Below are 68,195 nucleotides of genomic sequence, written 5' to 3'. Positions count from 1 at the left end.
GTAATCCTATAACATCTCTTCATGCCTTGAAATCCACTGAAGAGAAGTCATCTAGAGATATAAAGTGCCCAAAGGCCAATGCTTTTATCACTAATGTGAAAGCATCTGGAAAATCAAGTACAGTGATGAAACCATGCAATGCTGTGGAAAGCAGCTCAAAGGACTTTAATAGATCAAAGAAGGTAAACACATTTTCATCCTTCACCCCTGTCACATGCATGTGCTGTGGAGAAAGTCACTCCATCCACAAAAGCCCGACGTTTGCAAATCAACCCACCGAAGACAAAAGAAGGTCTATACTTGACAATAACTTGTGCTTTGGTTGTCAAGGGACTGCAAGAATAAAGCTACTTGTGCCACATGTAAGAAACATCATTCAACACCGCTTCATGAAGACCATCCTCCTGTAACAGACACATCTACTCATGTCATGCAGACAGAAGAAAATATGTCTTTCCTTTCATGCATGTGTGGTAGCACATGGATCTCCTCAGCTTCTACTCCTGAAACAGAGACATTGGTGTATGCTTTACTAGATACACAGAGCAGCAACACATTTGTAGATTAAGAGGTATGTGAGAACATACTGTAGGTGCATGTTCAGAACCAGTCAAGTTAAAGCTTACCACTATGATGGGCAAATTAATTTGTTTCAAAGTTGTATGTCCTTTTATTTCTTGTTGTTTACACGGTGTCTAATGAGAAGAGAGAGAGATAGCGGGAAATAATAACTTAAAAGACATCTGTATGATGCGTGGGCAATATTTCTTTGGACCAGTGTAGCTACAATATCCATGAACATCTACAGTGTTTTCTAGATTACATCAGTGGCAAAATAATGCAACAAGATAACCGCACACCTTTAGACACCTTGATTTGGGATTTCTATGACTCATTAAATCTGTGCATCCTGACCTTATTTACTGGTTTCTTTATATTTTTTGTCAGTGGTGCTTAGGTTTTTGTTTATGTTTACCCTTTAGCTATCAACCTGCTCTCCTGAAGTTCCAGCTCCTAGCTCAGATTCAGGAAGCAGACAACCTCTCTAGTTTTAAGTCTAGGAAACATGATGTGGGAGATACGGTCAATCTTGCTGACGCTGTTAAAGGTCTTCTTGTTCTGCTCGGGCTTTGCCTCTGCCTTTTTTTGGTATTGCTCAAAGCCCACTTGGAGACAGTGGGCAGTGTGGATTCTTTTACAAAGTTGGGAGTATAGTTAGGCACAGCTACAGCATAGGCATTGTTCTTCTTCATGATGAAAGCTTCCCTTTTCTGTAGGAAAAATGCCTCAGAGTTATTAATCACTGGAAGCAACTTTTGCAATGTTAGATCTTTTCCACGATCATGATTTTGTGGTTCATCTGAAATTTGTCCTGCAGTCATAAATCCACTGTCTGCTCCTTTGTTCTAATAAAATTGACAGTCAACAGAATGTATATTTGGTTACACCATTAATACTTTCTGGCCCTGGCGAGCAATGAACACAGGAAATGCCATAAATTTGCAGTATAGACCTGTGAATTGTACAACTGTTTTAAGCAAACAAATACTCAGATCACTCAACCAGTCATCCACCACAATTACATCCTACAGAGCTATATCAGCTAAGTCTAATGTTTAAGTAGATGGGTCAATGATTCTGCTATTTAGAAGGCGAAGGACAAAAAAGAATTTATCATTATTAATAAATTCAGGGACACTCTAGTGAGCGTTCTAAGACATACATTTGGGGCATACATACGTTGGGGTGAGTGGAAAGGGAAGAGAGAAAAGAACAGAGCAACAAACGCAACAAAAAAACATCGGGCAGATTGGTAGGACCAGTAGCTGCACGCTGGAAGACACACACCAGGAAAACCTGCAGAAAGGGACAGAGAGAGGGGGACAGAGAAGGACAAAGAAAACTACGGGAGAGAACATACAGAGTTAATGACATATAGTGATGACAATTGTGGGGTGAGAGGAGAGGAGAGATGGTCAAGAGGAGGAAAAGAGCTCAGTGCATTGGGGGGTGGGTCCCCCAGCATAACTTTTACTAACTATATGCTTTATTAAAGAGGAAGGTTTTAGGGCCTAGACCTAAAAGTAGAGAGGGTGTCTGCTTCCCGAATCTGAACTGGGAGCTGGTTCCAAAAGAGAGGAGCTTGATAGCTAAAGGCTCTACCTCCCATTCTACCTTTGGAAATTCTGGGAACCACAAGTAGGCCTGCATTCTGAGAGTGAAGTGGTCTACAGGGATGATATGATGCTATGAGATCTTCTATATATGATGGAGCCTGACCATTCAGAGCTTTATATGTAAGAAGCAGGGTTTTAAATTCTATTCTAAATTTAATGGGAAGCCAATGGAGAGAAGCTAGTAAAGGTGAAATATGATCTCTCTTGCTAGTTCCAGTCAGCACTCTTGCTGCAGCATTTTTGATTAATTGCTGGCTCTTTAGGGAGTTACTGGGGCATCCTGAAAGTAGGGAATTACAGTAGTCCAACCTAGAGGTAACAAATGCATGGACTAGTTTTTCGGCATCAGTTTGAGATAGGATGCTTCTAATTTTGGCAATGTTCCGTAGGTGGAAGAAGGCTGTTCTAGAGATTTGTTTTATATGTGAGGTAAAGGACAAACCCTGGTCAAAAATAACTCCAAGGTTCCTTGCAGTAGTACTGGAGGCCAGACTTATGCCATCTAGTGTAACAATATGGTTGGACATCATATCTCTGAGATTTTTAGGCCCAAATACTATGACTTCAGTTTTGTCTGAGTTTAGAAGTAAAATATTGTGGGAAATCCAGGACTTTATGTCTTGTACGCTTGAAGCTTTATTAATTGATTATTTTCATCTGGTTCCATAGATAAATATAACTGGGTATCATCACATAGCAGTGGAAATTTATGGAGTGTTTTCTAATTATGTTGCCTAAAGGAGACATATATAAAGTATTGGTCCTAACACAGAGCCTTGTGGAACTCCATAGCTAACCTTTGTGTGCATGGAGGATTCATCATTAACATGAACAAATTGAAATCTATTAGATAGATAAGATTTAAACCAACCTAGTGCAGTTCCTGTAATTCCAATTTCATGTTCCAGTCTCTGTAATAAAATGTTATGATCAATGGTATCAAATGCGGCACTAAGATCTAACAGAACAAGTATAGAGATGAGTCCATTATCTGAGGCCATGAGAAGATCGTTGGTGACTTTTACCAGTGCTGTTTCTGTACTATGATGAACTCTAAAGCCTGATTGAAAGTCTTCATACAAATTATTCCTATTCACATAATTGTTTTGCAAATACTTTTTCAATTATTTTAAAAATAAAGGGGAGATTAGATATTGGTCTGTAATTGGCTAAAACACCTGGGTCAAGACAGGCTTTTTAAAGTAGTGGTTTAATTACAGCTACCTTATAGGCCTGTGGTACATAGCCTGTTTCTAAAGATAGATTGATGATATCTAATATGAATGTATCTATTAAGGGTAAAGCTTCCTTGAGCAGCCTAGTTGGAATAGGGTCTAGCAGACAGGTTGTTGGTTTAGATGAGGTCTCCTGGTAATAATCAGTCGTTTCCCTGGTGAGACTGTGAGAATATCCAAGCAGATCCTGATAATCAGCAAGAGCAGATTGAGTCTTGGATTTGCACCACTTCCTCTCATCACTTCTGAGTGCAGATTAGAAGCTTAGGTACAAGCGGGTCTAGAAAACATAGGGCAGAGTCTATCTAGACACGATTAAATGGTATTGCAGAAGCTGTCTGTGGCAGCATCTGCATCGAGGGTGGAGAGTCCTGTGTTGGGGGCAGAGTTGCAGAGACCAGTAAAATAAATTGGTCTGGGTTGAGAGACCTGAGGTTATGGCGGAATGTTACAAGTGTGTCGGGACAATGCGAAGAGATGACAAATTGTTGAGGGGTGCTGTCTGGAAAAACTTCAAGGTGTCAGCGACGAGAGGTCCAGTTCCACCCCCCGACCTGATGAGCAAGAAGTGTGACAGAAGGAAAAATTGGTGGAGAGTGCAGCTGGGGTGGCCGTGTTCTGCGGTGTGATCCAAGTTTCTTTAAGTGCAAGCAGCTGAGCAGCTGTATGTGTAGCAAAAGCTGGAATAAAGTCAGCCTTCTTCACTGCAGACTAGCAATTCCACTGGGCAGTAGAAAATGAGACTTGTGACAAAGTGGTCCAGGTGAGAGTGCGCAGGTGAGTGGACTTATTCAGGTAGACTCGCTGGTCTTTACACAGTCAGTCTTCACAGATGGAGGCCTAAAAAACAAGGGCACTTGTGATGCACTGCTGATGCTCCATCCCAACAGGTGCCCTATATATGGTTTTAATTGGCTACAGCTGAAACTGCCCCCTCGTAGAAACCAAACTAATTTCTGTGCCTTTGATAGGTAAAAGGTGTGAACATATGTTTGAATGTGCGTGTGTGCGTGCATGTAACCCTAACCCCCTCGCCTCCCTTCCCCTCCACGTGGTTGATGTTGTGATGGTTCACTTATCAGGTAACCATTAGATGGAGCAAGCCTAGGTGTACGTGTGTGTATGTGTCACGTGCCAGTCACAACCAGTGCACTGGGAGGTATCCTTATCAGCTCGTGTGACAGTTCATAGTTGTATGACACCTGCCAGTCACGACCAGTGCGCCGGGGATCCCTCCAATCAACTGTTTCTACGTCATACATCGATGGAACACCTCCATTAAGCACGTATATAGTTTAAAAAGTAGCCCCGTTATTATCTTAGCTATTGCTTCTGCTACTGCTGCTGTTGTTGCTGGTGCATTTAAAAATCGACCTTGGTTATTATTATCCCTTTGCTACCACTTATATTTTTCTATCTCCTTACAATATCAAAAGCCTCTGGAAAAAATGCCATATATTACAGGTGAGTGTTTTACAATCTATTTTACAATGTATTACTTAAGCATATATTTTTTTAAAAAGACTTTTTTTCTTTAACAAATTAAAAACTATATTAAGAAAAGTAAAAATGTGTTATGCGTTTTTTGCTAAAGGCCTCCTTCAACAGGTCACTTCGGATGCATAGCGGACGAGGCACTAGCGTGTGTCATCACGACAGGTGTTTACAATCCAGACGCTACTACACTAAACTTATTAGAGCTTGGTTGGTTATTTCCTCTTACACTTATAATTTGTTATTTTTTATGTCTCTAGCTGAAGAGAGACGGGTCACCCGCCTTGCGTGTCACAGACCTCCCATTACACGGATTCAGGAATGTTGTAGTTCATAGAGATGTGTATGGAAACGATGTGTATAATCTTAAATAAATAATATTCTTTTATCAGACTATTAATGCTGTGTCACTAGATGTATAGTTGGTAATCTGATATTTGTCTTTTTTAAAATCAGAAAACCTTCAACATAGCGGAGTACTTTCCAGTGCTAAAAGGAGTAGAAACGACAGAGAGGACACACTAGCGGACGCTGTACCATTGTTTTCTTCAGGAACCCTCCAGAAAGACATATAACCAACAATAAAGTTTAACGATCTACACGTCAACACGACATTCACAACCCCGCACTTCGAGGATCTAGGACTGAACCTCTTCGACAACATTGATCTCCAAAACTGGACAACAGACTGTGATAACCAGCTGGATGAGATTCTTGATGTATTGACATGATAATGGGGCGACTGTGGCGCAGGAAGGTAGAGCGGTTGTCCACCAATCTCACAGTTGTTGGTTCAATCCCCGGCTCCTCTGGTCACATGTCAAAGTGTCCTTGAGCAAGACACTGAACCCCAACTTAGTTGCTCCCGGTGAGTGTTGGCCAGCTGCATAGCAGCTCCCCCATCGGTGAATGAATGTGTGTGTGATTGTGAGTGTGAATGGGTAAATAAGAAGCAGTGTAAAGCGCTTTGAGTGCCAATAGGTAGAAAAGCGCTATATAAGTGCAGAACATTTACCATTTACCATAATCACGAGGCGGGTCTTCACACACAGGGAAGATAGTGTGTGTGGGGGGGTTCCGTGGAAACCGGAGGGTGTCTGTTTAGACAGATGATATAGACTGCTCTGGCCATTGTGATGACAATCATAGAGGTAATGATAATGATTTGGCTAATGTTAACACAGACATACGCACTGTGCTTAAAGCTGTTTTTATGCTGTCGAGATCCCTGGCACTTACCAGTAAGTTGGTAAGCAACCTAAATCAGTTCATTAAGAGGCAGAGTGAAATAAAAAAAAAAAAACAGTACAGACGCTGTACACCAACACGCTAGATGCATTACTGACCATACACATGACCACAAGACACATCTTTACATATATTCCCTGATACATTGCCCCTGCCAAATCTGACCAGTGACGACATGTACAGCCACATATCGTCATTCAACCGCTGGCTGTCTAAGTGGTGTGCACCAAACGATGTGGGGAAAATCTGGGCTGATTAGGAGAGATGGCAAAACCAAAAATGACCACAAGAAGAGTTAATCATGATAACCTAATAATAGTTAAGACTACTCCTCTTACAGAACAAAACCCCAAAACTATTAAATGTGGATTATTAAATATCAGATCTCTCTCTTCTAAATCTCTGTTACTAAGTGACTTAATAATCAATGATCAATTTGATTTATTTTGTCTTACTGAAACCTGGGCGCAGCAGGAAGAATATGTCAGTCTCAATGAGTCAACCCCCCCAAGACATATTAATTATCATGTTCCTAGATACATATCATTAATCTATCTTTAGAAACAGGCTATGTACCACAGGCCAATAAGATAGCTGCAATTATACCACTACTTAAAAAACCTTGACCCACGTGTTTTAGCCAATTACAGACCAATATCTAATCTTCCCTTTATTTTTTAAATCCTTGAAAAAGCAGTTGCAAAACAATTATGTGATCACCTTCATAGGAATAATTTGTATGAAGACTTTCACTCAGGATTTAGAGTTCATCATTGTACAGAAACAGCACTGGTAAAAGTCACCAACGATCTTCTCTTGGCATCACATAATGGACTAGTCTCTATACTTGTTCTGTTAGATCTTAGTGCTGCATTTGATACCATTGATCATAACATTTTATTACAGAGACTGGAACATGAAATTGGAATTACAGGAACTGCACTAGGTTGGTTTAAATCTTATCTATCTGATAGACTTTAATTTGTTCATGTTAATGATGAATCCTCCATGCACACAAAGGTTAGCTATGGAGTTCCACAAGGCTCTGTGTTAGGACCAATACTTTTTACTTTATATATGTCTCCTTTAGGCAACATTATTAGAAAAGACTCTACAAATTTCCATTGCTGAGGTGATGATAAAAAGCTATATCTATCTATCTATGGAACCTGCAAGGCCTGGATGTCCCATTGGATTTACCTCACATATAAAAACAAATCTCTAGAACAGCTTTCTTCCACCTACAGAACATTGCCAAAATTAGGGGCATTCTGTCTCAAAGTGATGCCGAAAAACTGGTCCATGCATTAGTTACTTCTAGGTTGAACTACTGTAATTCCCTGCTTTCAGGATGCCCCAGTAACTCCCTAAAGAGCCTGCAATTAAACCAAAATGCTGCAGCAAGAGTGCTGACTGGAATTAGCAAGAGAGTTCATATTTCACCTTCACTAGCTTCTCTCCATTGGCTTCCCATTAAATTTAGGATAGAATTTAAAACCCTGCTTCTTACATATAAAGCTCTGAATGGTCAGGCTCCATCATATGTAAAAGACCTCATAGCACCACATTATCCCAGTAAACCACTTTGATCTCAGAATGCAGGGCTACTTTTGGTTCCCAGAATTTCCAAAGGTAGAATGGGAGGCAGAGCCTTAAGCTATCAAGCTCCTCTCCTGTGAAACAAGCTCCCAGTTTTGATTCTGGAAGCAGACACCCTCTCTAGTTTTAAGTCTAGGCTCAAAACCTTCCTCTTTGATAAAGCTTATACTTAGTTATAGTTATGCTGCTATAGGATTAGACTGCTGGGGGACCCACCCCCCAATGCAGTGAGCTCCTTTCCTCGTTTTGTCCCTCTCTTGCCCCCACAATTGCCACCAATGTAAGCCATTAACTCTGTGTGTTTTCTCCCATAGTTGTCTTTTTCCTTCTCTGTCTCCCTCTCTCTGTCCCTTTCTGCAGGTGTCCCCAGGCTTTGAAACTGTGTGTTTTCCAGTGTGCAGCTACTGGTCCTACCAACCTGCCCGTTGTTGATTTTGTTGCTCTTTTTCTTTTCTCTCTTCACTTTCCACTCACCCCAACTAGTCAAGGGAGATGGCTGCCCACCCTGAGCCTGGTTCTGCTGGAGGTTTCTTCCATTAAAGGCAGTTTTTTACTCTCCACTGTTGCCTATGGCTTGCTCAAGGGGGAATTGTTGGGTTTTCTCTGTACATCTTTATATTCTTGACTTTATTCTGTAAAGTGCCTTGAGATGACTTTGTGGTGAATTGGCGCTATATAAATAAAGTTGAATTGAAATTGAATTGAATACATAGTGAGTTAAAGAAGTTGAGGGAGATTATATCTGTTGAATAAATAATCCTCAATAGTGAATAAAATGGCACTGCCGAGAAAAATATTTCAGTCAAAGGCTGATGACATCACCCGTGTCCCCTCCACCAACAATGATGATGATGAAGATACACCTGCTAGCATTACAGAGTGGCACAGCGAGGCAGAGTTAAATATGCCTACTGTTCTGCTGGGTATCAACTCTGATATTGCTGTGGTGTTGGAGTGGCCGTTCTATCAGAGCAGAGTTTATCAAGATTTACTGGCCAATGTTTTGCAAGTTGATTCCAGGGAAAGTATCAGGGATGTGTCAGAGAGTCAGATGCGTGAATTTGTAAGAGAGTAATGAAACAGCACTAAGTGCTATGGTTACAGAGGGTGATGCTAGTGTTGATGTGTCAGACAGTGTGTTACGCAGTACGAGTGCGCAAACCCCGCCCAGTAAGTAAGGCCTGGGGGGACAATGGCTTCAGGGGTCCTGAAGCCATTGTCCCCCCATTGTCCCACCTTTTGCAAGTTTACTCATAAACTTGCAAAAGGTAATTTTCCTCCCTAATTTTCCTCATGGAAGTGTTGCGTCAGGCATGTCTGGTCTATCGTGACACTTTTATCAAGTGTACAGAACTGGATCCATTTAACTTCACCACACTGGCATCCAGCTGCATGGGGGTGTTCAAGACACACTTTCTCCCCAAAGACACCATAGCGCTGACATATGACGGTGCCTACACAAACCAGCATAAAACATATTCGACTGTCTCCAGACAGTGGGTGGAGTATGTGTTACATGTGAAAAAAAATAGAGGTCAGACATGTTGTAAACCACAGTGAACAACAGTTTGGGTCCTACTTCGTAGACGGTTATGAGCCCTGCTCCAACACCTGTTATGAGTTTGCAGGATGTCTGTTTCATAGGTGCACAAAATGGACAAATCAGGCAGAGTTGAAGCATCTCAGTAAGATTTCAAATAGCGTGCTCTATCATCAATTTAATGAGAAGCTTATGGTCTTGAGGAGACGGCACAGAGTGCATGTTGTTGTGATGTGGGAATGTGAATGGCAGAATCCCTGAGCGTCTTGACTGTGATGGAAAATCAAGTATTACTAAATGATGATTACATTTAATCCTTAGCATTTTACCTAGTTATAATAGCAACTTGTACTCAGTGTACTTTTGAAGAATGTTTAAAAGATTGTATGTTGTTCAAACTTTGTCTCATATATGTTTTGTCTTGAAGTGTTTGCAGCTCCAAGGTCAGTTATTGTCAAACAGCAGACTATCCCACACTGTAGTGACCCATAGTCACTCCATGCTCACAGGTACTTATCAAAGGCTGTTGAAAAAGGGTACGTAGTGATAGGTATTGATGAGGTTTGGCACTTTCCACGGCAGACAGACACCCTGTTTAGGGAATATGTCAAGACTTTTCTGAAGTGTAAACAAGAGGCCTCGGGCTATCCGGCTGTGAATCAGAGCCATTGTTTATTTCAGAAGATATCGGTGCTTAGCAGGCCTGCTCTACGTGTGGTCTTGCCTCTTTTGTGACCGAGTTTCTTCTTAGTAATTCTCGCTGTTTTACACAATTTTCTACTGGTTTTGGGCTCTGTGATGCCACGCCTATATCCCACAGGAGGCCTTTTTATTGGTCTTTTTCAGTACACAGGTAGTCCGTTTCCCTCCTGCTTCTGCGTGCTTTTCCCAATATTAAACACCACATCACCCACAATACCAGACGCTGCTTTTTTCAGATGAGGAGCGGCTAGACTGAATCCCTGTCTGAGTAAAGGCATAGCCATTCTGAAGAGACTGCGGAATACACCTCCAAGTCCATTTCCGTATTGTGCACTACTACCAATAAATCCGGGTAACTCGCCACCTGCTTGATTTAGATAATAAGCCATGTATCTCCCGTCGTCGTGTGTATATGGATTATAAGTCATATTAACTGCTTAAACCGACAGCGTGTGGTTCAGAAATATTGTTTTAAAGGTCTAAAGTGTAGTTTAATGATTACTTTGCCGTATGTAAATGGTATATATTGATTTTGATTGTTTTTCTATGTTGTCTAAGACTGATTTGGAGAGAGATGTGTAGTGCGGCTTATCTTAACAGAGTGGGCATCCTACGCTCGTAGTTGCATATGTTTATACTCCTTAGGAGCGGGACATGGCTGCCCACCACTAGCTGATAATCCTCAATGTTGCTGTAAATAAATATATTATACTCACCACCATGGATATCTGCAGGGTAGGGAGCTATATGGATGGTTTTCTTTTTTTGGTAGCTATGGGGATGATAAAAGCGACTCCTGGTTTGAATCCCAATATCTGCGCTAGTTTTCCTTTGAATATGAACGTTGGACCATTAGCCCCAGTAAAGTAGACTAATTTGTAATATTGTTATACTGCATGGACACCCTCGCTGTAGACGGATTCTCAATAACACGGGCATTGAATTCTTTCACTATTTTAGTGACAGTCTCGTAAAACAGTGTAATGTTGTACACCTCTCTAGTTTCGGTGTTATAAATATTTATAACTAAATCCTTGAGTGAAAAGGTGTTCCAGACCCTAGGAAACTGCACCTCGATAAGCCCCACATTGTGGGCTTCCTTAAGAACTATGAGTCTATCCAGTTTTGTTCTGTAATTCTATATTTTATTCTTTGGGTATATATGTGACGATGAATTGCTTGGGAGCATGATGTAAAATCCATTTTTATCCATGATGATTAAACAAGATCTTCTCCTCACAGCTGCACGCTATGTAATGCTCGTGTAGACTAGCATGTCCTGCTGTTAAGCACTTCAGTGCAGATAAATTATATCCTTTTCAGGTAAGAAAAGAGTTAAATTTTTCATGCCATCCGAACCACTTTACCAAAACATAATTTTGTTTCTTGTAAAATGTCTGGCTGCATTGGCGTGGAGAATATATATACATCCTGTTTCAGTAAATACTGTTTAACTTCGGAGAGTGATGGCTGTACCCCTGTGTTTGCTCTCGCAGCATTATACAATTTCTGTATACTGGCAAGGCCTCCGGGGTGGGATGGATCATAATATATTTTATGCAGAGAGCATTCCATGTTCGCTTAAGAAAACACAAATGAACCAATACTTCTTTAAACATCTCTTTTTATTTCAATCAATGACATATACACAAAAACATATGGATTTATCGTTCATATAATGATATTTCAGCCGCTGTTTAATAGAGAACTTTTTTTCTTCACATCATAACAAAACATTTTTTAATACATACATTGCATTTTTTACCTATTCTATTTCACTCATTGTATCCGCTACTTTAAAAAAAAAAAGATACATACATTGCTTTTTATGTAGTCTATCTCACTCTTTGTATCCATTACTATGTAAAACACACACTAATATCTCTCTTTTTTTTCTTTTATTTCAAAAAATATGGCCATTATGCATTGCTGTGTTTTTCAAGAACGCCAGAGATCATATGCCTCTCAGAGTATTTGATCGTGTTTGGATCTTCTAATAGCCCCACCTTCTACCGCCACATACTCATACAAACCATAATTTATAATTATGTTAGAGAGAACAGCCTCCGCTACCCCTCAAAGCATAGTCATGTTATGCCTATAGTCATCAGTTACTTAAAAATAAACATGTTCTAACACCGGGTCAAAAGACACGCCTGTAGGGTTGCCCCCGTCTAACAGTCACGATGCTCTACATGCACACACACGAGCAAACATATGGTCCTTATACTACTACTTACATACAGCCACAACGTTTTTGATTTCTTCCCACCTCTCATTCAGCTGTTAGCTGTTGGTTTCAGACCTTATTATTTACGCAGTGAACATGCTATTGTAGCTGTCTACATTCCCCCGGCTCCTAACCCTATGTTGGCATGTAAACACTACAATAGCAAGATTGCAGACTAGTGTGTTACTAGACTAGAGTGTTTATGATCTTGGGTGACTTTAATCACTTCACCATTAACAAAACACTCCCCAAATTCAGACAGTATGTGACCTGTAAGAACAGAGAGGAGAGGAACCTAGACTTATTATATGCGAACACCAAGGACGCATACAGCTCCCCTCCCCTCCCCCTTCTGGGAAGCGCTGACTACAAGCTGGTGTTTCTCAACGCCTGCTAAAGGCTACCTGTGACCACAAGGTCAGTAAGGAGATGATCAGAGGACAATTATGTGGCACTGCAGGGTTGTTTTGAGGCAAAGGACTGGAATGCACTCTGTGAGCCACATGTAGAAGATATTGATGGACTTACACTGTGTATCACAGACTACATACATTTCTGCCTGGACAGCATGGTCCCAGCAAGAACCACCCAGTTTTACCCAAAAAATAAGCAATAAGTAAGAAAAGAAATCAAACACATTCTGAATCAAACAAGATGGCCTTTACACTCTCTCTATACTTGTTCTGTTAGATCTTAGTGCTGCATTCCACACCATAGATCACATTTTAATAAATACTGAAACACTAAGACGTGAAATTGGGACATGAAAGGAACTGCACTAGGTTGGTTTAAATCGTATCTATTAGATAGATTCCTGTTTGTTCATATTAATGATGAATCCCCCACGAACACAAAAGTCAGTTAATCAAGCTTCGAGCACGCCGACAAGACATGAAGGCCTGGATGTCCCACAATTTTCTACTTCTAAACATAAACTAAACTCAAACTAAAAACTAGACAAAATTGAAGTTATAGTATTTGGGCCTACAAATCTCAGAAATTTGTCATCCAACTCTGGCCTCCAGTACTACTGCAAGGAACCTTGGAGTTATTTTTGACCAGGATTGTCCTTTACCTCATATCAAACAAATTTCTAGAACAGCCTTCTTCCATCTACGGAACATTGCCAAACTTAGGAGCATCCTATCTCCAAGAGATGCCAAAAAACTAGTCCATGCATGTGGTACTTCTTGGACTGCTCCTCTCACCCCACAATTGTCACCATTAACTTTGTTTGTTCTTTCTCCTGTAGTTGTCTCTCTCCTTCTCTTTCCCCCTCTCTCTGTCCCTTTCTGCAGGTGTCCCTGGCTTTGGAGCTGTGCATTTTCGAGCGCAGTTATTGGTCCTACCACCCTGCATAATGTTTTGTTGTCGCTTTTGTTTCTCTTTTCTTTTTTCTCTCCACTTTCCTGGTTCACGTGAAGGTTTCTTCCGATAAAAGGAGTTTTTTCCTCTCCACTGTTGCCTAGGATTTGCTCAAGGGGGATTTGTTGGGTTTTCTCTATATGTCTTTATAGTCTTGACTTTATTTGGTTAAGTGCCTTGAGATTACTTTGTTGAGAATTGGTGCTATAAATAAAGTTAACATTGAAATAAAAAATGTAAAACTTTTGAGGGGGCAATAAAGGTGAGCTGAGGGTTATCCAAAAGCACTTGAAGGTGAAGATATGTGAGGCTAAAGACAGCTATATAGGGAAGCTGGAGTGGAAACTCCAGGAGAACAACATGAGGGAGGTCTGGAGTGGAAGACCATCACGTCGCCCCTGCCTCTAACGACTCCCCGATGCATGTCTGCAACCGCTGCCGCTCTGCTATTTTCCCCCCTCCTGATAATTCCTCCACCAATTGTAGTGGCTCTCCATCCCCCTCTTCTGACACCTCTCACAATGGCGCTCTTTCAACTCTGAATGTAGACTTCAGCTCTCCACCTCCCCCCTACAAACCTGCACTTTTCACACCTCTCCATATGACAAGGTAGCTGAGTATACTCCTTACCTGCTGGACCTGATGGCGTCAGGCCACGGGTTCTCAAAGCCTGTGCTGCCCAACTGTGTGAAGTGTTTCATCCATCTCTTCAGCATGAGACTGGGACTCGAGCATTCCGGAGCTATGGGAGACGTTGTGCCTTGTGCCGAAGATGCTACGACCTCGGGTGCCTCGGACTACTAACCCTTGCTGCTTATGTCACACATTAATGAAGACCCTTGAGGGACTCATTCTGGAGCAGCTCTGATAGTTAGGCCCCACCTAGACCCCATCCAGTTCGCCCATCAGCCCCAGCTATGAGTTGAGGAAGCCATCATCTACCTACTGAACCATGCATATGCCCATCTGGATAAGCCTGCAAGCACTATGATGTTTTTTTTTTTTTTTAAGTTTTCCAGCACTTTCAACAACCTCAGGCTAGCTCTTCTGGGCGAGGAACTGAGAGCGATGCAGTTATATACTCCCATTGTGTCCTGGATTGTTGACAATGTGACTGGCAAATGTACATTTGCAGCACGGTGTGTCAGACAGATTGGTGCATAACACTGGGGCTCCACATGGGACAGTCCTTTCTCTCTTCCTCTTCACCATTTATACCCAGTATGACAAGTACCAGAAAGAGTTATGCAACCTTCCGAAGGTTTCTGATGACTCGTCACAGGTTGCGTAATGTAGTGTCAAGGACCCAAGTAAGGATGCAAGAGGAGGTTCAAAGTAAAAGGTTATTTATTATAAGGAATTGAGGACAGGATAAGAGAACAAAGTAATTAAACAAAATAAATATTGTAAACTTAAATACCCAAAAGGGGAGGACAACTTGGATTGAGACTGTGTCAGGGGAGCAGGGAAATAGACTATATGTATACAAAGGGAACGTCAGACAAAACATGTTCATGTTACTGATGAAGCTATGGAGTTCCACAAGGCTCTGTGTTAGGACCAATACTTTTTTACTTAGGCTTTTTACTTGTCTCCTTTAGGCAACATTATTAGAAAATACGCCATAAATTTACATTGCTATGCTGATGATACCCAGCTATATTTATCTATGGAACCTGATGAAAAACATTAGTTAATCAAGCTTCAAGTTTGTCTACAAGACATAAAGGCTTGGATGTGCCACAATTTTTTACTTCTAAACTCAGACAAAATTGAAGTCATAGTACAAATATTTGGGCCCCAAAATCTCAGAAATATGGTTTCCAACCATATTTCTACTCTAGATGGCATAAGTCTGGCCTCCAGTACTACTGCAAGGAACCTTAGAGTTATTTTTGACCAGGATTTGTCCTTTACCTCACATATAAAATAAATCTCTAGAACAGCCTTATTCCACCTACGGAACATTGCCAAACTTAGGAGAATTTCTGCTTATTACCTTTCTGACTGTTTTAAATTAAAAATTGAGGAATTATTATAGTAAAAGAAGAATTTGTGGCAGAGCTGCTGAATTGGATTGCAATAGAGATTGTACAGGTTTACTAATAAAGTAGCCTGGGACTGTATATCTGGTAAGTATAGTTTACATTGTGTAGAACTATTAGCACAATAGTACAAAATAAATAAGATAAGTAGTGCTGAATAAGCTAAAGCAGTTTGGCTAAGCCCTAAATGATAACATCTGGCCTTGACCCAAACAACAACAAATTACTGTGGAAATATGACTAGAAATTATCATATAACCAAGTTGACCCACTAACAAGGGTTACCAAGAACTGAACATTGATAAGACTGCATTAAATTGTATTTCTTTTTTCCGTGATGTGTATAGATGGATTATGGAACAATGTGTACCTGGATGTAGACAGGTAAAAGGTCCCAACTCTTTCTATATGCACTGTAAGAGCAAGATCCATACTGTATATTTAAGAAGACTGGTTGTTCTGTGGCTATTTTGTATATTTTAAATCTTTTGGAAGTAATTTAAAAGACTAATGTGCTAATTCCCTTGATTGGGCAGTCTTTTTTGAACTTTCCCATTTATATAAAGCACATCAAAACCATGGGCAGAAACACAGATCAGACATGTTAGAGCAGTTCAATACAGAGACTGAAACAAGGAACCCAATTTAAATTTGGCATGCAGTTTCTAGGTTGCCCTGACTGATTACACTTTCAGCTGGTTTTGTTTATTTATGACTTTCACCACAGTCTAAATACTAAATTCAATGACTAGTAACAAGACAGACGTGGAGCAGCGTTTTCTGAGTCCTTTATTCCACTATATCTACATTACTAGTTGATGATAGATGCAAAGAAATATTGTGTTATGTAAAGAACCAAGAAATAGACAATGAGCCAGGTGGTTCATTAAAAAAATTTGATTCCAACTCGAAAGGCTGAGAATGAACTTAATTTTCTGAAATGCAAGAAAGAGTTAAGTAAAAAGTTATGAAAATATTTGTGATATTTTCAAAAGGAAAAAAGACTCATTACAGTCTTAATAGGTTTTATCTGGCCATTCTAGATGTCATTGGGCGAATGGCAGGGAACACCATGACAGACTTGCTAGTCTATCTCAGGGCTGAGAGACATATACAGACAAAAATTTAGACCTACAAGAAATTTGAAGCCACTAATGAACCTAACTGTGATTTCTTGGAATGTGAGACAAAATCAAAGTACCTGGAGAAAACCTATGCAAGCACAGGGAAGACATGTAAGCTCAGAAGGCAACTGCTGGAAAGCCGAGATTCGAACCGGGGACCTTCTACCTGTGGAACAGTGTAAGGCATTGCTGCTACTACATACTGTAATATCTAAATACAATGGTGTCAAACATTACATGGAGATGTTACAGAAAACCAATAGAAAAATTTGTTCAGTATTTTAACAACACAGGCATTACTGCTTAACTGCTCATTTACATGACTGAATTAGTAAGGCTAAAACTCATCAATTATTATGTGTTGTGTCCATCCATAAAATCATGGCAGATGAAGCTCTTCATACTTGTTGACACGAAATTCACCAAGTAGACCTTGTGTAATTGTTGATTTAAATAGGATCAGTGGTCCACACTTATGACTTCATTTTAACTGCAGCACCACCTGCAACACATAAACATAGAGGTAGATTCTCAGATTTAATACTTGAAAAAAAATTTGCAGAACAAAGTGAATATTGCAGCAAATTTCTGTGCTGTGGTTGGTGAAATGATTTGTACACAAAAATCGTTTAATGCATTTTAACAGTTTCAGTCACATGGTTCAATATTGTTAAGCAAACTGTGTAATGACTGTTTATTGTGAAAGCTGTCTGTCACAATGAGTGACTGACATTGTTTGAAAACAACTCCTCTCTTTCTGTGTTGTTTTTTGTAAGTTTTGTTATGTTTATGTTATGGCCATCTTCCAACAGCTTACATAATATGCTTTTTATGGTGACGGGCAGAAGTGAACGCACTGGGATTCAATTTTCTATCCATAAATACAGGATTATTTGCACATGACAACAGCTAGCCTGCTATTAGCTGTAAGCCTTGCAAAACACACGTCTGTTTCTAGTGGAGACCTAAATCATGTTCATGAGGAGCCGAGGTTCTGAACCTTTTATGAGAAGCTACACATCCATGCGATTTGATGATTACCATAATCAACACCCCCCAAATTTCCACATAAGGCTATTTGATCAGCTTTGTTTTTTCATTCAATAAAATTTCTGATGAGAGTAAGAAGTAGAATTTCACACAACAGTCCTTAAAATCTGCTGTCAGAAATAATGTCCAAAAACAAGTTTTAACCAACTCTAAACAACCAACAGTAACAAGAAAGCTATGGAAGCTAGGAAACTATTAGAAAATATAAATAGTGCACCTTTTATTTACTTGATGAAAGCAGTACTGTACTGTGGTAGAAATAAAGAGAGAGAAGTGTAGGCTGCAAGAAGTTAGATGCAAAAAAAGAGTTTCCCCTTCATTGGTAATGGTGCAGTTAAAACGATCACTGCAATATTAGAGTAGAGATTATTCCAGCTACAGTAGGTAAAATTACACTGTCAGGTGTAGTGACCCGCAAGGACCTGCATTTAAACTCAGAGACAGTGGGAAACTGATCAGTAACAAGAGTAGGAAGAAAAGTGTAACTACAGAAACAAAACTAAAAAAAAAACCTAAATTTCCTCTTATTAAATAGGCAAGCATGATCATGATATAGTGAAAAGAAAATTTATGTAACATTAAATTTCTTCTATATAACTGTGTTTAAATGTGAAGCAGAAATCAATTAAACTCCAAAATTATATTGACTTCATCTGAATGAATTTAAGGTCAAGCATGTGTTGCTCCCTTTGGGGAGTAGTAGTATGATCACGTCAGATCATGACAGGTATGATAGGTCTGGACCACCTTTGAAATTCGAAATACGAGAAAAGTGGAAAATGCCACAACTACTCTTAAATCACTTGTTCGTAGCAGTTAAGACAAAGTCTGTTCATACAAGTGGTTCTTCAGAGACCACCCACTCTATCTGGATGGTTTCTAGCAGAATGTGGACAGTCAAATGTAACTGCTCTAGTGGGATATGTGGAGGAATGCTGCCACAGGTCCTCTGTCTCTCCTCACGACAAAATTTTAGACTTCAGACAAACTCAAGTCACTTGGATAACTGCAGAATGATTTGCCTTAATTGCTTAGCATTGCTGTTGCTTCTCATGAAGTCACACACTGTTTTTTCAAATCTATCCTACTGCTCTAACTACATATAATCATTCTATTTAACCTTGTCTGATCAATATCCTAGATTATTTCAGAGGAACCTAAATTCCCTCCCTTGGAGACCAATAAAGTGTTACATTACATTACCACTCTTTGTCTCTCTCTCTTAGCTTCAAGCATACTGAGTTATAAATCTTTAAAAACAACTCACACATAATTCTGTTTTGTAAAACAGTAAAAACTCATTTGCCAAAGACGCTCTACACTGTGGCACACATCAATGCAAAGAAAACTGTGATTTGCAGATCATTTGAAACTAATTTTTTGATTGTAAACAGTAAAAAAGATACTTAATCAACACTTAAAAAATTGTTTTGTATGAAAAATATTTCACAAGACTGCAACCAAGATTGTGGGTTTCTCCAACCTTTCTCTCTGCTAAATACTTTTAAATTTAATATGTCTGCTATCTAATGTTGGGAAAGTATTTATGCATAAACCCTCCACACCATAAACACACACTCTGTTTTCTGCCTTTACAGGAATATCTGTGAGATACAGAGCCCAGTTAAGTAGAAGGAATTTGTTGTGAGAAGATACAGAAGTATCATGTAAAAATGAAGAACACGACAGACAAGCAGCCAGCATGTTAGGGCCCTAATGATCCCTCATTTATTTACTTCTAAAATGCTTTTTAATGACTTTTCTAAACTTTTAAATTTAGTTTAATAACCATAATTAATTAAACATAATGAATGGCTGCTTATGTGATATGACATTCTCATATTTCATATAGCTTCTCCAGTATGTTTCACTACAAGTAGTAACATAAATAGTTTGTCATTTTCTAAAATTTTCATTCTCATAACAAAATCCACGCTGGCTTTTGTGTATTTGTTTAATATAATTTTGCTCTGGTTTAATATTGTATTGTTTAAGTATCAACAAGTATGCTACATACAATTTAGAATAGTATCCCCAATTAACTTCGATCAGCTACAGAAAACGAAATGTGTTCCTTTGTTCATACTTTCAACTGAAACTGTGGCTTCAATATGAGTCTTATTTAATGTCTGTGTACCTTATTAGCAGCCTCTAGTGAAGTGATGAGAGTGTTTAACTCCTCTCTGTTCATCTCCATGGTGACAGGTTGCAGGGCTCCATTCTCTCTCACATCCAAACTGAGAGAGAGTAGAGGAATGTGGAGAGATGAGATCTTATCGCTGGACAGAGCTAACTGGAAGGAGAGGACAAGAAACAGAACACGAAATCGGGGAGGTGAAATTTAGATATAAACAATAATGCAGTGAGTTTCTTCTTCCCTAAGCAGTTTTCATGATTGTGTCAGTAGTTATAAATCATTTACCAATGTAGCCAACTGAACAATAAAGGCAGACTAAAGTGCACTGTGAGTTCACCAGATTTGTGCTTTAAATTTAGAAAGAGTTGAAGTTTGGCAAATGGTCCGCACTTATATAGAGCTAACCGCTTTTCACTGCTCAAGGATAGTTTGACCAAAAACCCTGGGGTTGGTGCCATAGTCGCATGAGACCACAGAATCTTTGTCCTTAGAGTCTTTTAAATGTTGTTAGATGAACCGAAAACACACAGTACTGCACAGTACCTTCCATGTAAACCCCCTACCATAACAGTCGGATAGACACCCTCTCTACTTTTAAGTCTAGGCTTAAAACCTTCCTTTTTAATAAAGCATATAGTTAGTTATAGTTATGCTGCCATAGGCTTAGACTGCTGGGGGACCCACCCCCCGATGCACTGAGCTCCTTTCCTCCTCTTGACCATCTCTCCTCTCCTCTCACCCCGCAATTGTCACCACTGTATGTCATTAACTCTGTGTGTTTTCTCCCGTAGTTGTCTTTGTCCTCCTCTGTCCCCCTCTCTCTGTCCCTTTCTGCAGGTGTCCCCCGGCTTTGAAGCTGTGTGTCTTCCAGCGTGCAGCTACTGGTCCTACCAACCTGCCTGATGTTTTGATGTTGCTTTTTGTTGCTCTGTTCTTTTCTCTCTCCCCTTTCCACTCACCCCAACCGGTCGAGGCAGATGGCCGTCCAGCCTGAGCCTGGTTCTGCTGGAGGTTTCTTCCATTAAAGGCAGTTTTTCCTCTCCACTGTTGCCTATGGCTTGCTCCAGGGGAAATTGTTGGGTTCTCTTTATATATCTTTATAATCTTGACTTTATTCTGTAAAGTGCCCTGAGATGACTTTGTTGTGAATTGGCGCTATATAAATAAAGTTGAATAGAATAGAGGGAATAGAATAAATGAGCATTATTGAGAGTTTTGTCCTTCTGCCAGGACTTCTCTGCAGAGAACCCTTATGTTCATTATCATCTCCCTGACTAAGGTCGTCCTTGTCTGGTTACTCAGTTTTTTGTTTAAATTCACCAAAAACAGACAACAAGAACAAAAACAAACAAACAAACAAACACAAAAAAGTGCAAATCACACAATACAAAACACAACATCATAACAGTAGTGTGAGATACGGCGAACCAATGTACAGTGTATGTTTGCTTGTAAAGGTGCATGGCGGTTGGAGAAGTGAGGAGGGGTAGTAAGGATGAGCAGAAAGGGTATAATCATAAAAGAAATAACATTTGGGATGGGGATGGGAAAGTACAGGGTAGGGGTATACATATGAAAGATATAAACATGTTCTAAGCATATATATTGTATAATACTTACTAATGAGAAAATTGATAGTACATTCATATAAATTAGCTTAACAGAACATGTGAAAATGTGATAAGGCAGACCAAAAGTGATAAATAAAAAAATAAAATTATACACACAGACACATATAAATTTAAATAGCAAAGATTTATAAATAATAATGTTTGTAATAATCAACGACTGCGACTTTGGCGCGGAAGGTAGAGCAGTTGTCCACCAATCTCACAGTTGTTGGTTCAATCCCCGGCTCCTCCGGTGTATGAGTGTGTGTGATTGTTAGTGCGAATGGGTGAATGAGTGAATGAGAAGCAGCGTAAAGCGCTTTGACTGCCGATTGGTAGAAAAGCGCTATATAAGTGCAGAACATTTACCATAACTAATATTAACTTATAGGCTTGATAATAACATTAGCAATAATAGAAAGGATACAAAACATGTCATAGTTAAATAATATATTGATACACACAAAAAACGGGGGAGAAAGGAAAGCAAGAAAAAGAAGAAATAAAATCAATTATTACTGCTAATAATAATGGATATTAATAAGAATGATGATATTTATTTAAAAGATAGATTTAAAAAAAAAAACAGGATCATGACATGTCAAATTTCTTGCTGTTTGTAGCGGGTGTGTGTGTGTGGAGATGTGTGTGGCTTTGATCCCAGGTATTCTGTTTAAGTGAAAATTATTAATATATTATTATTAATAATTATTTTCTTGGCGATTGTTAAAGAGATGAGTACTAGGTTTTCATATTTAATTTGGAGATTATCAGATTATAAACTTCTGAGACTTTTCCAAGTAAACAGAGTGATGGAGATGTGGGAATTCTGCAGCTCAGGCTAGAGGAGAGTGTCTCTGTCACTTCTACCCAGAAAGAATGCATCGGGTTGCAGGCCCAAGTGGCGTGGAAGTAATCCTCTGTGCTACCTGAGGTGCATTGTGAGCAGGTATATGTGTTGGTTAAGCCCCTTTTAAACATTTTGCTTTGAGTGATGTGGGTTCTGTAAATGGTCTTGTATTGTATAGGTTGTAAATTTGTGTTGCTAGTCATGGAGAAGTTGTTATTACAGATTTCTATCCAAAAGTCAGAGTTGCAGAGAAGGATTCCATTTTCCATTTTTTCTATTAGGACTGCTATTATATAGTCTTTGTTTGATATAATTTTATAGAGTTTAGACAACAGTTTCTGTGACTCAGTGATTTTTATCATCTCGTCAGTTAGTATAGGAGGCTGTACTGGGTTGTTAGTTATATTTATTCTTGATTTAATTATACGTTTTATAAAGTCTGGGTTGTGCCATATTGGGGTAAGTTTACAGGGTGGTAGTGTTCATTTTGCAAGCTTTCCACCAGCCTTTCACAGTTGAGGAAAAAAATAGTTCATTTCTTTGATTGTGGCATAAAAGCGAGATCTGAAACTGATATGGGTTTACATTGATTCTGTTCTGTCTATCATGAGTTTTTGTAATTAGCCTTTTGAATCCATGTGACTAGGTATTGCGGTTGTGTTGCTAGGACGTAGTGTTGGAAATTAGGTGCTTCAAGGCCGCCTTGTGATTTTTGTTTTTGTATTGTTGACAGTGAGATTCTAGGTTTCTTGTTTTTCCAGTAAAAGTGAGATGTTAGTGATTCAAGTGATTTGAACCAATCATCTGTGGGAGCTGTAGGAAGCATTGAGAACAAATAGTTGATTTTTGGTAAGATCTTCATTTTTACTGTAGCAATTCGTCCAATGAATGAAATTGGAAGGTTTGTCCAGCGTCTGAGATAGTCTTCTATTTTTTTTAAAATATAGGGGTATAGTTGAGATTAAAAAGCTCTGACAGCCCGGGGGAAATATTAATGCCTAAATATTTAATATTGCCAGTATGAAATGGAAGGAAGTGAGATGGGTGTGTGGTCACTGATTATGATTGGGTGAATTGTGGTTTCAGTTACTTGTTCGGTGAGTGAATTACTGATAAGGAAAAAATCAATTTGGGAGAAGGTCTGATGTAGAGGGAAAAAGTAAGTATATTCTCTAGATGTGGGAGTATTTAGTTTCCAGCTGTCATTGAGTCCATTGTAATTCATATATGGTTTTAGTATTTTTGTAGAGTGCCAATTTCTTGTGTTGCCAGATATATTTGATCGATCAATTTTGGGGTTTATGACAGTATTAAAGTCTCTAGTGATAATGATGTTTGTTGAGTCACATAATGAAAATAAATTATAGAAAAATGATGGATCGTCATTGTTTAGACCGTAAATGTTAACAAATGTGAGCTTTGTTTGATTAATTGATGCTTTTTATAATAACAAATCTTCCTTCTGAGTGAACCAGAGGTATGTTGAGGACTAATGGGATGTTCTTTCTAATTATTAGATGCACCTCTTTGCTTGCCATTATATGTTGATGAGAATGTTTTGTCATAATGTTCAAATGTTAGGTTTGGTAGGTCTAAATTGTTCAAATTTGTTTCCTGTAAGAAACATATATCAGCTTTTACCTTAGCCAAATGATTAATGATTTTAAGTTTTTTGTCTGCACATTCCATGATACTAGTTTAACTGACTGTAAGGTTGGTTGTAAGTTAAGAAGCTTAATTTAAATGACGTGATGATTGGTCTGCCTAAGCAAGTATTATATCCTGATGCATAGGGAGAAGTGGGAAGGAGGGAAGGAAATAACAGGAGTGTAGGAAATAAAGAACACATGAACTTTGGTAAGGGGTGAATAGTGGGATTGGTGAGTGTGTGTTTGTGTTTCTGTGCGAGTATGTGTTGAGAATGAGATTGAAAATACAATGCAGCCCAATGTGGATAAGAGAGTGTGAGGTAGAAGTGATAAAACATTAATAAGGAGAAAAAAAAAAACATAGTGTAACAAAACGGAGGGAGACATTAAGGCAGGGAGGGAATGTTATCTAATTTTTCACTTTGTCATTATGGTTTATAATGTGTAGACTGACAGGAAAATGAATTTGAATATTTCTATTTTAAATAAATGTATAATGCTTTAACTTTTGGAAAAAGTGAAGGCGTCTGAGGGATCCAGTATAAAAGTATTAGAAATTAGACATTGTGTCACCTTAAGCTGCCAGTCAAAGTCTTGCAAAGTAGCAGAGGAGATGGAAGTGGTTCTGTCAAGCAGAGCACAGCGGATTTCTTCTTGCCTGGCTCTCAGGACACTCAGCACAATTTCAGCATGGCTGCTGCCCACATCTGACAGTCCAGCCAGCACCTGTACACAACCAACAGGAGAAGACCCGTGAATCTGACAACAGCCACTCACTGCTACCACCAGCACAACCGTCACACATCCAACTGCTGTGTAACTGCTGCAAGTAAAAATTATTTGTATTTTCATTTTCAAAAGGCAGCTCAAGCCTTTAAAAATGCAGTGTATCCTACACCAAATCTTTGATATTGCTGTGTCTTACCTCTTCATCAGAGCTGTTTTTCCCCACTGCCACATGAAAGAGGACTGTCAGAGAGTTGAGGAGCTCTAGCCACTCTTCCAGGCTCCAGTTAGTGCTGTAATGATACCTGCGAGGTGGCTCCCGCCCACACAGGCCATCCACCACGCTGTGACACAGCTACAAATCACACAATACTGTGAGGTTCCGAGTCTGGCATTTGGTAAAATGGTAAAAAATCTCTGGCTCTTGAGACAAATCCCTGTGTGTTTATGCTTGGAAATTTTGCTGGACTGTCACATAGTCCAAGAGTGAGGGTTGAATAGCAAATTATTTTTATGTGAGGATTCAAAAGGGAAATAGCTAACCAATGAGAGTTCCGGGTGCTCTTCAGTGGTTGGGACTTCAGACAGAGTAAGGAAGAACATTATTACTTAGCAAGTTCATTAAAGTTTTAATACATAAAGCCAATAACAATTTATATTTGCTTCTTTAGAGGTGGTAAACTCCAAACACAGTATACTCATTTCCAACTGACTTTTCGAATTAATAATTATCCATTTCTATTCTAAACCAGCTGTTACTGCAAAACAAATGTCTCGGCAATGCATTTAAAATTCAAAACTACCACAACTAATCATAAGTACCGATTTGGGGAAACTAGAGGACTATATTGTGAAAAAAATAACACTGACTCGTTTTTTATTGTTTTTACAACAGATTTGCTGTTTGCTAGCTGTCCCTTAGTATTCAGAAAGGCTAAAAGCGGACCGGGGTAAAGTGAAGAAACATTTGATCTTATAAACTAAGGGTTCCTCAGCTTTCCTGCACTTATGCCGCAAGCTCTCTTAATCATCAGTCGCTTAACTAGGTGTCCACAGCATAGTGCTATATTAGCCTTTACTGAGTGACAGTGAAGCGTGCGATCTTCAAGAAAACTTTACTGGCCAACACTAACATTCAGTAAGAACTATAAAACTTTAAATAGTAGGATTTCAAAACCTAATGATTTCTGGTGAATACAATGCCCGGTACTTACTTTAAGACAATCTGTAACAGCTAACCTGCTAAGTAAAACCACCATGTTTTCATTTGTTTCCGCCTGCAGCTGGTCAGCTGATAACGGTCACGTGTTAGAAATTGCTACCTTCAAGTACGTTGGATAAAAATAACTTCACCTGCTTATGAGTTACTATTCGCACATAAAATTAGTAAATAAAATCGTTCTATACATATTATTCTGTGTATCTATGTAAGTCATAAGACGACCGTTGCATCGTCAGAACTTTTTAGAAATCTTGCCGAGCTCGCAGAACTCTACTTTACGTTGATTGTAGACAAATTGTGTAAACCAGTCGTAAATGTCTAAAGTTGTGTTTTACAAAATGTATACCGTGGACCACTTCCATGCCGAATTTAATATAAAGATCTAATAATTTCTGCAACATGTTAACTTATTGTATGTATGTGGCTAATATACAAGAAATATTGAATTTAAAGTAGTTGTTTATGGAGGAGTTATTGAACGATACTCCCTGCAAAAGCGGAAGGTTTAGCGTGACGATGAGACTGGAGTTCATGTCCTGCTTTGTGTTGAGGGGCTTGATGCGAGCTTGTCTGACTGAAGCGATACAGATGTAACTTCATTTGAAACGGAACACGATAGGGCAACAAAGCTGGGTAAGTACTGTCAGTGATTGGGTTGTAGATTAAAGTAGTTCTCCTCAGGACGAGACACGAAGTCGGTGACATGTTCATTCATTAAAGTTATGGTGAAGAAAAGGGAACAATAACGTCTAGTAGGCCCACTTTGTCAAGTAACGCTTTTGTAAGCAGCTGTAACGTTACGACTGTTTAGTGCGCAACGGGAACCTACATGTTCCTTTTTGGCGAAACACTGTGTGCTTAAAATAAATGATCATCCCTGTGAATATAACCAAACGTTTAACTAAATGGTCTTCACTTAAATAGCGCGTTTCTACCTATTGGTACTCAAAGCGCTTGCACTGTTTCTCATTCACCTATTCGCACTCAAAATCACACACAAACACACACACTCACACATCGATGGGGGAGCTGCTATTGCAGTTTATTATCCTCACTAAGTGTTTACTGAGACAAAGTCCCACCAGCTTGGCTGTGTATTACAGATTCCCAATGTAGGCTTCTGATGTTGCAAAGGCGGTGTGTTTACTTCACCATCAGCTGGGGAAGTGTGCTGTTTCTAAACGCTTAAGGAAACGATGAACGGAAGTTGGTGCGTTTTTATCTTAGACCCCCACACTGAGCAATCTTCAGGTTTTGATTATAATTGTGTTACATTTGTTTCCGCTCTGTTGCTAAGTAGCCAGGATAGATCTGTGCCTCCCCCAGTCTTCACCTGAACTTGACACCTTATCTAGCCCAGCCCAATTTTCAAATTAAAATTCTACTCTCAATGCATCAGCTACATGGACTAATAAAGGCACTTATGTCTTATCACATTTATATTGTATCACATAATTACATAACTTGCCATACTAACATCAAAGAAATATGAATAGAAGGGGCGGGATGCACAGAATTAACGTTCTCTGGTAATCTCGTCAACCTTCTCCTGTATTGGAGGGAGAATACTGACCAGTCTGATGTGTAAACTAGAGGTGTGTGGTTATTGCAGAGCAGAGCTGTGCCATTGCATTTTTGATGTAAGTGTGTAATGCGTCTGGCTCTACTTTAATTAACGTGTGTTCGCCATGATCCGTGTGTGTTGACACCTGTTGCTCCATTTTGCTGAGTTAGCTTAAACTTTATTTACACTTCTTCAAATTCATGTGTAATTCTCGGTATAATTAGAAAGTCTAGGAATTTACATAAAAGCATGCCTTGCACAGAAAACGTGTCTGAAAGGGCATCCTGACATTTTCAGTTTTAAAGATAAAACATTTAAACCTCCAGGCTTATACGGAACATACAAACTATTTCTGCATGCAAGCATATCGTGTGATATCAACTGTGCCCTATATTTGACATAATGAAACAGTACAGAAGAATAAAAGCTTTAGTTAATGTTTCATCATTGTGAGTTATTATCTTACCTTTGTGCAGAGAATGATGGTTAGCTGGTTGGGTATGTCACTAAGTTCTGTAAGACTGATCCATGCCCTTGTTTAAGGCAGTGGCTTCTTGCCTTAAGTTCAAAGGAAAACATATTTCTATTATTTATTTATTTTTTTCCCTTTTGGCTTATCCCGTAAGGTCAGGGTCGCCACAGCGGATCATTGTCCGCATGTTGATTTGGCACAGTTTTTATGCCGGATGTCCTTCCTCAACCCTTCCCAATTTCTACCGGGTTTGGACCGGCACTGCACAGCTGGGGATGGGAATGGGCTGTTAAGGGTTTAGTGTCTTGGCCAGAGACAGTTTGACAGTCGGGACCGGGGATCGAACCACTGACCCTGTGGTCCGTGGATGGCTGCCTTACCAACTGAGCTACAGCTGCCCCCACAACATATTTCGATTATATTTCTATTGTATTGAATCATTTACAAAAACGAAGAAAGTCTTTAAAAGGTTCCCACACCTGGACAGTTTATCCAATTCTAACTGACAGATCCTCTCAAAGATCATTATGAAGGTGAGGTGTGAACTGTCATCTTTAGTTCTTTCCACAAATGTTATATGGGGTTTGGGGCTGGACTTTGTTTGAACCACTTGTCCAGAAAATAGTCCCGCATTGACTTTGCTATTTACTTTGGATAATGGTCATACTGACAAATTAACCCTCACTGCATTCATTTTTTTGATTTTAGTTAATTTGCTAACTAAACTGCATTTCTTTTATTACAAAAATCTATACAAAAAAGTAAAGCGGGCTAAACACTTTTTACCTTGACAGTCTAGCAACATAAGATGATGCTATGTCAGTGTCATATTTAGAGTTTGTTCTAAAACAAATACGTGTAAAATATTTATTTTCTACATGGTTTTTGTGACTACTTTCCTAGCTATGCAACATTAGTTTGTACTGATAGAAGCTAATATAAGAATCAAACAGGAACCGATGATTTTAATGAAACATGCACATCCTGTTCACATGCTATCAAGTGCTGGCATCATAGACATACTCAAAACAAGGTTGTAAGACTTTTGAACTTCTGGAAATCAGTACTTCCTTAATATCACATAACTTGTGCCATATGACTGATGCTTTGTGACAACATTAGCAGTTGTTTCAAAGTGGGAGAGATGAGATGATCATAGGATTTGGCCTGTTAGTCAATGTTCTTATACTGTATATATCCAAGGAAAAGGAAAGAAACATTCAGAAAAAACTCCATACTCTAGAATCATACACAAATAACATTAATTAATTAAATTAATTAAAAAGTCCCTCCAGGATTGCTGACCATTTTTAAATGTCAAAAATGTTGGTGATTTTGTTTTCCACACAAAAAACAAACAAACTGATACATGTTGCAATGTTTTATGATGTATTAAATTGCATGGCTGGACTGGGGGATTGGTTTAATTAAATGGAACATCATAAATTCCTGGAGGAACTTACATTTACATTTAGTCATTTAGCAGACGCTTTGATCCAAAGCGATTTGCTAGTGAACTTTTAAATCAGCTTGTTTCTCTGACTCTCTTTTAACATTTCTGCTTATTAGGCTCATGTCAGGTTGTTTTGTGCAACAAAATGGGAGTCAGCCAACATTAGCTTTGTAAAACAATTTCTTCTATTCTGGCATTGAATTAACTTTGAATTCTGAAATTTAAATTGACTTGTGTGATTGCTCTGCTGTTATTATCTGATTAACATTTACTTTTTATGTTTCCAATGTCAGTATATGTTTTCCTTGTTTTAACTCTGTACAGTGCATTTAGAACTTTTTCAGACCCCCTTCACTTTTGTTCATGTTTGTCACGTTGCAGCCTGATAATCAAATCATTTGAATAATAAAATAATCATTTTCTCATTAATTTACACTCATCACCCCAAAAACTGTGGTTTTCGCTTTTTAGGATGAGAACATTGTGATAAGTCCAGTGTTGAGCACAGAGGAGTGGGCCCAGTCACTCCCCCAGCTCAGCCGAAGCCTCTGCTGTATAAATGGAACGGCTCCACTGGGTGCAGCATCGCTGTCAGCGGCTGCTAGCGAGAGACTGGAGGCGAGGCTGGTACTCTGCCCCTGATGGCATTCCCAACAAAAGCTCACAGGATGCCAACTGCTCTCCATGCAGAGTCAATGGAAAGCATAGAACAGTGTTTGCTCGCCATGGGCCCCAGCAACATGAGTATGAAGCTGTCTCTAAAAGCTACAAAGGCAATGCCATCCGCACCACCAAATACAGCTTGTTGACTTTCATCCCCATTAACTTGTTTGAGCAGTTCCACAGGTGAGTTTTCTTTTAGCAAGTAACACTTTTTTGCTTTTGTAAATGGTTTTTATAGATCAAGATTAAGTTAAATTGATTCAATCTAAATTTTGAATATGTAAGAGAGATGATAATATTTTGATAAAGGTAGAGAAAACTGGAGAGACATTTAAAAAATAATTAGACAGCCATTCACTAATAACTAAAGATTAATACATAAAATGAATTTTGAACTGATAAAACAATAATTCTGGATTTCTAAAAAATATTTAAACCACGAAAATGGGTCTGTTGGTCATGGGCTATTATTTTAGGTAGGTAGAGTATAAGTATCAGACAGAGGCATAGCATCACTGTCTGGCTAATACTATAGCCAAGTGAAGTGATTATTTGAGGTGGAAGCTGACTCTTTTTGTATCCTTTACATTTATTTACCACATGTCATCAGTATAAAATGGTGACAAGTGTTTCTACTCACACTGATATCTGGCCTACAATTTTTAAGACTAGTTGCTCCAATGGCAATGAGAAGGCAGATTTTTTAATGTAGTAATTATTTTTGGGATCCTCTAACTCTGATTGAGGTAATTTAAATTGAAAATATATAAAACAATTTAGTTTTCATTAAGAACCACACAATACCCATCTCTTTTATGCTTATACTTTATACTCATGCACTTTATTAGGTACACCTTAAAAGTAGCCATTAGACGATACATTAAAGGATGAACATGGTCAGCACCAGTACTCATGCAGGCTGTTGCAAATGATGCTGAATTGGTACTAAAGGTCTTGGAGAAATTGGGTCTCGTCAGAGCAGGCAATGTTTCTTCTGTCAAATTTTGACGAGCCCTTGCAAATTGTAGCCTCATTTTTCTGTTCTTAGCTGATTGGAATGGCAACTGTTTTATTCTTCTGCTGCCATAGCCCATGTGCTTCAAGATTTGAAGTGTTGTGGATTGAGACATGCTCTTCTGCATATCTCAGTTGTAAAAATTCAATTTCTCAGTTACTGTGGCTTTTCTATTCCTCTGGCATCAACAAGGCATTTCCAACAATTAATGCTACATTGAAAGTTACTTAAACCACCCTTTTTTCAATCATTATGATAGTTTGAATTTCAGCAGATCATCACTACTCACTATATAGTGCACTATACAGTGTGTTCGCTAATTTGTAGTAGTGTGCGAATGTTGTGTGTATTAATATATCTACTATACAGTATAGTCCACTCAAATTATTTCAAAATGCAACTCTAAAAGTTTGACTTTTCAAATTCTACCATTGCAAAACAAAATTACATTGCTGTAAATTAACAAAATTTATAAAATTGGGTTTTTCCGGGTGTCCTTTTTTGTTTTTTATTAGTAATTTCCAAAACCCATCTAATTCTTTGCTTTGGTTTCCAAATTGGACAGAAGCAGATGATGATGCTGTAAAGAAACATGTATTGACTTTCTTATGTAGGTAGAAATACAAATTTAATTTATTACTTATTAGTTTAATAAAGGCCACACCACTCATGGTTATCCACTAACAGTTGTTGTGGTATTTCAATCAGGACAAAAGTGGTGAACTGACCAACAGGCAAGAGATTCATGCTGACCTGGTAGTAGTAGTACACCGGAAGTGGAAGCACTTGGTTACACATCAGAAGTTTGTGTTGTATATTTTTTCTGTAAAAAATAGTTCCTTTGGTTTTTCATTTGCAGGGCTGCTAACCTCTACTTCTTGTTCCTGGTATTATTGAACTGGGTGCCAGTTGTTGAAGCATTTCAGAAGGAAATTACCATGATTCCTCTGCTGGTTGTTCTCACTGTTATTGCCATCAAAGATGCCCTAGAAGACTACAGACGGTACTTGTATGACAAAAAGGTCAACAACAATGTTGTGCAAGTTTACTGTAGGTGAGTAAACCTATCAGGGTGAATGGCTGCCAACAGTTATGGACTTTGTCTATTCATATGTACAGTAGCTTATCTGCTGGATTTTCTAACAGGCCTCAGTCCATTGAGCTAGACTACACACCTCCTCCATGCTAACTGTAAATACTAGGGTCCCACACAGAGAGTTTCATCTTCCTTCATAATGTTTGCAAAGGGCTACATGACACTATGGAGTTTGCATAACATATCACAGTGATAGGCCAGATCTGATAGTCACAATGTTTCATGAGGTCATCGGGATGTAAAGTTGACTTTTGCTTACATTACTATGCTGTACAATGGGCAACATTTTTTTAATAATCGTTTGACCAAACTTTTTGTAACAAAGAAACACCTCACAAAAACACTACCCATGAATATAGACAATTCATTGTTGGATTAAGTAGTAATGGAGATTGTTCAAAATATGATAAATTCAGGAAATTTCTAAAATTACCTTTAAATCCAACCAGGGGGCACAATCCATTGTCTTCCTGTGCCAGCCCCAAGTCTGGATAAATGCAGACGGTTGTGTCAGGAAGGGCATCTGACATAAAACACAGGTGGAAATGGGGTTACTGTTGATCGAAGAGGGACAGGAGGAAGGCGTGTTCGTAGGCAGAGAGGGAAATACAAGCATGTAGAGCCTGTTTCAGACATGAACTAGACAATGTCAGGATCTGATCCTCCTGACATTGTCTAGTTCATGTTACTGACAGAAGTTCCCGAATTTTGTTGTCCTTTCAGTTCAACGTTGTTGTTGTCATGTATGAATGAATGAATGAGTTCTTCACCTTTAGGTGGTGGGTAAAATTCGAGTAATGTCAGAGGCAACAGACTTGGGCTTTTGTGTTTACACATACACCCACCCCAGAGAAAGTCTGGAAAATGTCTGAATCCCAGTGTATCTCCTAAAGGGCCTGGTTTCATGCGTAGAAAGAGTAAAACAGATGCAGTATTTGCTTTGAGGATGCTGATAAATTCCTAAGATTGACCTGATTGAGGTCACTTCTGTAGTTTCCAAATGGTGGTCTGTTCAAACTGTGTACACGTTTTCACGCAGTTGCAAGAAACCATCAAACTTTTGGAAAACAAACTAAGCAAAAAAAAATGAACTTATCTTCCAACGTTGCCACCACACAAGTGAAGCACATCGCAGCTCTTAATACCTCGAGCTACATGGAACAAACAGTCTCTATTCACCCGGCTGTTTGTTCAGTGACCCAGGACCCCGACGACACGCTGCCGTGGTCTGGCCCTGTTGCTTCCGCTGGAAACGCGATGCCAACCCGCGGTCTTCTGGCCCTGTCGGACGACCAATGGCCTGTCCCAACAGTGGCCTGCTCCTCGCCGCTGACACAGGAGGCCTGGATCCCGGCTATAAGGAGACATCGAACGACACCTGCTGCAGCTAATCTTGTCAACCAATCCATTGGACCACCATCCCCGGTACAGATAGATAACCTTTTCACTGTTCTTGAGGAGCTGGAAAGGCTGAGTTCCCCGGCGGCGGTTCCCTGTGACTCCCTGCCCCGTGAGACTCCACCTCCCGCGGGCAGCGCGGTTGGGGCATGCTTCCGAGGCCTCACCAGACCAGACGTGCCACCACCACCAACACCATGCCTCCAGAGAGGAATCCACATGCTCCTCTTCGGCGCACCTTTCCACTTGCTAAATGCTAAAATCTATGCTAATTATTGGTGACTCCATCATTAGAGAAGTCCGCTTAAAATCAGCTAAAACGTTTTGCTTTCCTGGAGCCACAGTCATTGACATAGCGGAGAAAATTCCAAACCTGATTGAAAGACATTCTACATCAACAAAAGTAGTGATACACGTTGGCACAAATGACACCAAACGCCAACAGTCTGAGTTGCTGAAACGTGACTTTGTGTCATTTTTCAACTCACTGGAGAGTTTCCACGACAGATGGTTCTTCATTTCCGGCCCAATTCCCACGCTGGGTCGCGGAGATGGCTGGTTCTCCAGACTCCTCAGCCTGCACACATGGCTTCAACCACAAGTCCACAAGACTCTTTTACGTGGACAATTTCAATCTTTTCTGGGATCGTCCTCAGTACTTCAAGCAAGATGGACTGCATCCGAATTTTCTGGGATCACGGATGTTGACTGAGAACATTGTCCACAGCATCTCAGTCTCCGGAGACTGACTGACCATTGAAAACACCTGTGGCTTCGATGTGCTCACCTCTCCTGCATCTTCCGCTCCAACACCCGACAACATCCACAGGTATAAACCGTCCGAGATATTTATAGAATCTGACGTTACCAACAGACAAAATGCAGCTCTTATGGATTCTAATTTTTCACCCAGGGAATTTTATTATTTTGTTGAATGTTATGATCTTAACCACACTGCTCTTTGCCCCATAGAGACTATTGTCTGTTCCACGACCACCTAAACTTTTTAAACCAAAAATGAACACAAGGGTTTTAGTCACACCTGGGACTTTGTACTTACATATGGCATTGAAACTGATAATTTAATAGTATTTCCTCATAATTCTCTTCTGTCTGACCATTTTCTAATAACCTTTGAATTTACAATAACGGACTATACAGCAGTTTAGAAAAAATTCCACTACAGAAGATGTTTATCTGAAAATGCTGTGAATAAATTTAAAGAAATTATTTCTTCATCTTTTTCACCACCATGTGTCAATACTATGGTGAGTAGCCATCTTACTCTTGTACAAATTGATTATTTAGTTGACGATTCTGCAGCCTCACTGCGTATGATACTAGATACAGTTGCCCCTCTGAAAAAGAAGGGAGTGAATCAGAGGAGCCGACCTCCATGGTACAATTCACAAATGCACAGCTTAAAGCAGGCGTCACGAAAGTTAGAAAGGAAGTGGCGTTCCACTAATTTAGAAGAATCCCGGTTAGCCTGGAAAAACAGATTCAAAATGTACAAAAAAGCTCTCCACGATGCCAGAACAGCATATTATTCCACACTAATAGAGGAAAACAAGAACAACCCCTGGTTTCTGTTCAGTACTGTAGCCAGGCTGACTAAGAGCCATGGTTCTGTTGAGCTGTTGGTTCTGTTCTGTTAAGTATTCCCTTAACTCTGAGCAATGACTTCATGACTTTCCGTACTAATAAAATTGTAGCCATTAGGGAAAAAATTCACCAAATCCTCCCTACAAATATTACAGATAGATCTTCAACAGCTCCAGAATCCTCAATAAGGCCCCAATCCATCTTAGACTCCTTTTCACCCATAGATCTCACTGAGCTAAGTTCAACTATTGCTTCCTTAAAACTAACAACATGTCTTTTAGACGCTGTTCCAACCAAATTGCTTAAAAATGTTCTACCTTTAACAGACACGTTCATATTAGATTTGATTAACCTATCTTTAGAAACTGGCTATGTACCAAAGGCCTATAAAGTTGCTGTAATCAAACCATTACTTAAAAACCTTGTCTTGATCCAGGAGATTTAGCCAACTATAGACCAATTTCAAATCTACCGTTTATTTCTAAAATCCTTGCAAAAGTAGTTGCAAAACAATTATGTGATCACCTTTACAGGAATAATTTGTATGAAGACTTTCAGTCAGGATTTAGAGTTCATCATAGTACAGAAACAGCACTGGTAAAAGTCACCAATGATCTTCTCCTGGCTTCAGATAATGGACTCGTGTCCATACTCGTCTTACTAGACGTTAGTGCCGCATTTGACACCATTGACCACAACATTTTATTACAGAGACAAGAACATGGATTTGGGATTAAAGGAACCACCTGCATTGGTTTAAATCTTATCTGTCAGACATATTCCAACTTGTTCATGTTAATGATGACTCTTCTTTATGCACCAAAGTTAGTTATGGAGTTCCACAGGTCTCTGTGTTAGGACCAATACTTTTCAATCTGTATATGTCAGCTTTAGGCAAAATTATTAGGAAACATTCCATAAACTTCCACTGCTATGCAGATGATACCCAGCTCTATTTATCTGTGAAACCAGAAGATACTAACCAATTAGTCAAACTTGAAGCATGTCTAAAAGACATAAAGACCTGGATGTCCTACAATTTCCTACTTTTAAATTCAGACAAAACTGAAATTATTCTCTTTGGGCCTAAAAATATGAGAACTATGCTGTCAGACTATATAACTATATATTTAGACAGCATAGTTCTAAAATAACTACTTTAGATGACATAACTTTGGCATCCAGTACTGCGGTGAGGAACCTTGGAGTTATTGTTGACCAGGATTTGCCGTTTACGTCACATATAAGACAAATCTCTAGAACAGCCTTCTTCCACCTCGGAACATTGCTAAAATTAGAAGCATCTTGTCTCAAAGTGATGCCAAAAAACTAGTCCATGCATTTGTTACTTCTAGGTTAGACTACTGTAATTCCCTACTTTTGGGGTGTCCTAATAACTCTCTAAAAAGCCTTCAGTTAATCCAAAAGGCTGCAGCAAGAGTGCTGACTGCATTAGGGAAGAGAGATCATATTTCACCTTCACTAGCTTCTCTCCATTGGCTTCACATAAAATCTAGAATAGAATTCAAAACCCACCTCCTCCTACAAAGCTCTAAATGGTCATGCTCCATCATATTTAAAAGATCTCATAGTTCTGTATCGCTTGAATAGACCACTTTGACCACTTTCCCAGAATACAGGCCTACTTGTGGTTCCCAGAGTATGCAAAAGTAGAATGGGAGGCAGAGCCTTTAGCTATCAAGCTCCTCTGCTGTGGAACCAGCTTCCAATCCAATTTTTTTTCTCCCTTCACTTTCCACTCACCCCACCGGTCAAGGCAGATGGCCGCCCACCCTGAGCCTGGTTCTGCTGGAGTTTTCTCCCGTTAAAGGAAGTTTTTCCCTGCTCAAGGGGCATTTGTTGGGTTACTTCTATATACTTGTGTAGTCTGGACCTTATTCTGTAAAGTGCCTTGAGATGACTTTGTTGTAAATTGGCGCTATATAAATAAAGTTCAATTGAATTGAATTGAATTGGTGGAGAAGTACAGAGGAGGTCTTAAGGAGTTGCATTCTGTCTTTGTAGATTTAGAGAAATCGTATGACAGGGTGACGAGAGAGGAGCTGTGGTGTTGTATGAGGAACTCTGGAGTGGCAGAGGACTATGTGAGAGTGTTACAGGACATGTATGAGAGCTGTAAGACAGCTGTTAGATGTGCTGTAAGTGTGACAGAGGAGTTCAAGTTGGAGGTGGCTCTGCATTAAGGATCAGCCCTGAGCCCCTTCCTGTTTGGTCTGGTGATAGACAGGCTGACAGATAAGGTTAAACAGGAATCTCCATGGTCTATGATGTTTGCAGATGACATTGTGATCTGTAGCGAGAGCAGGGAGCAGTTGGAGGCAAATCTAGAGAGGTGGAGGTATGCTCTACATGTGTGGGACCCAAGTGGAATGGTGAGGTTACAGGGAGAAGCGGTAAATAAGGTGCAGGTACTTAGGGTCAACGGTTCAGAACAATGAAGAGTGTGGAAAAGAGGTAAAGAGGCATGTGCAAACAGGTTGGAACGGTTGGAGAAAAGTGTCAGGTGTATTGCGTGATAAAAGATTATCAGTGAGAATGAAAGAAAAGGTGTTCAAGACGGTGCTGAGACCATCGATGTTGTACAACTGTCTCTAAGATGTAAAACATCGATAGAGACAATAGCACTGAAGAAAAGTAAGTAGGCAGAGCTGAAGGTAGCAGAGCTTGAGATGTTGAGGTTCTCTTTAGGAGTGATGAGGATAGATAGAATCAGGAATGAGGACATCAGAGGGACAGCTCATGTTAGATGTTCTGGAGATAAAGTCAGAGAGGCCAGTTTGAGGTGGTTTGGACAGGAGATTTATGGATGCAGTGAGAGAGGACATGAAGTTAGGTGGAGTGGGAAAAGAATCCTCCTCTCTCAGAGGGTAGGCTTATAGATGCAGTCAGATGATTCACTGTGGCGAACCCTGAAAGGAAAAAGAAGAAAGAAAAGAAGAAGTTACTCTTTAAATCCTTTTATTTTTTGTGTTGGGGTGGACAGGTTAGCTCAGGCGCTCAGACTGGTTAAAGTTGTGGCTAGTCAGTGTATATTTTATAAACTGAGCTTTACTGCTTGTCATATATGTTTAATGTAGTTTCCCGAGTTAAATATAAAATGACACAGTTGCTGGACCATTTTAAATAAAATAAGTTATTGCATCTGTTTTAACACTTATGATCCTATAGGTTTGTCTTGATAAGATAATTTGTGGTTGTTTTTTAACCCTAAGAGATTTGTAGAATGCATTGAGATGAATAAATCTGTCTTTTCACAGAACTCTATAAATTAAATGTATCAAAAAATTCAAACCTGTGCCAAAAGTGCCAGTTCAGTTCAGCCTCTAGTCTCATAGTAATGATTTTAGTCCTAGACAACACAGCAATAAAGTGCTTCATACTGAGAATCGTTCTTTTCTTGTATGGGAGGAGCATAACAAAACAACTCAGATGTGGAGAATGTCGAGAAAAAACAAACAAACAAACCAACTGCATGACTAGAAACAATGTATGAAAACAATGACAGAATGATAGGTTTGTGACAGGCAGGGTACACAATAGAAAAGGAACTTTAAGTTCACTTGTTTAGTGTGGTATCCAGTGTGGTATGGAAAAAGCACCAGGACAGACTTTTTTTGCATTTACAGACATTTTCATCCTCCTTCTACCCCACCATTATTTAAACATCACACCATATTACCATAAAAGCAATATCATTCTCTTTTAATATGCAAAACTAGCATATATGCACTTAGCCTATCCTAATGTGGTTCAAAGAAATGCACAAAAGACTGTTTTAAAACGTTTAGTTCCTGGCAGTGTTGGGGAAGTTGCTGTGCTTGGAAATTATTACTGGTGAAGATGGTGGAGATAGAGGAAGTAGTTCACTAACACTACACTTCTACTAAAAACAGAACGCTTTTGGCTGCTATAAAAAACTATTTTTGAGAAGTGCATTTTCTTACGTAGTGCTACAGTATTATTTTTACTTTAAGCTAGACAATATCGGTCTTCCAAAAAATTTGTATGATTGAGGGACTAGAGGTCCCTGTCAAGGAAAATGTAAACATACACTGGCAAGACAAAGTTTAGAAACACTTATGTATTTCTATTATCTTTTGTTGGTGTTAGGGTCAACGGTTTAAATGGTTTTAAATTAATCACAAAACACAACATATGAAAAACTATTCATTTTAACCATATTTGAGCACGTAATAAAGGTCAAATCAAATTAATCAATAGCTGATTGAGAAACCTGTGGCATTCCACGTATCAGTTTTTCCAGAAATTAAGATGTGGATTTTACTAAATTTATCATGCATGTCTCTCCCAGGTGTTAAAAATTCTCAAAATAAATTAATGTTCATTATATTGACTATATTAGGCTCTTCCTTCATAGTTAGAGTGAGATGTAAGTGTAAATTAGAACTAAAAATGGCCATACAAAAATGGCTTTCCTTAGAAACTTGTCAAAAGACAGTACTTGTCTTGAGAAAGGAAAGTTGTTATTCCAAGAAATTAAAGATTTCTTTAAATGCTGTGGACTATAGTCTTCAGAGATATGCTGCTGCTCGATCGTTTCAGGACAGAAGATGCAGTGAAAGGCCCAAGTGCACATCTGCCCAAGATGAAGAGTACTAATGAGTATCCTCCTTGGAAAACAGCCCCTGAATTAGAAGTCAAGTCAGTGAACCTCATGGGGAGAGTTATATTACATTAGCAATTGGAATAAAATGTTGCAGTGGGCCAAAATGAAAAATCAATGGCTTTTTAAACAAATTCATGTGGACTGGAGAGTCAGAGTTTAAATTATTTGGATCAAAATGAGCAGAAGCAGAGCTCATGAAATGCCGATAAATGCCTTCCATTTAGTTAGGTATGGAGGTGAAAAAATTATCTGTGGATGCTTTAGAAATAGGAGTGGGTGATCTGCATTGTGCGCAAGGCATCCTCGATCAGCATAGACACCACTCCATACTGAAGATGCATGCCATTCCCTCTGGAGAATGAGTGTGTTTACATGAACTTAAGTAACCAGGTTACAGTCCACTTTCTCAGGAAAGCTGACATGTCATGTAAACAGGAAAGCTGGTATCTGAAATCAGGATAGGGAACTAAGGAAACCTGGTTTCCCCAGGTAGAGTTCTGTCAGAGAACGCAGAGTTGTCTGCCATGTATTTGTAATGGGCCTCGCTTTGCATTGTGTTCAATAAAGAGGACAACACCTTCCGAAGGCTGTCTTTGATGGATTTATTTTATCTGTAATTTTATAGCAATGAAACATTCATAGGGTTTCTCTCACGCTCATGCTCTCAACCCCTGTACAACATGAGTAGCAAAGTCACACTATGCTTCAGGCTTGCACATGATCTTAACAGTACACTCTAGCATTGCACATTACAGAGCAAACAACATAAAAACATAAGTAACTTCACTTTACAACTGTTAAAAGTAACATCACTTTCCATATTTAACAAAATACAATAAAATTAGAGAGAGCAGAGGAAATGTGTACCTTCACAGGGCAAAAGGAGGAAGTACTGCTCGCAAACATTTGGTAAGTACAGCAGACTTCAAAATAAAATAGTGTGTCCTGCACATAACATAGTACAACAACATTACTCGACTACATATACACGTAACCAGGTTTCTGATCACTTTCCTGCAACTGTGCATGTGCTGCAGATGGAAACATGCCCTAAGTGAATTAATAGAAGTAGAGATTGCTTTAAAAATGAGGTGGCATTACCCGTTAACCTATTAACAAAGTCCCCCCAAAGTCAGCCAGGAAATTTAACTAACACAAAATGCCTCCTAGAAGTCTAATCCCCCATGGATTTTAAAAATTTCAACTGTTATAGATCCGCTGCATGTCTCCTTTTTTTTTCCTTTCCGTCCTCCCGTGCTGTCACTCTGCTGCGACATGAAAATACACAAAGAGAGAAAAGTCAGAAAGCAGCGTTTTCCATCATTATGCAGTAAAAACTGTACTCTAAGCTTACAAAATAAGTCAGAGGTGGAGGAGACTTTAAAATACAGTCAAAACCAGATGTCTACATACACTGTTTAAAACAAATAAATAAGACTAAACTTTTCCTATTTTAGAATTATTACAATAATTTCTATTTGCTAAATGCCAAAATGGTGAGAGATAGAATTTTCTTAGAGAATTTTGTATTATTTCAATTCAATTTAACTTTATTTAGATAGCGCCAATTCACAACAAAGTCATCTCAAGGCACTTTACTGGGAAATTCTGGGAACCACACGTAAGCCTGTATTCTGAGATCAAAGTGGTCTACTGCAATGATATGGTGCTATGAGGTCTTCTATATATGATGGACCCTGACCGTTCAGAGCTTTATATGTAAGAAGCAGGGTTTTAAATTCTATTCTTAATTTAATGGGAAGCTAATGAACGTGAAATATGATTTCTCTTGCTAAGTCAGCACTCTTGCTGCAGCATTTTGGATTAATTGCAGGCTCTTTAGGGAGTTACTGGGGCATCCTGAAAGTAGGGAATTACAGTAGTCCAAGTAACAAATGCATGGACTAGTTTTTCGGCATCACTTTGAGATAGAATGCTCCTTATTTTGGCTATGTTCCATAGGTGAAAGAAGGCTATTCTAGAGATTTCTTTTATATGTGAGGTAAAGGACAAATCCTGGTCAAAAATGACTCCAAGGTTCCTTGCAGTAGTACTGGAGGCCAGACCTATGCCATCTAGAGTTTTACTTTCTTCAAAGTAGTATCATGGGAATATCATGGCTTTGGAAGCTTCTTGACAACATTTGAGTTAATTGGAAAATAAAATTTGGGTACATCTCAAACACACTGCTTTCTTTTGTAACATTATGGGAAAAATCAATCAGGAACAGAATTGTAGACCTCCACAAGTCTGGTTCAACCTTGGGTACATTCTCCAAATGCCTGAAGAGGCCACATTCATCTGTTCAATCTATTATATGCAACTATAAACACCATGGAAATCTTTAGCCATCATACCGCTCAGGAAGAGGAGTTAATCATAATAACCTAATAAAAGTTAAGACTACTCCTTTTACAGAACAAAACCCCAAAACTATTAAATGTGGATTATTAAATATCAGATCTCTCTCTTCTAAATCTCTGTTAGTAAATGACTTAATAAGTGATCATCAATTCGATTTATTTTGTCTCACTGAAACTTGGTTGCAGCAGGAAGAATATGCCAGTTTAAATGAGTCAACCCCCCCAAGTCATATTAATTATCATGTTCCTAGAAGCACAGGCCGAGGTGGAGGAGTAGCAGCAATCTTCCATTCTAGCTTATCAATAATTCCTAGACCTAAACATAGTTATAACTCATTTGAGAGCCTTACTCTTAGCCTTTCACACCCAAACTGGAAAAAGACTATATAGCAGTTAGGAAAAAATTCCACTATAGCAGATGCTTAAGTGAAAAAGCTGTCAACAAATTTAAAGAAATTATTCTTTCATCATTTGCTTCACCATATGTTAATACAATGGAAAGTAGTCTCCTTAATGTTACTCCTGCACAAGTAGATTATCTTGTTGACAATTCTGCAGCCTCACTACGTACAATACTCGATAGTGTTGCCCCTCTAAAAAAGAAGGTAGTAAACCAGCAGAGGCGATCTCCATGGTATAGTTCACAAACACGCAACTTAAAACAGGAAACACGAAAGTTAGAAAGGAAGTGGCGTTCCAGAAAGTTAGAAGAATCTCATTTAGCCTGGAAAAATAGTTTAAAAATGTACAAAAAAGCCAGAACAGCATATTATTCATCATTAATAGAAGAAAACAAGAACAACCCCCGGTTTCTGTTCAGCACTGTAGCCAGGCTGACTAAGAGCCATAGTTCTGTTGAGCCTACTATTCCCTTAACTTTGAGCAGCAATGACTTCATGACTTTCTTTATGAATAAAATTGTAGCTATTATAGAAAGAATTCACCAGATCCTCCCCCCAAATATTACAGATAGATCTTCATGTACAGCAGTGCTAGAGTCATCGATAAGTCCCCAATCCCTGTTAGACTGCTTTTTACCCATAGATCTCTCTGAGCTAACTTCAATTATTACCTCATCTAAACCAACAACCTGTCTGCTAGACCCTATTCCAACTAAGCTGCTCAAGGAAGCTTTACCCTCAATAGATACATTCATATTAGATATGGGCGACTGGGCGTGGGCGACTGTGGCGCAGGAAGGTAGAGCGGTTGTCCACCAATCTCACAGTTGTTGGTTCAATCCCCGGCTCCTCCGGTCACATGTCGAAGTGTCCTTGAGCAAGACACTGAACCCCAACTTAGTTGCTCCCGGTGAGTGTTGGCCAGCTGCATAGCAGCTACCCCATCGGTGCATGAATGTGTGTGTGACTGTGAGTGTGAATGGGTGAATAAGAAGCAGTGTAAAGCGCTTTGAGTGCCAATAGGTAGAAAAGCGCTAAATAAGTGCAGATCATTTACCATATCATCAATCTGTCTTTAGAAGCTGGCTATGTACGACAGGCCTATAAGGTAGCTGTAATTAAACCATTACTTAAAAAACCCTGTCTTGACTCAGGTGTTTTAGCCAATTACAGACCAATATCTAATTTCCCCTTTATTTCTAAAATAATTGAAAAAGTAGTTGCAAAACAATTATGTGATCACCTTCATAGGAATAATTTGTATGAAGACTTTCAGTCAGGATTTAGAGTTCATCATAGTACAGAAACAGCACTGGTAAAAGTCACCAACGATCTTCTCATGGCCTCAGATAATGGACTCATCTCTATACTTGTTCTGTTAGATCTTAGTGCTGCATTTGATACCATTGATCATAACATTTTATTACAGAGACTGGAACATGAAATTGGGATTAAATGAACTGCACTAGGTTGGTTTAAATCCTATCTGTCTGATAGATTTCAATTTGTTCATGTTAATGATGAATCCTCCATGCACACAAAGGTTAGCTATGGAGTTCCACAAGGCTCTGTGTTAGGACCAATACTTTTTACTTTATATATGTCTCCTTTAGGCAACATTATTAGAAAACACTCCATAAATTTCCACTGTTATGCTGATGATACCCAGCTATATTTATCTATGGAACCAGATGAAAATAATCAGTTAATAAAGCTAGAAACAAGACATAAAGGCCTGGATGTCCCACAATCTTCAGACAAAACTGAAGTCATAGTATTTGGGCCCAAAAATCTCAGAGATATGATGTCCAACCATATTGTTACTCTAAATGGCATAAGTCTGGTCTCCAGTACTACTGCAAGGAACCTTGGAGTTATTTTTGATCAGGATCTGTCCTTTAACTCACATATAAAACAAATCTCTAGAACAGCCTTCTTGCACCTACAGAACATTGCCAAAATTAGGAGCATCCTGTCTCAAAGTGATGCTGAAAAACTGGTCCATGCATTTGTTACTTCTAGGTTGGACTACTGTAATTCCTACTTTCAGGATGCCCCAGTAACTCCCTAAAGAGCCTGCAATTAATCCAAAATGCTGCAGCAAGAGTGCTGACTGGAACTAGAAAGAGAGATCATATTTCACCTTCACTAGCTTCTCTCCATTGGCTTCCCATTAAATTTAGAATAGAATTTAAAACCCTGCTTCTTACATATAAAGCTCTGAATGGTCAGGCTCCATCATATTTAGAAGACCTCATAGCACCATATCATCCCAGTAGACCACTTCGTTCTCAGAATGCAGGCCTACTTGTGGTTCCCAGAATTTCCAAAGGTAGAGCCTTTAGCTATCAAGCTCCTCTCTTGTGGAACCAGCTCCCAGTTCAGATTCGGGAAGCAGACACCCTCTCTACTTTTAAGTCTAGGCTTAAAACCTTCCTCTTTAATAAAGCATATAGTTAGTTATAGTTATGCTGCCATAGGCTTAGACTGCTGGGGGACCCACCCCCCAATGCACTGAGCTCCTTCCTCCTCTTGACCATCTCTCCTCTCCTCTCACCCCGCAATTTTCACCACTGTGTGTCATTAACTCTGTGTGTTCTCTCCCGTAGTTGTCTTTGTCCTCCTCTGTCCCCCTCTCTCTGTCCCTTTCTGCAGGTGTCCCCCGGCTTTTAAGCTGTGTGTCTTCCAGCGTGCAGCTACTGGTCCTACCAATCTGCCCGATGTTTTGTTGTTGCTTTTTGTTGCTTTGTTCTCTTCTCTCTCCCCTTTCCACTCACCCTAACAGGTCGAGGCAGATGGCCGTCCACCCTGAGCCTGGTTCTGCTGGAGGTTTCTTCCGTTAAAGGGAGTTTTTCCTCTCCACTGTTGCCTATGGCTTGCTCCAGGGGGAATTGTTGGGTTTTCTTTATACATCTTTATAATCTTGACTTTATTCTGTAAAGTGCCCTGAGATGACTTTGTTGTGAATTGGCGCTATATAAATAAAGTTGAATTGAATTGAATTGAAGTAGACGGTTCTTTGTCCCAGAGATAAATGTGCTTTGGTGCGAAAGGTACGCGAAACCCCAGAACAAAAGCAAAATAAGTTGTGAAGATGCTGATTGAAGCTGGTGTGAGTGTCATTATCAACAGTGAAACGAGTCCTGACATGGGCTGAAAGGCCACTCAACGAGGAAGAAGCCATTCCTCCAAAAGCAACATCAAAAAATCCTAAGCATACTGCGAACATAATTACAAAGTGGCTTAAGGACAACAAAGTAATTGTTTTGGAGTGGCTATCACAAAGCCCAGATCTTAATCCTATCGGAAATTTGTGGGCAGAGCTTAAAAGGCATGTGCAAGTAAAGCAGCCTATAACCCAAACTCAGTTACACCAATTCTGTCAAGGAACGGGCAAAGATTTCAGCAAACTATTGTGAGAAGCTTTTGGAAGCATACACAAAACGTTTTACCCAAGTCATACAGTTCAAAGGCAATGCTACTAAATACTATGGAAGTGTATGTAAACCTCTGACTTTGAAGAAAGTAATAAAAAATTATCTTACTCATTATTGTGGAATTTAGAAAATAGAAATAATTGTAATATTTCTAACTGACCTAAAAAAGGAAAAGTCTGATTTAATGTCAGAGTAAATAAAAAAGGTTGTATGTCCTAAACAGTGTATGTAAGCATCTGGTTTATACTGTATATTTAGGCATGAGCACAGAATAATGTTCAAATCAAATTTGAATGGTAAACTTTTCTTTCATCAAAGAAACACTCTTTGTAGAAATAACTGCCTGACATTGTACTGAGCAGTTTTTGGAGATTTTCATCATAGGTCATCTGCAGAACATCTTAAAGGTCTGCTGTGCTGATTGAGCAGATTGACCAGAGTTTATGCGGATTCACAAACTCTGTGGTTCAGCTTCTCCCGCACCAGCTAGATGGGATTTAGATCTGGTGATTGAGCTGACGAAGCCATCACCAAAAATGATACAGCAGCTACTTTCTTCTCCAAATAATTCTTACACAACCGGGAATTGTTGCGTTTGGGGTCATTTTTCAGCAAGACCTCTCAACAGTTTTAGGGACTTTCTTTACGGCTCTCACAATATTTCTGATCTTTGTCTCTAGAGGCCACTGTAGTACACAGGATTATTCACAGTATTTTGTTCTTATACAATATACCCAATAGACCACTGTGTCTGGTTATTTCTTTTTTATATTAATATTTGTTTTCCTTTGTTTGCCCATTAATAATGAAAGAACACTAATCCAGGTATGATGTGTGGCCATGTATGGGGTCAGTCTTTGTCAGTGACTACTGACAGAAAGAAAAATTTGGGCACTTTATAGGAAATTCAGAAAAGGGCACCTTATTTCTGACTTACACAGTAACTATAGAGGCATTCTATGGAACACCCAAGACAATCATTACAGATCATTTTGCCATGTCATGATCTGTTTTAACCTTTTTGTCTGTCTGTCTCACAGCAAGCAGAAAGAGTACATTGACCAACACTGGAAGGATGTGCGAGTTGGAGACTTTGTCCACCTCTCTTGTAATGAAATCATCCCCGCTGACATGCTGCTGCTATATTCCTCTGACCCCCGTGGGGTTTGTTACATTGAAACAGCAAACTTAGATGGAGAGACCAATTTGAAACAGAGACAGGTGGTCTCAGACCTCCCAGTGCAGGTAATACATCAATAGGTGTAAGATGTGTCTTTGCCCTAATTTGAGACCCTTAGATCAAATCTGCTTCTATTGTCTACGTCTGCTCAATGTATCCATCCAGTCTGTATGTACAGTCATGGTCAGAAATATTGGCACCTTTGCAATTCTTTCAGAAAATGCAACCCATCTCTCAGAAAATTGTTCCAATTGCTAATGTTTTGGTATTCACATGCTTTATTTTTGTTTTGTGCACTAAAACAACACAAAAAAACAGAGAAGAAAGTCAAACTTGATAAGAATTCATACGGAACTCAAAAATGGACAAAATTATTGGGACCTTGTCAAAATTGTAAGAAATAATTGCTTTTCAAGCATGTGATGCTCCTATAATTTGTATTTAGACACACATGTGGCAAGTAACAGGTTTGTGAAATATAGTAATCACACTTGCAACCAGTTAATATGGAAAGAAGTTGACTCAACCTTTGTGAAAGAAAAAAGTTTAAAGAGGTGTCTGTGGATTTTAAAGAAATAAACATGGACAATCTCAAGGCTACAAGTCTTCAGATATCTTAATGTTCATGTTTCCACTGTGCGCAATATCATCAAGAGGTTTACAGCCTATGGCACTGTAGCTACTGCCACTGTAGCTACTACACACACCGGAAGCAACTAAGTTGGGGTTCAGTGTCTTGCTCAAGAACACTTTGACATGTGACTGCAGGGGCTGGGGATTAAACCAACAACCCTGTAGTTGGTAGACAACTGCTCTACCTCCTAAGCCACAGTCGTCCCTAGGGTGAAGTGTCTGACAAAGCAAACAGTGTTTTAAATTTTAGATTACTTGAAGTTGGCATTTTTAACTTCTTGACAGCTTTGCACACTACTGGCAAAATGTTAACCAGGATAACCCCAGAAAGGGAAATGAAGAAATACCTCTGCTGCAGAGCTTACCAGCCTCAGAAATTGCTAACAGTAGAGCCAACATGAATGCTGGATTTTAAGTATCAGACCTATTTCAGTTTAACCGATTCAGAATAGGTTGTTTGTATCAGGCATTTGTGGTCAAACTGTTGCACAGAAATCACTTCTCAGGTAGACCAATAACAAGAAGAAAATAGATTTGGCCAAGAAAGACCAGAAATGGACATAAGACTAGTGGAATCAGTACTTTGGTTCCAATTTGGTATCCGCATAAGTAATTTACTTTGCAGCCCAGAGGTGTAATGGTATATTTCTAATTACACAATACCACAGCATCTTTCAATGACAGACTATCCCATCTCATTTGTTCTTTGTCAAAGGCTTTGTCTGTGTTTGTGTGTGTTTTCCAGGGACTCGATTTCACCCCTGAGAGCTACAACAGTCGGGTTGAGTGTGACAACCCCAACAATGACCTCAGGAGGTTTAGAGGCTACATGTGAGTTTGTTATTATCTTACACTGATTAAAGATACAAATCTATTTACTGTTTAGTTCCGATTTATTTTTTATTTGGAGGTTTAAGTAAACAGTGTTGCGTAACTTAACCAAACCATTAGTTTAAGTTACTATTTAAATAGTTTAATATTTTCTGTCCTTTGTGCTTTATGCCTTAGCACATTCATCCATCCATCTATTATATAGAAACACTTATCCTATTCAAGGTCACAGAGGGCTGGAGCCTATCCCAACCTGTCATTGGGCACAAGGCAGGGTACACTCTAAACAGGTCTCCAGTCTCTCTCAGGGAGTCACATTCAATTTGAAAAAAATAATTGATACTACATTAAATTGCCAAATTTCAGCTTTCATTTGAGTAGATTTTCCTCAACAAGCCATAACATAACCAGCACCATTTTTAATAATTTTGAAAGTTTTTTTTTTTTCAGTACTGCTATGTTACATGCACAGTTATTTTAATATTGATATAATTCAATCATAATTTAATCAAAAATAAATTTGACTAGTTGGCTTCCAAACAGTAAAGCAAATGTATACCTCTTAGTGCCTTAGCTCCAGCCTGTGTGTGTGTGTGTGTGTGTGTGTGTGTGTGTGTGTGTGTGTGTGTGTGTGTGTGTGTGCGTGCACATGTATTGTTCCACAGGGAGCACTCCACTGGGGTTCGTGTCGGCCTCCATAACAGCAACCTCCTGCTGAGGAGTTGCACCATCCGCAACACTGAGAGTGTGGTGGGCATTGTGGTCTATGCTGGTAAGAGCAAAGCATCACTTACGCCATTTGACTTGCAGTTAAACTGTTATTCTCACTGCAGTCTGAGCTTTTTGTTTGTGGAATCCAAGAACCCAAATTTAGATTTGTTTTGCATGCTAGAAATCCTACAGTTATCTTCTTACAATTTTAAACACTATATTGAAATTTTTAACTAAAATAATAGTTTGTACTAGAAGATCTCCAATAACCCACACCTCTGTATTTAAGCAGTCTGTGGGCCAATTACTGTATGTGTACAGAATGATATATTCAACTTAGGAACAAACTATGAAATTGATCAAAGTGAGGCTTCATGATGAGTTGTGTAAGCTCTGACTAAATTTTAGTGTGTAGTATAGCACACAAATTGGCCACAACAGTGATCAGCAAGGGAAAAATCTAATACTTGGCCATGATGGACAGAATACAAAAAAGTACATCACAGTTAATGTGTACAGGGCTGTATAGCTGCAATCTTACTCCTTTCGAATCGAGCATTTAAAAACACCATGTGCTATTAATGTTGTGGCTGGTTGGTGATTATGGTCTGTGGCCATTTGTTCTCCTCTTGCTGTTTTACTTAGGTCATGAGACTAAAGCCATGATGAACAACAGTGGGCCAAGGTATAAGCGCAGCCAGCTGGAGAAGCATTTAAACACAGACATTCTGTGGTGTGTGTTCCTGCTTATCGTCATGTGTCTGACTGCTGCTATAGGTGAGTATCAGCAAAGAGTGATGACATACAGCAGCATTATTAATGTTGTGTATCATAGACTTTGTATAATGATAAATTGTCTGTACTTATATAGCGCTTTTCTACCTATTGACACTGTGCTTTACACTGCTTCACCCGTTTGCACTCACAATCACACACACTCTCACACACCGATGGGGGAGCTGCGATGCAGCTGGCCAACGCTCACTGGGAGTAAATAAGTTGGGGTTCAGTGACTTGCTCAAGGACACTTCAACATGTGGCCCGAGGAGCCAGGGATCAAACCAATAACTATGAGATTGGTAGATGACCGCTCCAGTATACCCAAACATAAATAACGGCAACAATATTTGCTCAGGAACTAAGCAATTAAACCAAGTATAACTTTAATTTTTAGAGCGATTAACTGATTTAGTGTGTTTTAGGTCATGGCCTCTGGCTGAAGGACCTCAATGATCCAGTCTTTCAAATTGATGGGGTGAAGTCTCCTGCCCTGGCTGGATTCTATGTGTTCTGGACTATGATCATTGTGCTGCAGGTATAACTTGTGTATATATACAGAATAGGTGTTTTGTACTGTAGATGATTGAAGACTTCTGTATTCAATTATTCAATATTGGAGAGCTTGCAGAGTTTGGTAGCTTGTTCCACAATTGTGGGACAACTGAGCTGAAAAGCCATGCTTTGGAACTTTTTTTTGTGGGGTAGGAACCACCAGACACTGTGCGTGCCGTGGCCACCGTGCGGTGGGCAGGAGGGAATCCAACAGTGTTTTTGTAGGAGGGTGCTGTTGAGTTGACCTCATTGTAGGCAGGACTCAGAGCTTTGATTGCATGTCTGAGAGATAAAGGAGATGTGGTCGCTAAAGCTCAGTTGGTCAACAGTAAAGACAGTCACTAAAGATCCTAAGTTGATGCCTATGCTTTGCTGTATGGGAGGTTTGGCTAAGAATAGCTTACAAAAAAACCTTACAAATTCATTATGTATCCTGATGTAATGTACTATTAACAAATGTATGAGTTTGAAAGTTTAAAATGTGCCAAAATTACAAAGCAACAACAGACTACGTAGCTTTTTGTATTACAGTGATATGTGTGACACAAACTCTGAAAAGACACAAACTAGTGAAAAGAACATCTAGATATCATGACTTTTATAATTTTTTTGTCAAGAACTGTTCTTAATCCATTTTATATGCATTATAACTGCCTGTTAACTGTTTGTTGAATCCAAGTTAGTTCTTCTGCAGTTATAGAAGTTACTTATTATTTTATCATACAAAAAGTGTAATCAATTTCTATCCCACAGGTGCTGATCCCAATTTCTCTGTATGTGTCAATTGAGGTAGTGAAACTCTGTCAGATCTACTTTATCCAAAATGACTTAGCTCTGTACAATGAGTCACTGGACTCCAGGATCCAGTGCCGGGCCCTTAACATCACTGAGGACCTGGGTCAGATCCAGCACCTGTTCTCCGATAAGACAGGAACTCTAACAGAGAACAAAATGGTGTTCCGCCGCTGCAGTATCTATGGAGTTGAATATCCTCATGAGGAAAATGGTAAGAGCTGTTTCTGACAGCAAAAATGTTTTAACTTTCATTTGCGACTACAGAAATATATAAAATATTTTCATAGTGATGAGGAATGGCTTGATTAAAGCAGATGACCTGCAGGAACCATAGTTTTTTTAATAAAAATTTTAAATTAAGGTGTGTTTCTGGTGTGTTTCATGTTCCTTTACATGGAAATATGGTTGAAGGCCAGAAAGGAGTGCTGCACTGGGCTTTGTTGTTAGTGTGTGCTACCATTGGCACTGTCTTTCACTTGTAAAACGATGAACATCACCAGTGTCATATGAGCTGTTGCTATTTATTGTCATTTAAGTGTGAAGCCCTCAGAGGTTTGTTAAAAAACATTAGAAAAGAAACGCCATCATGAAGTCCAAAGAACACACCAGACAGGTCAGGGATAAAGTTGTGGAGGGGTTCAAAAGTTATAAAAAATATACAAACAAACCTACAAAGACATGGCCGTCCAACGACAGGCCGGGCAAGAAGAGTATTAATCAGAGAGGCAGCCAAAAGGCCTATGGTAACTGGAGGAGCACAGCTCAGGTTAGTTGTGCACAGAGTTTCAAGAAGAAAGCCATATGAAGTCCAGTTTGCAGCTTGCGACAAGCCATGTGGGGGACACAGCAAACAGGTGGAAGAAGGTGCTCTGGTCAGATGAGACATAACTTATCTTTTTGACCTAAATGAAAATCTTATGCACTGAACAAACCATCCCGATAGAGAAACATGTTGGGGGGATCCTTTTCTTCAGCAGGGACAAGGAAGCTTGTCAGAGTTGATGGAAAGATGGGTGGAGCCAAAATAATGGTAAATGGTCTGCACTTATATAGCAGTTTTCTACCTATTGGCACTCAAAGCACTGTTTACACTGTTTCTCACCCATTCTCACACACACTGATAGGGTAGCTGCTATACAGCTGGCCAATGCTCACTGGGACTAACCAAGTTGGGGTTCAGTGTTACTTTGTCACATGACCAGAGAAACTGGGAATCAAACCAACAACTGTGGGATTAATAGACAACTGCTCTACCTTCGTGTGCCACAGTCACCCCATAAAAAACCTGTTAGTCTTGCAAAAGACTTGAGACTGGGGAGGAGGTTCACCCTCCAGAAGACAACAGTTATATATATATATATATATATATATATATATATATATATATATATATATAACCAGAGCTACAATGGAATAGTTTAGATCAAAGCATAATCATGTGTTAGAATGACCCATTTAAGGTCCTGACCTAAATGCAAGTGAGAATCTGTGGCAAGACTTAAAAAGTGCTGTTCACAGATGCTCTCCATCCAATCCCACTGAGCTTGAGCTATTTTGCAAGGAAGAATGGGCAAAATTTCCCTCTCTAGATGTGCAAAGCTGGTAGAGACAAACCAAAAAAGGACTTGCAGCTGTAATTGCAGCAAAAAGTGGTTCTACACAGTATTGACTCAGGGAGCTAAATACAAATGCATGACACACGATTCAGAAAAGTTACCTTCCACTTCACATTGACGTACCACTTTGTGTTAGTCTGTCACATAAAATCCCAAAGAAATACATTTATATTTGTGGTTGTAATGTGACAAAATGTAAACTTGTTTGTGTTTGTATAACTTATATACACATATACATAAATATGTATGTATATTTATTGTTTTATTTATACATGAAAACAACTGTTAGCTCCACAGAGCACAAGCCTGCTACCAGGCAACAGAAATTCCCCAGAAGGAATTGGAGGAGAGGGTGCAAGGTTGGGAGTGAAGCATCGAGAAAAACGGGGATGTTTCTGCCTTCCATTCTGGGGAATGTAAGATTTGTCACATTAAAATTATTTATTTTGCAGTTCTGATGACGGGTGAGTGTACCAGGACTGCAGTGTGTCATGCTTTATGGAAACATGGCTAATTAATGTCATAGTAACAAAAGATGTGTTGAACTGGCACATACTGTACAGTGACAACAAGGTTGATTATTGAGTCTAACCTAATACATGTATTATAATAATAAAGGAAACAAAACCAGCAGCACACACTGGATGTCACCAGACTTCAATATGAATGTGTCGTAAATTCTCTGTGGTTGTGTTTTTCTGTGTGTCAGCTCAGAGGCTGGAGATATATGAAAGGGAGAAGAACAAGGCAGCCGGTCGCTCTGTGACTCTGAAGTCAGGCTGCAGTGGTAAATCTCTAAGCTGTCGCTCCCTCAGCTGCACCCGCAGCTCTGTGTCTCTGCACACACTCACTGCTGAGTCAGAAGAGGAGGAGGAAAAAATGTCCAACTACATCCAGTGCAGGACCAACGCCTTCGCCAGCCACATGGTCTGTTATAGATTCCTATACAATGTAGACACACATTTATTTATGTATTTGTTTATTAGCCTAATTCTAATAAGCTACATGGGTAATCAAAAATCTATTTTATCACAGATATAAAATTTGCTAATGAAGGACGTAAGACTAATCACACTCTTCATTTATCTGTGTGATCTATAATGCTGTTATTCTGACTGTCCATGGACTACACAATCTTCCAGATCAATCCCCGGTTTCTTTCAGCACTGTAGCCAGGCTGACTAAGAGCCATAGTTCTGTTGAGCCTAGTCCCTTAACTTTGAGAAGCAATGATTTTATGACTTTTCTTATAAATAAAATTGTAGCCATTAGAGAAAGAATTCACCAGATCCTCCCCCTAAATATTACAGATAAATCTTCATGTACAACAGTGCTAGAATCATCTATAAGGCCCCACTCCCTCTTAGACTGCTTTTTACCCATAGATCTCACTGAGCAAATTTCAAGAGAGGGAGGAAAACTCAAAGTAAATGTCATACAGTGGTGACAATAGATAAAGTTCCGTATGGATGTGCAGATGTATATCACTGGGATAACCCACTTCTGTACTGCAAAAGTTCACATGTACAGAGAAAATCAGGTTGCTAGAGTAAAATTATGCATCTAAACAATGAGTTTAAATTCACTATAGGAGCTAAAGTCAGATTTTTTTTTTTACCCCCCTAGTCCACCTAACCCCTTTAGTCTATTGGAAGGTGGGGGGTCATGCTCTAGCTGTGATGAGTGCGTCTGTTTCTTCAGGCAAAGGACATCATACCAGACCCTGAGCTTGTGAGGAAGTTAAATTGGCTTTTCTCTCCTGAGTTTTCTTTGAGTGCAAACTACTCTGGGACTCCATCCAACCTAGAGCTCACCTACATCACTGACTTCTTCCTATCTCTTGCCATCTGTAACAGTGTGGTAGTCTCCTCTCCCAGCCAATCGCTACATGTGGTAAGTTACAAAAGCAGATGATTTGATTTACCAATTTGAAAATATTTTCTCTCCATCCTGAAGCCTCGTATAAATTAAACATATGCTAGCATCATGCAACTGAACCCACCAAGCAGAAGACAAATTTTTTGCCAGTTTGGTTGTTGCTTGGTGGGTTCAGTTGCAAGTGTATGCTCATTTAGCTCTGCATTGTTTCAAGCTAATTGGCGTTTTCAATTGCAGATACAGCAAAGAGGAACACCTCTGAAATCCCTGGAGGAAATCAAGCTGATGTTCCAGCGCTTCAGCTTTTCTCCCTTCTTAGCCCGCTCCCCTCAGCAGGTCAAAGGCAGCCCATGCAGCCTCGCCAGCAGGGTCTTTACCAGGGGGAAGACCAGTTCCTCTACATTGTCTATACTCCCCAACAGCAACACAGATCTATCAGAACCTGGACAAGGAAGAAACTTGGGCATATCCAATCTCAAGCAAAAACTAGACTTATCTGGCAGAGGGGAAGGAGAAAATTCTGGATACCTGATGAACAGTGAGACAGAGGATGTCGTCAATGAAACAAAGACAAAATCTCACGAGGGCAGACAGGATTTGGAAGAAAGGGTCAGAGAAGTGGACACCAATAGTGACACTGATGATGAACTGCTGTATGAGGCAGAGAGTCCAGATGAGGCAGCTTTGGTCTATGCAGCACGGGCATATCGCTGTACCCTGAGGGGACGTTCTGCAGAGAGTCTGCTAGTAGATTTGCCAGGAATTGGTTCCCTGGCTGTCCAGCTGCTTCACATCCTTCCTTTTGACTCCAACAGGAAGAGGATGTCAGTAGTGGTCCGCCACCCGCTCACAGGCCAAGTGGTTGTTTACACCAAGGGAGCTGATTCTGTTGTCATGGACCTGGCTGAGGCACCTATAAGTAACTACGGTAGTAATATGAATATGACCATAAAATGTCACTTGACTAATATAAATACAAATAATTACAGAATTACCAGCAATCTTTGTTTGTGTTGTCATGTCTCTTAGGTTCTAGCACAGAGCAGGCTCAGGAGATCTCCAACTGCATCAAATCACAAACCCAAAAACATTTAGACAGCTATGCAAGAGAAGGCCTCCGCACACTCTGCATTGCTAAAAGGGTAATGCTTTATGTAAATATGTGTTTTTTTATGATGGATGTATTATCCTAAAGTCTTGTATCTCTAAACAAAAACAAATCAAATTAATGCAACTTAAGTTTTAAATATTTGACAACAGGTGCAGGTAAATGAGCTCCCCTAAATGCAAACTGGTAACATATAAAATCTGTTTAATTATTTTAGGTGCTTTGCATTTCTTGATAGAAGACAGTGGAGAGCAGATGAAATGGGTATATGACAGTGGCGTATAATATGCAAGGTGCAGTAAAAATTAGGCTACTATTGGCCTGTATAGTTAGTCTTTCTAGTTGTGCAAAAGAATGAAGGAAGAAACATAACATAATTAAAAATCCAGTGCCTCGTCACTTAGCTTTAAATGTGCAGCTTTTTTGCACTATGATGTGTCTGACTTAATCTGTGACTATTGCATACCGTAACCTGACTTTATATTTCCAACACAACTTGGTGATAGCCGTGACAGACAGCAAGTTTTCCTTCCTAAAGTAAGATTGAGGTCAGGTTAGGTTAAGCATTATAATCTGGTTGGAGGTGGGCTTATATCAGTGGAACTGGATACCACATTAAAACATCAATATCTGTTTGTTCCTATGAAAATTGCTCAGTGGCATATACATCAACAAAATAATCCCCAGTCTTTCAGATCTGTTTTTTAAAATTATTTGGATTATCCTCACACATAGTTGGTGACCTTCAGTTGCATGTCTAGGCTTCCTGCAAACACCCTACAGCTCCTCTAGACATAGGACATGATCTGGATTTGGATAATAGGCCAGTTTTGCTAGCTGTTAGAACTTTGTGCTTCTCATGCACGATAAGTTGTTGATCAAACAGAAAGGGGTAAAAATGAGAGAGAAACCTAAAAAAAAAAATATGTTGTTGTTTGAAATGTTTCCTGCTTGCCAGTTAGGTAGAGAGACAACTACTGCATTCATAAATGCAGTTGCATTTGTTACTGTCAGCATTTTAAAGGCATGTGCTACTAAGTAATAGTGTTCTGTTTTGGGTGCAGGTTCTGGAGGAGGAGGAATATGATGAGTGGCTCAAGAGACAGCTGCTGGCTGAGAGCAGCATAGAGAATAGAGAGGAGCTGTTGATGGAGTCAGCTCAGAGACTGGAGACCAACCTCACTCTGCTGGGTAGGACAGCCACTCCCTGCTGCTAAAGTATCAAGCCCTCCTATATTAGAGCAGGAAGCAGTAAAACTTTCAGTGTGTTGTCTCTGTTCGTTTAGGTGCCACAGGGATTGTAGACAGACTACAGGAGGAGGTCCCAGAGACCATTGAAGCTCTTCAGAGAGCTGGAATCAAAGTCTGGGTCCTCACTGGAGACAAACAGGAAACAGCAATCAACATCGCCTGTTCTTGTAAACTACTCTGTTCCAATGACCAACTTCTGACAGCAAACTGCAGAAGCAAGGTTCAGTGACTGACAAATAAGTTGTTAGTTTTAAAGAATGAGATGTTTGTACAAATCTGCTGTTTTGTTCCTGCATTCTCCTACAGCCTGTCTTCTTGGGTCTTGTTGAATCAAGCTTAATGTCATCTGCTGACCTTTTGTAGCTAAACAAACTAGAGCTGAACAATAGATTATAGCTCAAGGGCACATTTAAATTATAGTGTAGCAGTGAAGAATAGATAGAAAAGCACTATACAAGTGCAGAGTATTTACCATTTAGCTTGTTTCATTTGGATGTAAAATGTAGCCTACATTCATTTTGAATACTTTAAATTAAAAATCATGTTGCATTGTGATTAAAGTCAACAGCTGAAGGGTGGCGTGAAAGCATGAAGTTTTGATGTTGCTGAAAATAAAATCAAAACCAAATAAAACCCAGTCAGGTGATGCTTTTTCTTACATGTACAGCTTGCATGTAATGCATATAAACCACAATAGAAAATGCCATTAATTTATGAAATATTGTATATGTAACTTTGGACACTGATGTTGGTGTTAAACAATTATCAAATAGAAAGAAGAAACAACTTTTGTGAATATGCTTTAAAATAAATGACCTACATGACAATAATGAATTTCTTCTCCACCAGGACACATGTGCAGCTTTATTGGAGGAGCTCAAACAGGAAGTACAGCGTGGGGAAAACAGTCGGACTAACACACCTGCAATATGGAATCCTGGGGAATCATCCTCAGGCAGTGTGACAAGCTTCATTTTGGTTATAGATGGACGGACGCTGGACTGGGCCCTGCAGGATGATTTGAAGACTGAATTCTTGGAGCTGAGTTGTAGATGCAAGGCAGTCATCTGCTGCAGGTCCACTCCACTGCAGAAGAGCCAGGTGGTCGAGCTGATTCGGGACCAGCTAGGCACCATCACCATGGCTGTGGGTAGGGACACAGTAGCAGATACATTGTTGGAGGCATACTATCAGCATTAACATTTCTCAGCTTAAGCTACAGAGACTGTCCCAACTGGCTTGATTTGGTAGCTGGCAGTTCTATCAAAGAGACCAACACTGGCCCATTAATCAAAGCACTAGCCACTACATTGCAACCCCTTTACAACAAACAAATGGTCTCAGTGTGAGAAAAATGTAACTTCTGTGTCCACCCCTTAGCTGAAAAATAACCTTATTCATAACAAATCAATAAACTAAGATTTGTCCATGCATGTACACCACAATAGAGAATGCAATCAATTTATGAAATATTCTATATGTAACAGTATAATAATAATTATAATAAACACATTACTTTAACCCCTTATCCTGTTAGGGGTCACAGGTCAACAGGGCTGATACCATTCAGTCACATTTACACCTATGCTAAAATTACTGTCACCAATTAAACTAACTGCAAGACTTTGGACTGTAGGAAGAAACTGAACTACCCACAGGGTAGTGAGGGTTCTCTCTCACAGGGAGAACATAAATCTTACATTAATAGTTATAAATGTAGTTAATAAATGTTTTCCCTGGCCTTTTAAAAATCATTAATAAAAACTATAATTATTATTATCTTACAATGTTCCTTTAATTCAGTTATTTACCAAAAATGCCAGTGTTTCTAAAATAAAGTAAAAAAACAAATATTTAAAATTACTTTTTCAAATCCGCAGTAAAACCTGCTTTGTTATTTAAATATTTAACTAGTTTTCAATAATACCAAACAAACGTCTAATACAGTATTGCTTCCTGCATAAAATCTGATAGATAATACTTGTTTGTAGCCACAATCTTTATAAATAAATACTTTTCTTCATCTAAAGAGCTAAAGGTAACAATACAACATACTAAACACATACAGGGTAACTGACAGACTAGGACAGCTATTCAAACAACGGGGTGCACACATACAAGACTAACACAAGGTAGGGTACACCCAGGGACCAGACTGGACCTAAACTAATTCTAATACACAGGTAGACGATAACTTAACAGGGACTAATGAATTAAACAGAAATAGTCAGATGGGAATAAAACTAAACTAGAGGCAGTGGGAAATTAACAGCAGTAACTAATACAGGGAACAGGGGAGGATAAACTAATGCAAAATGTAACAAAGGACCAAACCATATAACAAGAAATAACCAAACCTCATAACAAGGAATACAAAATCACATAAGGAGAGACCAAACCATAGACCAAAAACCTTGACAGTCCAGGCAGGATACAAACTACTGACAAATGCAGACAGAGTACTAACACACGCTTACACATACTACAAACTGGCAGAGAACACTGGGGAGAGCACGGCATAAAAGGACAGAGGAACAGGTGAAAAAAATCAGGACAAAGCGAGGAAGGTAAAGACAGCAAACAGACTCACAGGAGGATCAATAAAATAAAAGCCAAAACGGGAAATGAAGCTAGATAACTTAAACACTGGGACAGGACAGTGACATATATGAGTTATTTTGGTCTCTATTATGTTAGATTCATAAATTCTTATTATTGAACTTTTTATTAATTACATACCTCCTGGAAGACAATATATTTACATATTTTTTGGTTGTCGTTTTAGGTGATGGAGCCAATGATGTGAGCATGATTCAGACAGCTGATGTAGGTGTTGGGATCTCTGGTCAGGAGGGTATGCAGGTGATGACCACTACATTCATCCTTATACACCTACCAACCACAATCACACATGATGGTCTGAATGACATGTGCTTTTGCTGGCACATGTCTTAATGAGCCAGAAAAGTTAGTCAAACAGTCGCAAAGCAAGGACTCATGTAAATAAAATAAATGGTAAATACTCGCTTATATAGCGCTTTTATCCAAAGCACTTTACAATGTTGATTCCCATTCACCCATTCACACACACACTCACACGACGATGGGAGAGGCTGCCATGCAAGGTGCTCACCTGACCCACCAGGAGCAACTTGGGATTCAGTGTGTTGCCCAAGAACACTTCGACATGTAGCTGGGAGCGGGGATCGAAACACTGACTCGGTGGTCCATGGTCGACTGCCTTACCAACTGAGCTACAGCCGTCTCATGTCTGTTTTGGGGGCTACACCTTCTTTATGTCAACTCTCTACTCTGCTCTTACGACAGCTTGGACCAGTTGGTCCAAGATAAGCTTGCTTATCTTGTATTTCTAAGCATTTCCATTTTTGGTGATATTTTTGCCACTGTCATTTCTCAGGCTGTGATGTCCAGTGACTTTGCCATCTCCAGGTTTAAACACCTCAGCAAGCTGTTGCTGGTTCATGGCCACTGGTGCCATTCTCGTCTTGCAAATATGGTCCTCTACTTCTTCTACAAAAATATGGTGAGAGTTCTTTACCAGCTCTGTAAAAATGTAATAAATAAATTATCTGTTTAAGTTGGTAGTTCTGGTGCTCACGCTGCAGGGACATCACAAGTAGCAAACTTTTCTATTATCTTTGCTCATCTTTGTAACACTGTGATGCCCTGCATGGAGTGCATGTTGCAAAGGTGGGTGTTGAGGCTTAACCAGGTGCAAGGCTTATGAGGCAGTGCAAGTGAGTTATCTTGACTGCCCAGATGGCATTTTATCCAGCAGAACCCACCTCACTCCTGATCACATATCTTCCTTGTTTGACTCTAACCTGATTTATAATACAACAATTTAACAAACCAAAACGCTGCTGTGCCATGGATTCACCTGTGTCCCTATTGTGGCCAATCTGTACATGGAAGAAGTAGAGTCCAAACCCTATGCTCCCATTAAAATACGGGAGATTGAAGCTTTTAAAGAACAGTCAGTGCTGACCATAACATCAAATTTACATAGAAAGATGTTAGAGGAAACAGGCCTCCTACAATTGTGCAGTAAACATTAAATAGGAAAATAATTTAACAATTTATACTGTTTATCATTTAGAGTGTTCAAATATTTTACTTATATATAAACAGCAATAGAGGAATAAAGCTGATGAGCCATACAATGAAGTTTTGGGAAAGAGTAGTTGAAGCCAGGTTAAGGGCAGAGGTGAACAATTGTGAGCAGCAATATGGTTTCATGCCTAGAAAGAGAACAACAGATGCAGTATTTGCTTTGAGGATGCTGATGGAGAAGTACAGAGAATGTCATATGAAGTTGCATTGTCTTTTTGTAGATTTAGAGAAAGCGTATGACAGGGTGCAGAGAGAGGAGCTGTGGTATTGTATGAGGACGTCTGGAGTGGCAGAATGTTGAGGCAAAATTTGACAATTACTGGTGACACACAACTCGAGTGTGATCAGTAAAGACCCTTCCACATCCAGGATGTCTTTAAGGGTTTTATTTTTTTATTTTTAGTTTCAAGCCTCCATCCAGTTCTAGGGACTTAACATGTCAAACATGAATTTATATCCTTCTGTTGCTGGGCAGAATACTCTTTACCCCCCCAGGCCGCTCCCTCCTGTTTTCCCTTTTATGGTAACTTTTCCAACGTATGTTAAGCAAATAGGAATCTGGTGTAACTTGGAGATATCTCCATGTGGGCAGTCTGCCATATAGCTGACCTACAGACACTTATCAGAAGAAAAACATGTATATAAAACCAAGTGTCACAACATCCCAATAAAACATCCTGTACAATGAGTACATATTATCATTACAACTAGACAAACATGATCATTAAAATTATTCATACTTGATTTTCCATCACACAGAGATGTATGTTAGAGTGATGCAGGACATGTATGAGAGCTGTAAGACCGTGGTGAGATGTGCTGAAGGTGTGGCAGAGAAGTTCAAGGTGGAAGAGGGTGTGCATCAAGGATCGGCTCTGAGCCCCTTCTTGTTTGCTCTGGTGATGGAAATGCTAACAGATAAGATTAGACAGGAATCTCCATGGACTATGATATTTGATGAAACTAGATGACATTGTTATCTGTAGTCAGCAGGGAGCAATTGGAGATAAAATCTAGAGAGGTGGGGATCTCTTTTGGAAAATGGAGGAATAAAGGTTAGCCACAACAAGACAGAATCCATGTGTGTGAATAAGAAACACTCATTCACACGCATACAGGGAGCAGAAGTAAAGAAGGTGCAGGAGTTTAAGTACTTGGAGTCAGCGGTTCAGAGCAACGGAGAGTTTGGAAGAAAGGTGAAGGTCCATGCAAGAAGGTCAAAATGGGAAAAGTGTGTTGTGTGATAAGAGTATCAGTGAGAATCAAAGGAAAGGTGTTCAAGATGGTGGTGAGACCACCGATGTTGTATGGCATAGAGACAGTGGCACTGAAGAATAGACTAAAGGAAGAGAGAGGACAGAGGGACAGCTCATGTTAGATGTGTTGGAGATAAAGTCAGAGAGGCCAGATTCAGGTAGTTTGGACATGTTCAGAGGAGAAACTGTGGATATATAGGGAGAGGGATGCTAAGGTTGGAGCTGCCAGGCAGGAGGTCTAGAGGAAGAACAAAGAGGACATTTATGGATGGAGTGAGAGAGGACATGAAGTTAGTTGGTGTAAGAGAAGAGGATGCAGAGGACAGAGTTAGATTGCGGCACATGATTCCCTGAAATGGAAGAGCCAAGAGCAAAAGAAGAGTCACAGAGATCCTGCTGTTTTGGAATTGTGGAATTAATTTGTTGTGGTTTATTCACTAAGAAAATAAAGCAAAGGTAGTGCTTCTTAGTGTATTAAATATCTGTCAATTCTTTGTGGTCAGGTTCCAATTTTGTGTTTTCGAAAGTAACCATAGCTTTGTTTATGCAAGAGACACTACACTACAGGTGGTGTTTCATTTAATTGTTACATTTTAAAATGTAAAGTAAACATTTATGACAAGAGATAATTACGAGGTAAGTGACTAAACAGTTTTTTAAGGTAATAACAGCACGAAGAAGCATGTTTCCATTTGTAGACACGTTGTGATTTTGTATCCCCAGGTGAGTGACTCTGTATTTATCCGTCACCACACCTTCTTAACCTAAATAACAGGCTTGCTTGCTTTTGCCCACAGTTTTTGCACCTAAGATTGTTCAAGTATTTTGACCACAGGAATTTTTTTCAATAGCTGGTCTAGTTTCTAGCAACTTTGTGTTACCTGACAAAAGGACTACAAAATGCAATTAAGAAAACTATGTTAGGTCAATCCTCACTCAGTGTGTCTGTCTCCTGTATCCACAGATGTATGTGAACCTGCTATTCTGGTATCAGTTTTTTTGTGGTTTTTCTGGAAGTGTCATGACCAACTCTTGGGTGCTCATTTTCTTCAACCTACTCTTCACCTCTGTCCCTCCTCTCATCTATGGAGTCCTGGATCAATTCATGTCTGCAGATACTCTGATGTGGCTGCCTGAGCTCTACCAGGTTGCACAGACCTCCAAGGTGAATGCACATGCATAGATTCCTCACACCATTCATATTATTGGCTTCTGTGAAACAACCAGCTAACTCTCACTGGTCCCTACAATGGGTATGTATGAGGATTTAGGTTTTATTTCAGTACTCTTATATTGGGTTGCAGTACATTGTGCTATACCAGACTACCAGCCTTTTAACTTTAGCACCTGCTGTAGTAGATTTTTTTCTAACTGCTGCATAGTCTACTAATGTAAATTAAAATGTTATTAGAAAATGGTCAGACAGAAGACATACTGTTAAATTATCAGTTTCAATTCCATACGTAAGGACAAGGTCTAACGTGTGATTAAAACAGTGAGTGGGTTTATTTACAGTTTGGGAAAAAACAATTGAATCTAATAATGAATTAAACGCAGTGTTGAGGCAGTTACTGTCAGCATCTACATGAATGTTAAAGTCACCCACTATAATGACTTTATCTATACTAAGCACTAAATTTAGAGAGAAAATCTGATAATTCAGTCAAAAATGCAATAACAAAAAGAAGCGTTTTTGGGTGTTAAAGGTTAATCATCACAGTTGAGCAGTGACTTTGAGCAGTTTTATAGAAATTAAATGTGTCTTCGGTACTCTGATTGCTTGTTGGAACTGTTTTTTAGAAGGACTAACAGTTGGATCCTGTTTTTCTGCAGGTCTATGGTCCCTACATGTTCTGGATCACATTCCTGGATGCATTTTACCAAAGCCTCATCTGCTTCTTTGTGCCTTACTTTGTAAGTGCATTGTAATAAGTCATTCAGTGCTATCGTATTATTGTGTGACTGTTTTCATTCCATTGCTAAATTTTAAATGTATGGTGACTAGTAACACCTGCCTTTCCAAATCTGTCTATGTTCTACTTCTGTTGTACCCATGTGGGTGATACTGGTAAATACAATAGCTTTGATCTTGATGACTCTTAAGCTTATTGGCATTTAATATCACTCTGTAACAGTGTGAGGCCGCCGGTACCATCTAACCGTAAGACTGTTTTTCTCAGGCATTAGCAGGATCAGATGTTGGGGAGTTGTCGTTTGGTTCTCCGATCAATGCCTCAGCACTTATCATCATCCTGCTGCACCAGGTCCTCGAGAGTCACACTCTGGTGAGATGCCCAGCTACACTAAAACACACATTTCTTTTTAAATAGGAATTTCTTACAATGACCTGGATGTTGTGAGCTGTATGTTAACGTAGAATGCTAAACATCTGGAGCACGTAGTCTGACAGCTAAGGTTGTTCGGTATAATCTTCTGTGTCATTCTGCAGACATATATTCATGTGATGGTGCTGGTGTTGAGTGGTGCTTTCTACTTTGGCTTCGTGCTGCTCTTCAGTGTGATCTGTGTGACCTGCAGCCCCCCCACTAATCCTGTTGGAGTGGAAACACTACAAATGTCCAAGCCTCTTTTTTACATCATATGTGCTCTGACTACTGTAACAGCTCTATTACCCAGGTATATACTAACCTTTAAACACAATAGGAAATACACTTGCAACACTGTATATGAACAAACTCTACTTGGGGCCTGTTTAGTGAAGCTCTCTTAGGTGTGAACAAGTCATCAAGACTCCTATAATCATTTTAAAAACTCAATCTTTTTGCAGCTGAGAACAATTGCAGCCGAGCTTTCACCAATATGTGGAAGACACAGCTAAAGTATACTTTTGCATCCTGTGATATCCCTATTTCAGTGTGTGCTGATCAGGTGTTTCTTCAACTTTCAAATTGTCCGTCAGAACCAGATGGTGAAAAAGTGAAGATTGGTGATGGTAGTAGTGGACCTACAAATGTTTTGGAAAATAAATGAAAAAAACCTTGTTGTTACTCAATGAGTTCACTCACTTTTTTGCACACTCTGAGCAAGTTTTTATAAGGAACCATTTTCTTGACTTTCCACAGAATTGATTAGACTTTAGAGTTTGATTAGACTTTTTTTTTACTGTTTTTTTGTTTTTTGGCTGAGTTTCCCAGTTTTTCCCATCACCAGCAGGAAGTCGTTGCACAACATTCATGTTATAATTTACGTAATTTATGTCCTGTGTGTTCTCCTATACAGGCTGTTTTTAAGAGCTCTGCATAACACTTTACAACCCTCTGCTGTTCTGAAGTCAGCTGAGATGGACAAAGTGGGTGCAGAGATGTATCGCAGAAGAATGCAGCTCTGGAACCTGAAGCTACCAGTATGCACTGACAATGCCAGCCTGGAACCCGGCATGGCTTCAGTGGTGTCCTGACGACATATGCACACTCCCAGGCCATAGGCTGCTGGCAGACCCAACACACTCATGCTGAGTGGAGGATCTGGCCAGGAAAAGAAAAACTTGAGCTTTCCTAAAAGACTGTTAAAGCTGACATACAAGTGCATGCCACTTACAGAAAAGGATTTTCTAGCACATTAAGAAGTTCTCTATGGATAGTCCCTTTCTCCACTACTCCATTCTTTATTGGTTAGACTACACTATTGGTTGGACTAATGTGCTAAATAAACGTTTATTTAGACATTTTCTGCTTAGTGATTGAATCAGAAAAGTGTTCTGTACTTTATCTTTAAGTTTATCAATAAGTTTTTTTGAAAAACAAGATTTCAAACAAGAACATAATGGAACATATTTATCCAATATTTTAATATTTTACAATTATAAATATCAACGATCAGTTGATACTGCAGGTTAAGTAAGCATGTTTGCTTTCTTATGACTTAGTTTACAGCTACCGCTTGTGGCCTTTCTCTGTAGCTGGAGTTGCTAAATTGTCATGAAAATTGTGGGTTTTCTGAAGCATTGTAGAGGAGCAGGCAGGATAAGAAAGCAATTTCATTATGATTTACAGAGCCCATAGAATTATCAGTAGCACTGCTTTGTGTGATTTACAGGATCTTTACTCATTAACTGCAGTATGCTTAGGTAATAATCATGTTTGAAGAATTTAACACTGAGGTTTAAACTTTAATTTGCACTGACTGATGATAAAGAAACCCAAAGGTATGTTCACAGTGGATAGAATGTGTTAGATGAATGAGCTGTTGATGGTGTGAGGAATTTTACAGAGACACTGTCATGACCCTGTTTATGTTTACCTGCTCAGGTGCTCTCTGCAGCAGTGACCTCTGGAGGTCGAACTGACTTAATATTGGACCAGTCTCATTATTTGTCTGATATTCTTGTGTTAAAATAATCAACATTGTCCAAACTTAAACCCACCGTCTCATTAGCAAAAGTTGCAGCTTGTACAGTATAATGACAATAGTCATTATAGAACAAAGAATGAACCTGAGCTGTGTATGAGGTTAGACTGTGGTAAACTAATCTGCACCAACAAGGATAGAGTTTATTTTTAATCACTGCTGCATGTGATCCAAACAAACCATGTTTTTCTCTTTAACCAATAAATCCAGCATCAGCACTAACTAAACATGATAAGCTGCTGTTTTTCCTCATACAGATGCTGATTGTTAAATTGGATCTTTGTCATATAGTAACTACTATTATATTTAACCGGCACATTGAACTTGACTGACATCTTCATATCAGTCTGGATATGCTCCAAACAAGTATAGTCCTGTGGTAAATGTGTGGAATGTCCCAGAATCTTTCTTGCATTAGCAAGATGCTGTGTATGTGGACATCCCAATCAGACTGTCAGCATGTTGAGTAGGAGTTTAGGGAGAGTAAAGCATGTAAGTCAAGTCATTTTTTTTGAAGCCCTCAAAGCCTTAATTCACTGAAATACAGGACGATTGAACTGAATGAGGCAATGAATTGGATCGACTTTAATGTAGGCTAATAACCTTTTTTTTTGGAATAAGCCTGGATCTGCGCTGAGACCAATAGTTGTAAAAAAAATTCTTAGTAGGACCAGTAGCTGCACACTGGAAAATACACAGCTCCAAAGCCAGGGACACCTGCAGAAAGGGACAGAAAGAGGGAGACAGAGGGAGAAAGATGACCACGGGAGAAAGAAGAGAGGAGGGGTGAGGAGAGAGGGCAAAGGGAAGCAATGTAGCTCAGTGCATCGGGGGGTGGGTCCACCAGCAGTCTAAACCTAAAGCTGCTTGATTACAGCCAATTAAAAGCTTTATCAAAGAGGAAGGTTTTAAGCCTAGTCTTAAAAATAAAGAGGGTGTCTACTTCCCAAATCTGAATTTAGCTGTTTCCACAGGAGAGGAGAC

At 39.3% G+C, this 68,195-nt stretch overlaps 2 protein-coding genes across 8 annotated transcripts; one reads left to right on the top strand and one right to left on the bottom strand.

Moving 5' to 3' along the window:
• Positions 1–16,406: 16,406 nt before the first annotated feature.
• commd8 (COMM domain containing 8) lies at positions 16,407–26,144 on the bottom strand. Of its 2 annotated transcripts, none has more exons than XM_067495504.1 (5): positions 25,996–26,144; positions 24,981–25,136; positions 24,629–24,781; positions 19,947–20,102; positions 16,407–17,261 (listed from the first exon to the last, which is right to left on the bottom strand). In XM_067495504.1, the coding sequence occupies exons 1-5, from the start codon at positions 26,038–26,040 to the stop codon at positions 17,241–17,243; spliced, it is 531 nt and encodes a 176-aa protein (XP_067351605.1). In that variant the 5' UTR covers positions 26,041–26,144; the 3' UTR covers positions 16,407–17,240. The 2 variants fall into 2 exon arrangements, with proteins under 2 accessions (XP_067351605.1, XP_067351604.1); XM_067495503.1 differs by lacking the exon at positions 25,996–26,144 and adding an exon at positions 25,325–25,399.
• Positions 26,145–26,479: 335 nt separating this feature from the next.
• On the top strand, positions 26,480–66,526 carry atp10d (ATPase phospholipid transporting 10D). Of its 6 annotated transcripts, none has more exons than XM_067495497.1 (23): positions 26,480–26,636; positions 29,964–30,338; positions 32,030–32,224; positions 47,159–47,363; positions 48,677–48,762; positions 49,428–49,534; positions 50,119–50,250; positions 50,676–50,788; positions 51,559–51,811; positions 53,926–54,143; positions 54,918–55,109; positions 55,332–56,013; positions 56,124–56,236; positions 57,267–57,393; positions 57,489–57,673; positions 58,303–58,603; positions 60,239–60,315; positions 60,872–60,997; positions 63,808–64,008; positions 64,677–64,757; positions 65,024–65,128; positions 65,293–65,480; positions 66,084–66,526. In XM_067495497.1, the coding sequence occupies exons 2-23, from the start codon at positions 30,052–30,054 to the stop codon at positions 66,259–66,261; spliced, it is 4,152 nt and encodes a 1,383-aa protein (XP_067351598.1). In that variant the 5' UTR covers positions 26,480–26,636; positions 29,964–30,051; the 3' UTR covers positions 66,262–66,526. The 6 variants fall into 6 exon arrangements, 5 of the variants coding, with proteins under 5 accessions (XP_067351598.1, XP_067351597.1, XP_067351599.1 ...); XM_067495496.1 differs by having other exon boundaries at positions 55,332–56,022; XM_067495498.1 differs by lacking the exon at positions 32,030–32,224 and having other exon boundaries at positions 55,332–56,022.
• Positions 66,527–68,195: the final 1,669 nt, after the last annotated feature.

This window comes from Channa argus, unplaced genomic scaffold (assembly GCF_033026475.1).
Source record: "Channa argus isolate prfri unplaced genomic scaffold, Channa argus male v1.0 Contig023, whole genome shotgun sequence".
Lineage (NCBI taxonomy): Eukaryota > Metazoa > Chordata > Actinopteri > Anabantiformes > Channidae > Channa > Channa argus.
Note: the sequence above shows the minus strand (reverse complement) of the source record. Positions and strands in the feature narration are given on the sequence as shown.

Excerpts from the sequence above, each read along its gene's own strand:
- commd8 (XM_067495503.1), bottom strand. The coding sequence starts at position 25,384 with ATGTTCTTCCTTACTCTGTCTGAAGTCCCAACCACTGAAGAGCACCCG. Across the intron at positions 25,137-25,324 it reads AGCACCCGGAACTCTCATTG|CTGTGTCACAGCGTGGTGGA; the intron begins GTTAGCTATTTC and ends TGTGATTTGTAG. Across the intron at positions 17,262-19,946 it reads CACTAGAGGCTGCTAATAAG|GTGGTGCTGCAGTTAAAATG; the intron begins GTACACAGACAT and ends TATGTGTTGCAG.
- atp10d (XM_067495496.1), top strand. The coding sequence starts at position 30,052 with ATGGAACGGCTCCACTGGGTGCAGCATCGCTGTCAGCGGCTGCTAGCG. Across the intron at positions 56,023-56,123 it reads GGCACCTATAAGTAACTACG|GTTCTAGCACAGAGCAGGCT; the intron begins GTAGTAATATGA and ends CATGTCTCTTAG. Across the intron at positions 60,316-60,871 it reads CTGGTCAGGAGGGTATGCAG|GCTGTGATGTCCAGTGACTT; the intron begins GTGATGACCACT and ends GTCATTTCTCAG.